Below are 72,089 nucleotides of genomic sequence, written 5' to 3' on the forward strand. Positions count from 1 at the left end.
GTCTTAAGGGGAAGAAATTAGGACTTGTCTTAAGAGGATGAAATTAGGACTTGTCTTAAGGGGATGAATCTAGGACTAGAGCTTAATCATATCTAAATATCACTTGCATTATTGGGAATTAGGAATTATGTAAAGTTAATTACCTAACCTTGACCCTAACCAATTTCATAAACCAACATAATATAACATAATCTGACATGTAAAAGAACATGTAATCTAACATAATCCAACATAATCTATCATAATCTAACATAATTTCCATCATAACTAGAACATTATCCAACATAGTATAACATGTAAAAGAACATCTAGTCTAACATAATCCAACATAATCTAACATATAAGAACATATATAATCTGGATGAAAGACTAGATCAAATAATCTATATTATAAAAAAACTATAGATTGTCAAGTGCAAGACTATCATCATGATGTCTCCTCATTGAGTGGTCCGAAGACTGACTATCAGGATGCTCACTAGGTTGTGTTGACCACTATTTTATGCAATTTATATATTACATTTAACACTCACATGTGTCTAATTCAAAAAATTAAAACTCACCTGTCCACTACTGACATCATTGAATGAGTCTCAATGATGTACACAATATGGCATCAAAGATGTAGTAGAAAGAGGAATGTCCCCCTACAATACATACATAGATGTGTAAAAAATTAAATTAAATTTTTTATTTAATTACAAAGGCATGATATGTATATGTTCATAAATTATTAGTTAAATAAATGTTAATTTGAAAATTTAACATGAATGTAAAAAAACTATAGATTTACTTGTGCAGATGCTTGCATTTGATAATTCTCAAACTATCTAGCATCAATCATGTCCAAAAATATATTCAAATTTTGTTGGGCCTCATCTAGCTTCATATCTATATCTAAAATAGCATAACAGGTGACTGGCACATGTCCTAATAATGATGAGCCAAGTGGACTGAAAAGATGAGATGACACAGAAGTAAAATCATCACGTGTCAACAAGTCTATCAATCCTGTGGTTGACAAGCTAAAGTCAACATTATCAAAGCCCACATCTAAATGTTGACCATGCCCTACACTAGCTAAAGGGTTTGTACTACTATGTATATGTCCCTCTACAACAAAGGAGTGGTCAGTAGTATGATCATGATGTGTACTACCACCATGACCACCACCTGATCAATGAGAGGAATGTGGCTGAGGATGTGTCCCATTACCACCATGGAAAAAGTATTGAACATCTAATATGGGTATGCCAAGATGCTCTGATATGAATCTATATGAACATAATAGATCCTCATCAAGACTACTCATAGTATCTCATCTCAACACTCCAGTGAGACCCTCTAAGCTAGTCAGTGAATGGATGCCTATTGTACTATACAAGTCTCCTAAAGATGAAGCACCAGGTGATGCTTTGGAATGCCAATGTTGCATCAAATACTAGCCAACCTTGTCACTCACAATAGATCTGAAAGCTAGATAAATCTTTCCAACTCCTTGAACCACCCCCTACAACTACATGCGATGCATGGTCTCATCAACTGATAGACCTAACATGCGAGAAAATAGTAGGTGTCCTCTCTCCAAAAATTGACCTATGTATCAGTGGTGGATGACCTGGTTGCCTATGAACTAGTCTACCATGCCCTATCCTAAATGTGATGGTAAAATTAGTGTAGTTCACCACCCCACCTAAGTGAAGCTCAGAATAAAGCTATAATACAAAATAGAGTGGAATTTGGTCATTATTTGGATAACAACCATGAGCAGCAAGTAAGCATGGGTATATAAGTGCAGCCATATGTGGATCAATACACTTACGGGGAGAATAACCCTTCACATACTTTAGTGGAAGATAATGAGGGAAACATTCCATCTTCAATGTCTCTTTGGGCACTAAGCCCTGTACCTACTACAGTGAGAGCCCCGAAGAGACTTCTTGTCTCTTATTGTTAAGGAAAATCTATATAGTACATGCAAAATATGGAGAAACACCATGGATCTCATCTCTGATATATGTGAGGCTTTGTAAGATGCTCTAACATGTAATACTATACACATTAGAGCACATGCTACTAGCTAAGGATTCATGAAGTCTATGAATCTCTTGGTTAGTGTGATCATAGAGCATGTCGGGTGGGATAGGTTGTTGATCTATGGGAATAGCATGCTTTTGGTGGGGAAGCTGCCACTTGGGGAGGATAGGAGGTTGTTGCTCAAGGGGATAGGAGGCTACTTCTCGGTAGGGGGATACGAGCTTGTTGCTCATGGGGGAGAGGAGGTTGCTTCTTGAGGGGGATATGAGGTTGCTGATCTGCTATGTGAAGGTTAATGTGTGTGGTATGCGTTCATGTATATAATGTGTAAACAAGAAATTTAAATTAAAATATGCTATTTTTAATAAAATTGAAATTTATCAAGTACAATGACATTTAAGAAACTAGAATTTTGTAAACATGAAATTAAGTGTACATATAATACATTTATTTAATATGAAACAAACATAGCATATGTATAGTACTACATGTGTGAACTTGTACATCATAAATTAAAATATGGAATTTACTAAACTTGAAACACATGAAATTAAATAATACATGTTTAAACATAAAACAAACATATGTTATGTACATGTACATAGAATTTCATAAAAATGAAACAAATGGAACATGTGTATTGTATACATTTGTACATTGTGTGTGTGTGTGTGTGTGACAACTTCATAAAATTGTCTCAATTATATCTAGATAGAGTCTAGATCACATAGGTGAACTACTTGACACATAACTCTAGTTTAAATATGAACTAGATTCACTATATAATTTAATAGGTATATTGTCACAATTATGGCTCATGGCTAAGGTTACTAGGGAAATAAGTAGGACTATGGTTAGACTTAGAGTTAGTGTTAAGTTTAGAGTTAATTTTAGGGTTAGGCTTAACATTAAAAAAAATTAGGGTTAGGTTAAGACTTATTAATTAGGGCTATAGTAAGGTTTAAAGTTTTAAAAGTAGTACTACATATTGTTCTTAAAGTGCACATACCTCGTGATTGACATAAATTAATTTGAATAGGATTGGCATTCAAGGTTAAAGTTTTATCATTATTATGGTTTATATTATAGTTCTGTGGTTAATTTTAGGGCTACCCAGTTTAGTATTAAGATTGAGTTTAGGGGACCATTATTAGGGTTTAATCATTGTAAATTTTCATTAAGTTAGGGTTAGGAAAATATTTAGGGCTAGGGTTAAAGGAGTGTGTGTTCAGAATAGTGTTCTATGTTGAGTAAGCTATTATGGTTAGAGTAAGGGATAGTGTTAAAAAATTGTGTAACTTAAATAATTAGACAATTAGTGTTTAATACCAATGTGAGACTTAGGTTAGTGTTATGGGTAGAATTATGATTGGGTTTAAGATTTAGTGTTAAATGTTGAGTAAGTTAATATAATTAGCTCATTACCTAGTTTAGTATTACCTAGGATTAATAGGTACATATGTTATGGAACTATAGTTACATGGTTAGCCTTAGAGTTAGGATTGTGGTTAGGATTTCTAGAGCTATATCATTAGAATCATGATCAATGTTAGGGAAAGTTAATATAATGTTTAGGGATCTTTAGGATTAAATTTCTAGGGTTAGTGTACAAATCTAGATTAAAGTTTTTATTTAGGATTCATTTTAGTTTTAAAACCAATATATGTATAAATGTGTGGTGTTAAATATTATATTAATATTTTGAAGTCAATAATACTATACATGTATATATAAGGTATAATACATATTTTATTGGGTCTTTTAAAGAACTATATGGAAATATTATGCTAGTTATGATTTTGAACATATGAAAATATTTTAACTTTTCCTTTAGTCAAATGGTCAACATCATTCTAGAATGATACTAAATGAACAACATAAATTATATTTCACTAGATACACCTTTAGTCCTCATAGGACTGCATAAGTCAGTATGTACTAACTTTAAAATCAATTTAGAGGAAAATAACATGTTAGAAAAACTAGAGGAGACTCACTTTTTTAGTTGACAATATTTACAGATAACATTGATAGTTTACTAATAGGAGGCAAGCTTCTTACACATTTACTCTTTCCTGCCTTTAGTGATTTCAATATTTGCCTTACAACTCATTTTATGCCATAATCAACAACTTTCATTCTTAGTTACTAACCAATTATTCTCAATAATATTGAGATAGAAGATGTCACCTCTTGTTTTTCTCTCATATCTAGTAGTCTTCTTGTCTTGTCAATGATTTTTCAACACCCTTTAATAAAATTTAAACTTAGAAGATTTATCTTGTAATAGAGCTATACTTAGTAGGTTATACTTGATGCCTTCTACTAGATATACATCTTTACAATTACTATATTATTTTAGGGATATGGAAATATTACCTATTATGATGAATGTTTTGGGTTAAAGTAGTTGGTAGAATGGTTGAATGCCAAAATGATGAGAAGTGGATTCAAGCATTCAACTAGAATTAAGTGTTGCATTAATTGTCAACCTGTTAACAAGAAGATGGTGTTAGCAATTTGGCTTGGAGAATATGTAAGGATTACAAAGGGTTTTCATTTATGAAAACACATACCTACTATGAAGAAATAAAAATGTAATCTTAAGTCTTTGATCATTGAACTTACAAAATTAAGTATAAATCAAGAGAGAAATGAACAATCATGCATTTTGATTTAATGTGGTTTACTAGAAGTAGATGAGGATATGCACATTAGAGGGAAGTTAGGTTATGATTTATTAAGAACATTTCTAGGAGAACTTACAGATATTAAATTTATAGATATAGTTATGGTGAGTTTTATAAATAATAGTTCAACAAACAAAACATGTAAGATAATAGAGTAAAGGCATTTTGGTTAAGAGATTTTTTTGGTTCACCAAAACATTAAATTAACAATGTTGGTACAATATCCTCATTGTTAACCTTCACTTAGCAGCAACTAATTTTGAATTTTGGAAAACCTACAAGGAAATGAAGGTCAACTAATTCAGCAATTGGGTATAAAGAATACACTTTATGTTTAAAATAAGTGAGGCATTATAATGTAATGTTATAATATTCTAATACATATTTTATATAATAACAATTGATGTAAACCTAATTATAGTATGTAATTATACAATTATACCATCAGTTTTGTGAAGAGGGCCACAGACAAAAAAATTAGATTATGAAGATATTAGCATAGTTAATAAGGTTTTTGGTATTTATACATTTTTGTGGAAAATATATCAATGTATATGCATGTTGTAGTGGTGGTCTTAGCTTGCAAATTTTTAAGTTATAATACCAATTTCTAAAAGGGTTGAGGCTTCTAACAAGGCCTAGACCTCAAACAAGAATAGATACAATATACTATTGCAATAGAGTCCTAATATGCTCAATATTTGTCACAAGCTACTTTCTATTGGTGGATCATTTTTTGGGTTTAATCCCCACTGAGATTTTTTGTTTGCCAGGGTTTCCCTAGTTAAAAAATAACGGTGTTCTGAGTTAAATTATATTATTTTTATGTTTACCTTTTAGTTTACTCTTATATGCATTCATAAAGATTTTTAAATATATCCATAGTTGGGAAAGCATTTGTGGAAGACTAATTCAACCCTCTTTCAGTATTACCTATTTTTGCTAATTGGTATCAATACTTAGTTATTGAGAGGAGACCTAACAAATTTAGTAAGATCTATATGGATCCAGATAAATTATAGAATAACTTAGAGGAATCTCTTGTGAAACTTGATGTAATCAAAGAAGAAAGAGACAACCTAACGATTACACTTAAAGATGCACTAGGTTTTATTTAGAAGTTGAAAGAACAAATTAAATCTACTAAATCTAAGAAAAAAGATTCAAATGATTTGATCATAGATAGTAATGGAATTTCTAACCTGAAGAAGGATAATGAGATTCTAAAGTATGAACTTGAGATCAAAAACCTTAAGATGAGCTTGATAGAAAATGAGAAGAAGAGTCAATCAGATTTGGGACCCAAGAATGTAGATTTGAAATTCAAAGTTACCAAGGTGATATTTGAACTTGAGAGGAACAAGACACAGTATAAAGAAAGTGAAACATGTAACACTATTATGAAAGGAGAGTTTACACAAATAAAACAAAATCTTGAGAAGTTGTATTGAAACACTTAGAAACTTGATCAACAGGTCATTGAACTTGAGCAAAAGAAACAAACACGGTGAAGAGATAGGTCTACAAAGCTGATTTTAAGGAACTTGAGTAGAGGAAAATAATAGTGGACGATCATGCCTCTCCAAATGAGATCACTTTGATGGTGAAAGATCTGAAAATAAAACCAAAACTTCTGAGAATGACTTGAAAAATGATTCTGACCAAATGCTTTCTATAATTGCAACACTATTGCCTATAGTTAGTTTTGTTGCATTATTTATAATTCTAGGGGGAGTGAGTAGTGATAGTAGCATTCCTATTCAGATGCACGTGGCCACTCTTAAGGCTTTCATAATAGCAAAAACTTTAGCCATATGTTTATCTATGTTAGAATTTCTAGTGTTACTTGATACCCATTTTTTGCTCCTCACAATCATGGAATTTAATACTATATTTGGCTATGGCCGAATAACAAACTCTTCTAAAATATTTCTGTAGAGCCTTGGATTTCTCCTTGGATGCACTTTTGTCTACTGGGATTTTGAGGCAATCATGGTGTCATATGAAACAAGAATATACATTCTAGTTGTTGAGAATTGTGTCTCAACCTTGCAAGCTTTTTAGGAAAAACTCTAGAAAATTTTAGCTGGAAAACTGTAGAGATTTTTTGGAAAATTCCAAAGTTTGTATGTGGTAGCTTTCCACATGTTTATGAGTTGGAAAAAGGTGTATGAGTTGTTAAAAATATGTCTAGTCTTTAGAAAAATGTAGAAGGGCTATTTTTAGAGTATAAACAACTCATTTTATGACTTTAATGGGAGTCTAAATTAGAGGACAAGATTATGGATGAAAATGGTATTCTTGGAGTTACAAATTCTAAGTTTGTAACATGTGGCATGGTTTTTTTTCCCATGGTTTTGTAAAACCACAAATGGTTCCCAAGTGGAAAATCACTATAAAAGGAGGGCTTGGGGAGGTGTTTAAATCATCAAGTTTAGTTTGCTAGACTGGTGCTAGAAGGAGTCTCTTTGAGTCTGAGACTGAGTTTGAGTTGAGATGATGTGCTCTTGTAAGAACTTTCATTGCAAGTGTATTGTAATCTTCCAAATTTGAGAATACATTATGCAGGTTTTAGAGGGTGGGGTTTTTCTTTCGAAAGGGTTTCCCCAAGGTAATCATTATGTTATGAGTTCATCATTATTTTGATTATGTTATTATGCATTTCTTGAGATCTCACAATAGTTAGTTGAATTTTCATAATCATCCTCTCAAAGATTAGTGTAGGAAGCAATTCCACACACTTTAGCTTCCTTACAAGAGGTATCAGAGCTTGGCCAGTTTTGGTTCTATTTGTTGGGTATAGGGTTTTTTGAGCTAATCATGGTTTGAGTGGGAGCTTGTGTAGTGGTTTTTATTTTTTTATTACAAGATTGAAAGGATGGAAAGCACATTAGGGAGGATTGATGTAGAGAAGTTTTCTATCAAAATATTTAAAATGTGGAAGTTGAAGATGGAAGTTTGATTGATTGACTGGGATCTATGGGATGCAGTCAATGAGAATAAGTTGAGGCCCACAGATCTGAGTTTAGATACAAAGTATAATGTGAGAGATAGAAAAGCTAAAAGTCTCATCAGATTGTGTCTTACAAACTCTATACTAATTAATGTCCATGAAGAACCTACTACAAAGAAGCTTTTGAAGGAGCTAAGTGAGATCTATCAAGAGAAATCACTTGCGAACAAGATTTTCTTGAGGAAGAAGTTGTATTCCATGAGAAAGGAAGAAGGTGGATGGATTTCTAAGCATCTTGAAAGTTTTAATATGTTGGTGACTCAGTTGACCTTAGTTGGGGTGTGGATGGATGAAAAATAAAGGTGCCAAATATTGCTATGTTCATTGCCAGACTCATGGGACAGCCTTGTCATGGCCATAGGGAAAACTTCAATTATCTTGAAGACGGAGGACATTGTTGGTTCTCTACTTTCTAAAGAGCTGAGAAGGAAGGTCCCTTTGAATGCTAAAGAGGCTTTGCATGTTCAAGGAATACCAAAGGAAAGAGGAAAGAATGAGAAGCACCATGGCTGTTCTAAGTCCAAGAATAAGGGGAGATCAAAATCTCGCAGTTAGTCCAAGGTGATCTGTTGGAATTGTGGCAAACCTGGACACTTCCAAAAGTACTACAAAGAGGAAAAGAAAAAGAAGAAGAAAAAAGATTATGATTCTAAGTCCAAGAAAGAAGATGGAGATGCTTTCATTGCAACCTTGGCCACTCATACAAGTGATAGTGCATGGGTGATAGACTCAGGTGCATCTTTCCACATGACTCCTAATATAAATTGGTTTAGTAAATATGAAAAGTTTGATGGTGGTAAGGTGTATTTGGGTGATAACTGAGTTCTTGCTAGTGTTGGTCGTGGAAGTATTCATGTGAATTTTTATGATGGAAGAATTAGAAGATTTGATCATGTCTTACATATCTCAAGACTAGTGAGGAATTTTTTATCTATTAGTAAAGTAATAGATGTAGGTGTGCATGTACAATTTTCTAAAGAAGGTGCAAAAATGGTGAGAGGTGCTATGGTAATAGAAAGAGGAAGTAGATTGGGTACATTGTACCAGCTTGATGCATGCATGATTGAGTGCAATTTTACTTTTGATAAGAGTGTCAAAAGGAATACTTTGTTTGAGAGGGAGAGGGTTTTTCTTTCAATAGATGGTTGTCATTTTTGGGTACCCAAGGGTGCTCTATATATTGAATTAAAGTTACCTACAGAGAGGACTATGTTATGGTACTAGAGACTCAGCCATATAGGTTAGAAAGGTCAACAAAACTTAAAGAGTAAAAACCTTGTTGATGGGTTGAATGACTGCGATCTTGATTTTTTATTTTTGTGAACATTGTATCTATGGCAAACAAAACCATATTTAGTTCTACTCAAGTTCTCATAAGTCCTCATGTATTTTGGATCTAATCTACTTGGATGTATTTGGTCTAGTTGATGTTCCTTCTATTGGTAGATCAGTTTATTATGTTTCTTTCATTGATGATTTTAGTAGAAGAACATGGGTTTATTTTCTTAGAAGTAAAGATGAAGTTTTTCAGTCATTTCAAAGAATTTAAATTAATGGTTGAGTTGAAGACTAGAAAGGAGATAAAGTGTTTGAGAACTGATAATGGAGGTGAATATTTCTCTAATGATTTTGACACATTTTGTAATGATTTTTGTATTAAAAGAGAGAAGACAACTCTGTATTCTCCACAACAAAATGGAGTTGCAGAAAGAATGAATAGGACCTTGATGGAGAAGGCTAGGAGTATGCTGAGTGGAGCTAGACTGGAACAAAAGTTTTGGGCTGAAGTTGTAGCCACTGCCTGCTACCTAATAAATAGGTCTCCTATATTATTGCTTGTTGATAAGACACCAATGGAAGCATGGTTGAGTCATAAGACTTCACTTAGACATCTGAGATTTTTTGATCATGAGGCATATGCTCATGTGCTAAAGGAGAAGCAAACAAAATTGGACAACAAAGTTGACAAATGTATCTTCATCGAATATAGTTATGTTGTGAAAGGATACAAAGTTTGAGATCTTATTACACAAAACGTATTTTACTCCAGAAGTGTTATTTTTAGAGAAATTGAGCCTTCTACTATTATAGTGCATCCAAAATAGATAAAAGAAAAGAAAGATGTGATTCAACTTCCTACTATAGTTGACAAAGTTTAATGGAGGCCTTTAGAAAGACAAGTTTTTGAAGAGACCTATAAAAGTTTTGAATCATTAGAGGAAGAGGGAGAACTTGATCATGATCATGAACCTGAACCTAAACCAGATCTTCTTTGAAGGTCTAGCAGATAGAGGAAAGTACCAGAGAGTATCCTAATGATTGAAGTTTTATATTTTCTTTGAATGCTAATATTGATGAACTCAAATAAATGGAAGAGGCTTTTGGTATGAATGATTCAGAGTCCTAGAAGATAGCCATGGAAGAAGAGATGGAAGCTCTTAAGAGGAATGACACATGGGACCTTGTACCATTGCCTAAAGGATGGGAGCCTATTGGTTGTAAATGGGTGTTCAAGAGGAAGATGGGTTTAGATGGAAGCATTGAGAAGTATAAAACACGTTTGGTTGCAAAAGGTTATTCCCAGGTTGTAGGAATTGATTATGGTGAAAAAATTTCTCCTGTAGTGAAAATGACATCCATTTGATTTTTACTTTCTATTGCAGCAGCTTATGATCTAGAAGTTGAGTAGATGGGAGTGAAGAAAAATTTCCTTCATGTAGATTTGGAGGAAGAAATTTATATGACATAGCCAGAGCACTTTGTAGTGAAGGATAAAAGTCATTTGGTTTGTAAATTTAAGAAATTGTTGTATGGTCTAAAAGAAAGTCCTAGGATGTGTCACTAGAAATTTGATAGATATGTATTGAGTTTGGGATTTGTGTGATCCAAATCTAATCACTGTATATACTACAAGTTTGATGGTGATTATTTCCTAGTTATTTCCTTCTATGTTGATGACACGTTGTTTATTGGAAAAAGAAAAGGTTTGATTGCAAAATTAAAATCTCAACTCTTAGCAAAGTTTGAAAGAAAAGATCTTGGTGCAACAAGGTACATTCTGGGAATGGAGATTATAAGAGATAGACATAACAGAAAGATTTGGCTAGGCTAGAGGAAGTATTTTGGTAATATTCTAAGAAGATTTAATATGCAAGATTCCAGACCATTGAGTATTCCTATTACTATGGGAACAAAGCTTTTTAGCTCATAGTGTCCTTCATCCCCATTGGAGATGGAAGCGATGGGTCAAGTATTGTATCAAAGTTTTGTTGTAAGTTTGATGTATGCTATGGTCTATACAAGACCAGACACTGCCCAAGTAGTGGGAGTACTTTCCTGTTATATGTGTAATCTAGGAAAAACACATTGGGATCAATAAAAAGAGTTTTTAGATACTTGCAAGGTACCTCAGAGTAATCTATATGTTTTAATGGAATAGGATATGATCATTCCTTAGATATTCAAGGCTTTGTGGATTCAAACTAGGCTAGCAATGTTGATAGTAGAAGATCCACCAGTGCATATGTATTTACATTATTTGGTAGTGCAAGCAGTTAGATGAGCAAGCAACAAGCTATGGTCACTTTTTCCACTGCAGAGGTAGAGTATATGGTAGCTACTCATGCCTACAAGGAATTTATCTGGCTAAAGAGACTGTCTCTAGATATAGTGTTCAAATAGGGTACAGTGACAATTTATAGTGATAGTCAAAATGCAATCTGCCTAGTGAAGAACTCGACAGTTCATGTCATGACCAAGCACATTGATGTACAATATCATTTTGTGAGAGATATGGTTGAGCATGACAAGGTGAAGCTAAAGACAGTAGAGTCTTTGGTGAATGTTGTTGATGCATTAACTAAGCCCGTGAGCACAGAGAAGTTTAGATGGTGTTTAGAGTCTATGGGCCTCTTGACCCCTAGCAATTAAGTCCATGAAAATTTCGATCCCCTAATTCTTGCAAGGTTTTTGAAAAGTGGGAGAATGTTGAGAATTGTGTCTTAACCTTGCAAGCTTTTTAGGGAAAACTCTAGAAAATTTTAGCTAGAAAACTCTAAAAATTTATTAAAAAATTCTAGAATTTTTTTTTGGTAGTTTTCCACATGTTTATGAGTTGGAGAAAGGTGTATGAGTTGTTAAAAATGTGCCTATTATCTATAACAATGTAGAAGGGCTATTTTTAGAGTACAAAAAATCCATTGTATGGCTTTTATGGGGATCTAAAATAGAGGACAAATTATGGATGAAAATGGTATTCTTGGAGTTACAAATTACAAGTGGGTAACATGTGGCATGGTTATTTTACACATGGTTTTGGCCCATGGTTTTGTAAAACCAAAAATGGTTTCCAAATGGAAAATCACTATAAAAGGAGGGCTTGGGGACGTGTTTGAATAATCAAGTTCAATTTGCAAGACTAGTGCTAGAAGGAGTCTCTTTAAGTCTAAGTTTGAGTTTTAGTTGAGGTGATGCACTCCTGTAAGAACTTGCATTGCAAGTGTATTGTAATATTCTAGATTTGAGAATACATTGTGTAGGTTTTGGAGGGTGGGGTTTCTCTCCAAGAAGGGTTTCCCCACAGTAACCATTGTGTTATGACTTTATTATTATTTTAATTATGTTATCATGCATTTCTTGAGATCTCCACAATTGTTAGTTGAATTTTCATAACCGCCCTCTCAAAGATTAGTGTAGGAAGCAGTTCCATGCACCTTAGCTTCCTTACACTAGTCATACCAAGGTGTTTATGGTTGGCAATTTTTTTCTTGCATAATAGTATTAGCTGTAATCTTCATCTGGATCTTCATGTCTACTCGACCATTACTCAATCTAATGTGGACTCATTTATGGAGCATGTCTACCCTTATAGTTTATTTCATAGTTCCCACTTTGTTTCGTCAGGACTGGTAGTGAGGAAGAGCTCCATTCGTGGAACATCTTCCTTGGTTTATTTTAAGATTAGGTTTATTATAGTTTGGTAGAACCCCATTTTTAGAATAACTATGATGCTAGTACAAGTTCATTTATGTTAGTCCTTGTTAAAATTTATCACTCTAAAAGTTGTCTATGTTTTAAACATTGGGCACTCCCCATTGGGTGTTGTGATAATATCTAGAGACTACTATCCTAATAGAATAGTTTTTTTAATGTTGCATACATGTTTGATGGTATGCATAAATATGTTATATGTATTAGCACAATCCCATGTAATTATTAATAAATAAATGATTATTTATTGTTAGTTCCTACTTTCTAAAGGTACGGATTAAAGTTTTTGATGCTCTATTGCATAGTAATTTTCATTTGGGTATTTATGTAGGCTCCTCCATTTTTCATATAATCTATAGTTGTGTCAAACTATTTCTTTAAACATAGTTACTTCTTTTTTATTAGTGTTTTTTCATTGAGCATATTCATTTTTCCAGGCAGTCTAAGAATTTTCTAGCATAGGAAATTTGAACAAAAATAGGGTTGGACAGATGGAGTTAGGCCAAGGCCAAGGGAAAGAGACATGTTTATTTCCAAATAATTTATGTGACATTGTGCATGTTCTTCACTTTCCCCTCTATGCTTTGCACAATATCTTTGGATATGCATAATTCAAAAATAAGCATTTACCATCGATTATGCTTAACTTGATATGCAAATATGAGGAAATTTTTGTTTTTCCAAATGAATGATAACCAATAGAAAAGGTTCATCAAAGCTCACTAAAAGTTCATGAAATCAGTTGCTTTATCATTTTTAAATGTCTTTTGTTTCAAAGGTCTTGAAATTTTTTTCTAACCGTAGAACACCTCCTATTCAAAAGTATTACTCCAACATCTCTGATATGAGAACTGGAATCATTGAAATAGAATTTAAAGAAAGCACTAATGATTTTCCAATTTTTGTAAGTGGCAACAACATCATTAAGATTCTATTCTATAATATTTTCCTTCTTGATTTCAGCATCACCATTGGTCTAAGAATAGATATCCAAAGAGCTGCAACCTTTATTATCAAGTTCTTCAATTTCCTTATGAATATTATTATCTTCTACATTTCTAGGCAATGAAGAATTAGACCTTTGTTCTTCAAATAGACTAGAGCATTCCTTTGTCATATTATTTTCACTTTTGTCACTAATATTTTCTTTGATATTAGATTTGCTTTTTGTTTTTATATCAGGATATTGTTGCAACAAGGAGTTCATCACATCTTCAACCTTGGTACAAACAAACCAGCATTCTTTTATACCATTATTTTTTTGCATTCCTTTGGGCATCTTCAATAGCTAGGGAAATCATTTCAATTCCTACAACGATGCTGGCATGACAAGCAAGTGTCAAACCAATTGTGCTTAAGACATTGTTGGTCATGCTGCAACCGCAAGTTCTTTAGCCATTCTCTTGATTTCACTTGAATTTAACCCCTCCTCAATACTTACTAAGAAAATATGTATAATAATGGTTTGCTCATTGTCTTAGATAGAAACTAGGATTGGGGGCTTGTCTATCTCGAACACTAAAAAGTTACAAGAAACCTTTATTTTGATAATTGAACACCAAATTGGTAATGGAGAAGACCACACAAAGTTTTGAAAGATTGATTTAGATTTGCAAGCAATCGTTGAGACTTTGGGGAAGTTTTTAGGTTATTGAATAGATTCATAACAAAAAAATTCTTGCGATTTAGTTGCTCTTCATAGAGAAAATATGGAAGAGGGGTCACAATATTATGGGCACTCTTTGTCTTCATAATAGATCAATTAGTCACCAAATTTTAAAAGTCTATTGTATTCCTAAAATTGGCTTCCTCATTCTCTAGTATTTGAGAGTTTGATGCATCAGAATCTTCCATATGTTGGTGATTTCTCTTTCCTTTTATTACTTGTTTATCTTGTTGCTTCTCCCATGGGCATCATAGAGCATCTGCTACATTTCATTAATGTTTTTTCGTAGTATGCCCTTTTAGTTTGTCTATAGCTTACATGACATGCTCTTAACTAGAGAATGTAATGAACCCAATAATTGCACCCTTTTTGTTATTAAGATTTGAATATGGTAGTTCTAAACCATCAAGAAGCCTCTTGAATTTGCCAACAAACCATCCTTTTGGGGGATACTGATGCACTTACTCAAGGACAATATTTTGCTCTTCGTGACCTTAGTTAAAAATTTAGGGATTAAGATCAATCTTTTTTTGTCTCTTTAAATTTTTGACCCATTCAGAGGTGGGGTCCCATGAATTATCTCCTTGTGAGAACACTTTCAATTTTCTACATGGCTGTAGTCTTGAGTGTGCCTTCTGAAATATGAGAAAGGACTAGTTTTCCAGAACATGTGAGAACTTTCATTGTCCTAATTCTTTCTCTTCACACCATGGCATTCTTTAGAATTATAGTTTGGAGTATGTTCACTTTCTCAGGGATTTGTTCAAAATTAGGATCTAGGGTTTTAGGGATAAATGTAAAATCAAGATTTGTAGTTTTAGGGTTTAGTCTAGAATTAGGATTTGTGGTTTGAGGATTTTGTTGCTAGCTTTTGAATGCCACCTTCCATGTTTGATTTAGCAATAGGGTTTTGTTTAACCATTTCTTATGCTAGTATTTTAGTGTAAATCAAACCAATGGGCCAATTTTTAGGATTATTATTCCCTATGTATCTATAGGATAATGTTCTTAGTGGTTGTGGTGGTGGAAATTAATTTTAAAATCATAATTCTAAAGTTCAAAAATTATATTATTTTAAAATTAATTTTCAATTGTCAATTTCTATTTTTTGATTGCTCAGAAGTAAATTTGGTTGGGGTAAAATTATTTATCTCCCCAAAGAAGTGAAAGAAAAATAAGTTCTAGAAAGTTCTTTTAAAATTGTACAAGAAAAATAAAAAATTCTAAACATTTCAACTATTGAAAGCATGGAAATTATCTACAAATATCTGGCAGTTGTCTCTACAATGGTGTGTTGGTATGGAGGTATTGTTATGGACATTGTGTTTCTATGGAGGTGTTGTTATGGATGTTCATAGTAACATCAATAAGTGAAATTTCCCAAAATAAATCCTAAACCTACAATCACACCATACTTATCCAGTCTTGAAGAAAAATCTATGTAGAAATAGTATTTATTTTCAGTAAACAACAACAAAAAATTATCCAAAAATAGAACTAGTTATGTCCCATGAACACTGGTACCCTTATCGCATTTCAGCAGCACAATTTGTGGCACCAATCTCTTTTGGATGATTTTTTGATAGTAGTAAGTTGCAACACAAACCTAATTGCCTAGCCCTTTTGTACATCATGCCCGTTCTATGGCACTCAACATATTTGAATCTTAGTGGCTCTAAAAAAATGGCTACTACAAGGAACATGTAACTAATTGCATTACCCCATAGACATAAGATTTTACTAAATCTAATAGCCTCAAAGCATAAGATTTGAAAGCATTACGAAGAAAAAAGTAAAAAATGTGTTTCTTGACTTTTCCAATTGCAAATTGAAGGAATCAATTAATAACCATATTGCTTTACACACTCTAGTAGTTGCACCCATTGAATTATAGGAACCAGATAATAGACATGTTCCTAAAGTAACTACACATATGTAGAGATGATCTGTTGTTCCTAAGACTTTCACTTGCCCATGAATTTTACTGATAACATTTTGTTCTATTGAAAAACCAGAAATGGTCAAAGTTACTTCTGGAAAAAGTAATTTCCTATGCTTTGATGCAATCAGTACAAGAATGACATATTGATCTCAAATTGGTTTTGACAAGTGATTATCAACACACATAAGCAATATACTTAGTTCATGCCAAACTAATAGTACATGTCAAGCACAACATGCAAATAATAGACCATGTTGACTCATAGTGATGGTTGAGCCACTCATGTGTTGAGTCTATCAAGTTTCAAAAAGATAATATAAGCTAAGTGACACAGGAGCTGAGTAACACAAGAGCTGAGTAAATAGTGGATGCTAGGCAATACAAGTGCTAAGTCACAACAAAAAGATCAGTGCATGATGAGCATTAGAGACTTCAAATGTCAAGTAACACAATTTTGACATATTTTTTTGTAAAGGAATAAACAACTATGTAAACCATTTTTGAGCCAACTTAAGAATGAATCTCAATATTTTGGAGATAAGGAGGAATCTCTAGTTGGATTCCCTATGAAATTACATCCAGCCAATTAGAAAATGGGAAGGTTTAATCGACAAAAATGAATGAATCTTAGCCATAGATTCATACCTAACCCTAAGTCACTAAGTCTTCTTAAGGTGGACAAAACCCTAAACTTTCTAAGATTGTTGAATGAGAAAAGAGGATAGTTTTCATGTGCAAACAGAGCATTCATGGTGACTTAGAAGTTATGAAGTGAAACCACATTATGGAATCAATTAGAGAAGAATGGAGGATAGAGAAAATGATATAGCAAAGAGGCATATGATCAAGATGGATCAAGAGAACATTGTTTAGAGGTGATCTGTTATTAGGTAAGCAAGTGCCAACCATAGAATCTATGCTAAGACATTCTAATAGGTGATTTCAATCAAATCTCTTAATAGAGTATACCTAATAAACTATATGAAATCCTTCAACATGGTGCTTAATTAGTTGTAAGTTAAAGTCCTTTAACCATGTACACTTCTAACAGGGTGTTGAAATCCTCTAACAAGGTGAGACTTAACAATCTCTTTAAGTCTTTAACAGGGAAGACCTCTCAAAGGATAGATTGTGGCTCATGATCAAAACATTGTAACCTTCATTGGATACACTTTATTACTATAGTATTGAAGATTTTTGGGTGTCATCCCCACCACAATTTTACCTTCTCACTTGAAGGCTTTCTGGGTAATAACATCTAGTGTTATCTGTGTGAATGCTTACATGTTTACATGATTTAGATGTAGATGCTTTACATGTTATTTCAGTTTACTCATTGAATGCATGAGATGGATGTGTGGTGAAAGTTTTATGGGTCCAAGATTAAACAATTTATTCACCACCCCACACCCCCCCCCCCCAGAAGTTTACCTTTCCTATTGTATTTCCTACAATTGGTCTCAGAGCCTTGTTCTCCAAAAGAGAATCTTTGCAACTTTGAGGAAAGATCTTGAAATGAAAGTCTACGAATTGGGAATGACTATTGAGAATTAGGGAATTGAGATACAACTCATTCTACATCAATTGGATGAAGCAAGAGAAGAACTAAAGAAGTCCTTGAAGAGAAGGAAAGAAATTTCTATTGTAGAGAATAACACACCATATAAAGAGATTGACACTACCAAGCTATTTGCCAATGGTGACTCCAATAAATTTGATGCAGCGATTGAAGATATGATGGAAACGAATAGAGCCAAAGCTAAGGAAATTAGAAATCTCAAGTTAGAGCAAGAATTAGTAGCCATACTTGTTATGTGAGGTAACTGAACAAAAGAAGAAAGCTGTGGAAGAAAAAGCCATGATTGAAGAAGACAAAAGAATTATGGCCAACATATTGGAAGAGAAGTCAAAAGAGTTAACCAAGATTTCCAACATGCATTTGGATACTCTAAGTCAAATGATGAATGCCAACTATGAATTGAATGTGAAGGACATTGAGATAACTACATTGAAGTTGTCGAATGAACAATTGTAGAGTGACCTAAAGAGAGAAAATGAATTTGCTAAAAGTTTCAACAAACCAAATAAAGTCATCAAATACTTTAAGCAATTATTAAGATCCCCTAAATTTAATAATGATACATCTGGACTGGGATATACAAATACTTTGAGCAATTATTAAGATCTTGTAAATTTAATAATGATACATCTAGACTGGGATATACAAATACTAAAGAAGGAGAGTCATCCAAAACTGTAAAAAAAAGGAAGAAAATGGAAAGAACTCTAGATCTACTTGTCATAATTGTGGTAAGAAAGGACATGCTACTAATGTGTGTAGGAAAAATATTACAAATTAGAATGTTAAGCCCAAGAACATAATTCATTTTCATAAATGCAACAAGCAATGTCATCAGGCACATGAATGCAGAACCAAGACCATGCATACATAAAGATTTCAAGGATATTGCTACAACTATCAGAAGTATGGAAATAAAGCTTTTGAATGTAGATCCAAACCTATGTTGTCATCAAATAGGCAAATAAAGGTAAAGAATAATGGAAACTCTTATAACTGGGATTATAATACAAGGTATAGCTATCATTATTGTCAATAATATGGACATTTTCCTAAGAATTGTATTAGGACACACTTCAATGGTAATTAAAAAAGGTGTTCAAGTCAAGCCACATGTTTTAGTTATTTGAAGACTACTCACATTAGTAAGTATTTCCCAACAAAGTCAAAGGCACTAAGTTGTGAATTTGATAAAGGAAAAGGAAAGGCAAATGTTGAACACATTAGAGATGACATGAATAAGACATGGAAAAAGAAGGAAGATTTTAGCACATCAAATGGAGAAGAGATCACTTTACCCAATGGGTCAAGTGATCACACCTCATCAAACTAGGAAATCAAGAGGTATATGGGACTAATATCTAAAAAATATATCATACATCAATTCCAAAAGGTTCTAGCACTAAAAAGACTATATTAACATAAAAAAAGATGCAAGATGTTGTTAGAAATTCAAGACAAATCTTCAAGTTTTTCATGTTGTTGTCAAGAATTAAAAGTTTACTATATATTTCAAGTGGAATTTTAGAAGATGTCGAGCTCATAGTGGTTGTTGAGTTATGGAAATGTAAATAGATGTCAAGTGAGCCTGAAATTGTTTGATGTTGAGCTTACAACTATGTAAGCACTCAACATTAATTGCAGGGTTTTCAAAGGGTGTTTGATTGATTTTATCTCATTCTTCATCCTCTCAAATTTGATAAAGAGAGAGTAGAGTAGAAGGCAATCTAGAAATCTATTCCAAGAAGTTGTAGAAGATTCTAGTAGCGATCTCACATCCATTCATCAGATTTCACAAGGTATTTATCAAGAGCTGAGCTACATAGTTTTAATTTTTGTAAACTCTAGTTTTACATTATGACATTGAGTTCAAAGAATTTAGAAGGGAAGGAAGATTTAAATGTTCAATTATTGAGTAATGAAGTTAAGCATCCTATTTGCAAAGCTATCCCTAACATTGGTCAAAAGCAAGACCCTTCTAGTGCATTATCGATGATGCCACTAAATGTAATAATGGTCCAAGATGTAAGAAAATGCTATAATTGAAAGATTGGTAGCATTGGGGATATGGAAATTAGGGAATCATACAACAAACTCTATGAAAATGGTGCTTTCAAAGAAGAGTTCAAAATTGTTGAGAGGAAGGGATTAACATGAGCCCTAGATTTTTCAAATGTGTTTAAGATAGAATGGATCATAACAGTGCTTGGCCAAATCCATGACTATTAATTATGGCTAGAAAATGTACCTATTAAAATTACTAGGAGAATAATCCATAGGGTTACTAGCTACCCAACCCTAGATTGGCCTAAGACACTGAGAAGTGATTGAGAAGAACACTGGAGCTTTTTGGAACAAGAGAGGCATGAAAATAGACACAATCACTGATCCTCTAATAAACTTTGTTATAAGGGTTATATCACATTATTTTTATAAATCTAGTAGATTGAATAGTGTATCCTATATAGCTATGGATGTTGGATACAAGATTGTCAAGAAAGATCATACATATGATCTAGTAGAGCTACAATTACAACAACTGATGGAGAACCTTGGAGAAATTAGGAAAAGTAAGAGTGCACAATGTAAATTTGGCTCTATATTGGTTTGTATATTCTTTTACGTGCAAAACACATTTCCCTTATTTGGTACTATGCAATGGAAGACCAACAGATCAGTTGTAGTACAGATTGGTGAGTACATTAAGAAATTAGGAGAGAATTTTAAATCCTTAATGACTAGTCTAAAGATTTCAAGAAACCATTGAAGCAAAGACTAAGAATACTAGTATCCTTAGTTGAGAAACATTATAATGATGTATATTTTCTTGTGGGTGTTGTTTATAGTTTTGTGCAAGCTGTCACACCAAGGGTAAGATGATTCAAACCTTTAGGTTATGAGATAAATATGGATGAAACCTTTCCAGCTATAACAAATTTACTTGCAAAAGAGGTATACAAAACTATAATGATATTTGGAAATTACAAAGTGGAAAAATCAAAGGTCACCATGGAATTGAAGACTAGTTCAGTTATCAAGAAGGACAAGCTAGTAAAGAAATTGAAAGCTAAGTTTGGAGAGGGTGTCGAGGAGGATGAAGAAGAAGAAGAAGAGGATAAAGAGGAAGAAAGAACTCAAGCACAAGAACCTCTTGAATTAACCCAAGGTAGGGGAGAAGACTGGGAAGAGGAGGAGACTAAAGGTGCCAAGGGAGAAGAAGTTGAGGAAGCACCTACTCCTACCAAGCCAAAGAAGAGAAAGGCCAAGGCACAACCTATGGAAAGGTCTATTAAAATTTCCAAACCAAGTCAATCAAAACCCACTATACCTACATCAAGAGCTAGCACACATGCAACTACACAAAAGGCCAAGGAAAAGAAAAGGAAAACATAACAAGGAGGTCAAGAGTAGAAGAGACCAAGAAGGAAGTATCTTGCACAACTAGATCTTGAAGAGGAGAAAATAGAGTTAGATGACAACAACCAGTTTAAGGTGGTGAGTCACAACCCTCTTTCAAATCTTGAAAATTTATGAGAAAATGTTAAGAATAATGCATGTTTATTAGGATTTAGTCATGTTAATTTTGATAAATTTGGTTAAGAGGAAAAAACCAAGTGGAAGAGGCCATATATGCCATGATGGAAAATTTATGACAATGCCACTAGAACAGAGTGTGCAAGACACACAATTTTCAAGTGTCAGTCATCCACATGACATAATTGAGACTACTAAAATAGAAATTTTTAAGGATGTTTTTGATCTATCAACTCTTAACATAAATTCCCTCACTAAACAAGATTTGAAGAAGATATTAGATCAGTCTACACTGCAGGCCAAAATTTGTGATAATCTAGTTTTTGTAACTATAGATGAACTACAAAAGTCAATGACTGATGTTGCAATGGAAAAAGGTGAATCCACAAGAACCACCTTCTATCATCCCTTCAGTTACTCATGTACAACCTTTGGTCCAAATTCCAAAAGATACATCTACCAAGGTTGATACAAGTGTTAAGATTAATACTGCTGAGAAGGAGATAGTAGAAGAACAAGCCACCAAAGTAGGATAGATAGACATATCTGCAACTATAGAACAAGGAAAAGATACAAAACAAGTCTTAGTGGTAGAACAGGGCAAGCCTGAAGAGAGTGAGTTGACATCTAAGGTGAAGGAACAAGTTTCTATTTAAGCTTTGGTTACCAGCATCTGACACTCCTTCCACACAAACTATTCAGAAACCAAGAAAAGGTGCTATTATTTTGCAAATCTTAGTGCCAAGCTAAAGTTCAGCAAAGGCTAAAAAGGTAATTCAATATGGAGATATAAGCCTTGATGAAGAAATTGTTATACCCAAATATGATTATGATACCATGACATTAGAAAAAATAGGCATATTACAATAGGCCCTAGAAAGGAAAAAAATTAAGAAATTATTAGGAGGGAGTATAGGTAGAAGCAGGCACTACAGAACATCAAAGACATCTTTCTAGATGCATTTACTTTGCCAACTTTTCATGAGACAAAGACACTAATGGAATAGCTAAAAGATATAGTGGAGAAGGTTAGTAATTGAGACCTTGATACTAATGCCAAATTATTAGAATGGTTAGAAAAGAAGTTCCAAAACAAAGTTAATGAGAAAATATCTAGTGACATAGCACTTACACAAGTTGCATTGGCAACTAAGGTTGAGGATGTGAAGAAGGTAATTGAGAACATATTCTCATTGTATACTAAATTGTGTAACCCATAACTCTTCACCCAAGAGACCAAAAGTCACATTCTAAGTCTAGAAAGCCAAATTTCTGCATTAGGTGCAAGACTACCAATAAATCAAGCTTAGAGTGAGAAGCATATCATGATATTGTTTCGAACACAGAGTCAGTTAGCTATATTGATAGTGGATGAGGCTAACATAAGAGCCAAACTATCTAGCATCCAAGCAACCCTCACCATCCATATGAAAATTTTGTAGAAGAAGCTAGGCTATGTTGAAACTCTACTGAAGAAAGATGCCAATCTTTCTACTTTGGATGGTGTAGTCCACCTTACTACCGAGCTTGCAATCCATATCAAGTCATTTGATGTTGCATGTGATAACTTGGATGTAGCCCTCAAGATAATATTGGATGTCCATAAATCATTTTTGGACAAACATAGAATAAGTGTATAGCCCATTGACATAAGTGTCAAAAGGGGGGAGATATATAAGGAGACTAAAACAAAGAGGGAGATACATTTTTGGGGGAGAAATTGAGAACAATAGAGCAAAAGGGAGAGAACGAAACAAGAAAACTTAGATGAAAGAGTATCATCAATCAACAAAACAAAGCATGAAGTCAAAGTGTATCAACAGAGACACATTTACTTAGAGGGAGTATAAAATTTTGGTTACAAAATAGACATATCAACTCAGTGAGAGTTATCAAATTTTGAGGTATATAAATTATTACAAAATTTTGATGTTTTGAAGTTTTGTATATAAGCTGAGTTAGGATATGTTATGCTTGTAAGAAGAAGGATATTAAGGTATACTCAAGTGTTTTTGACACTCATGTCAAAGTGCAAGATTGTTGATCTTAGATTGGTTTTGACAAGTGAGTGTGAACACACTTAAGCCATTTATTTACTTCATGCCAAATTAATAGTCTATGTCGAGCACAACATGTAAATAATAGACCATGCCGAGTCATAGCGAGTGCCAAGCCACTCATGTGCCAAGTCACTCAAGTGCTGAGTAGATAATATAAGCTGAGTGACACAGGAGTTGAGTAACATAGGAGTAGAGTAAAAAATAGATGTCAAGCAATACATGTGCCAAGTCACAACAAAAAGATCAGTGTATGTTAAGCATCAAAGACTTTAGATGCTGAGTAACATAGTTTTGACATTTTTTTTGTAAAGGCACAAACAACTATGTAAACCATTTTTGAGTTGACTTAAGAATGAATTTTGATATTTTAGAGATAAGGGAAAATCTCTAGTTAGATTCCTATCACTAATACATTAGGGGTCAATTTGCGATGGCAAGAAAATGTAATATGTTTTTGGCTTTTTTTTTTTCAATTTTAGCCCGATGCCATTGCAATTGTGACACCACCAAGATATAAGAGGAAAAAGAAATCGAAAAACATTGTTCATTTGAAAGAAATTGACACAGGGTTCTTCGAAAAGGGAAGGCAGGAGACTTCGGCAGTATTGAGAGGGGCAAAGACCTGCATCTGGCACTAGCTCGAGGAATTGAGAGGGGTAGAGATCGGCATCGGCTAACTCAACGCATTGAGAGGGGCTAATCTACTATATTCTATGGGGATGTCTATGGCAAAAGGGCCAAGGGCAACATTCAGAGGAGGTTGATGGCAAGGTGCAAAACAAACAAACCCATTACTCTTAGAATCCTTTTTTATCCAATCAATATTATTATTATATATATGAAGTAGAAAATGGGAGGAGACACAACCATACCAGATGTAAATTATCTCCTGGCCTCCAAAAATGCGGTGGGCTCAAGCTATTTGCAATTTATCTTCCCATGTCCCATAGATGGTCATGCATTCTAATTATAACTGTAAATTTTTCTCATGAATTCCCTTTCATTTCTTGAACAAGACACTTGGTTTTAAGCATTTCCATTGCATGTCGAGAGCTCCATGCTGATGCCTCCCATACTTCCATGGTAGTGTGCTTGGATTTGTCAACAAAAAAACATGCGAAATCCATGAAAATTTGTTGTTCCTCATAGTCCAATGAATCAAATCTTATTTTAAGGCTTTGGTGTATGTCTCAAGGCAATGTCTTGGTAACTTTGTTCAATTCTAACCTCCAATAATTCTAATCTCTGCCACGAACATGACTGCCGAGAACTTGAAGTGACATAGGTAATCCTCTGCATACATTCAAGGAGTTAGCCATTTATATTTGACATGACTTATCATGGTAATAATAATCCAGATTTATTGAAGGAACAATTCAGTGTATCATTAAATCACAATAGTGAGGAAGTATCTATATTGGGTGTGGTCTAAGATGAATCTTTATTGGAAAGTATTGCCTTTGATAGAGTCAAAGTGTCTAATCAAATATTATGATAATATCTACAATGAAAATCAGACAGTCATTATACATTTAAACCATAACCATATTAATGCAAACAACTGCAATTCATATGTTTCAACATATTCAACCTGATAAATAAGGAAAATAAATAACAACAGTTTCACCAAAATCTTGATGCACCAAATATTGGAGATAAATAGACACGACTTTGAGTAACCAAAAATGGACACTGAGTTGTTATGTTGTCAGATGGAGCAATGAGGTCCCAAGTTGAAGGCGGGCATGAAGGTGCTTCCATGAAAATTAGGCATCCATATGGCTTACCCCTACAAACTAAGCTTGCCACATTGTTCCAATGTACAAATCCACTAATCACATGTATTTCCATTCTTATTATTTTTAAGCTTGGTCATGCTACCCTCCAGTAAACACAAACCTCCATACCTATTTTTGAGCAAATTTCTTTTACTAAGCATCTCTATTTTATTCATAAATAAATGAATGTTGTAATTTGGTATACTAGTTAATAAGAGGAAATAGTTAGTTCAATTCAATCCCCCATTAAATTTAAAATTAAAGGCATAATTATTTAAATCTAGATTGACCTTCACAAAATAAAACTAAAAATAAAATATACAAGATTTGAACTATAATAATATACTAATTTGTGACATTCTAGAGTTACTCCCACACATGACATGTAAGCTTTGTGATGAATGACTATACTAGAGCTAAAAAAAACATGGGTCATCCACCACTCTCTTCCAAATCCGCTGGTACCACTGCACACTCCTAATTCACTCTCTAGAAGAAAATGATATTAAAAAAACTTTTTGCAAATAATTCCAATCCATAACTTGCAAACAGATAGAATATAAATTCACATAATCATAATATAGCTTAATGGGTCAAGACTACTATCTCCAACATAAGCAACAATAGAAAAATGCATGATTGCATCAAATGCATTATTTTTAAATATGTTATCAACTTGACTTTTCTATTAAAGGCTCTAATGCTGAATTGTAACAAATGGTGAGCTCAATAAACAATAATCTCTTAAATTAAAATGAATTAACATCATTTCTCAATTTAAATGCAACCATTTTCTCACCCAAGTCAACATTTATGAAATGCAGCTGGTTAGAGTTCAAAAATCATTGTCATAACACATGTACAACTCCTATATTTCCCAAGATAAATTGTCCTACAATTTAGTAAATATTAAATTAAATCCTCCACCATCCTTGACTTCATTGAAAGGTTTAAGAAGATTTGTCACATAAATTTCAAATTACATAGGGGAACATAATTCAATTTAGGAACTTCAAATTACCAAAAAAAATTGTTGCTTGACTTGTTTGACGAGGGGCACTAACTATAGTATTTCTTCATATCATCATGCTTAAAGTAGACACGTACATTGTTTGCCATTTGAGGCTATATCTAAATTATTGGAGGCAAAATATTATTATCTGAATGGGGAGATTAGAAAGCTGACCAAAATTTGTCAATCTATTTATAATTTATATTAATTTTTTGACTGTGTTCAAGAATTATATTATTTTTTTGCAATTTCAGGTATGGATTTTATGATGAATGTCTGAGATGATATGGAAATGCAAATGTATGGAAGTATTTTATAGATCTCTTTGATTACTTGCCACTGATAGCCCTCATTGAAAGCCAGGTAAAGAAAAAGATATTATACACTATTTTTTTGGTACCCTGTGTAGCACAACAAACTTGTTCTTACTATAAGAAAATTTTCTTTTCTTTTGTTTCATTGCAGATCTTCTGCTTGCACAGAGGTCTCTCCCCATCATTGGACACACTTGATAACATACAAGCTTTGGATCACATATAGGAAGTGCGTCTATACACATAAGTATAATGTTCTATGCCACATAGATTTGAAAAGAAGATCACAACCATAACATTCAGTTCTATGCATGATAGTGCCTTAGATCTGGTTCTATGTAGTGTTCTCTATTAGAAGAATTTTCTGTCCTGGTTACTAAATAGTTTCTATTTGAAAGTATTTTGGTTGTACTGGCTATGTAGTGCCCCACCAAGGAACCCTTGGAACTAAGCATAAAACATGCAGGGGATTTTGTTAAAGCAATTGCATCATTACACAATTAAATTAGGACAACAATGCTAACAACATGAACAAAAATGAACAAAAAATCACTATCACTTTGTGCTTTTGCACAAAAAGTTGTAAACACCAGCGTCTACATGTGAAAATCTACGATCTCACTTGTTGCCTATTAGAAGAGCCTCCTATACATTCACCATACCCTTGATGGTGTGTTAAATTTTGTGCAATGATGATGAGATCACTGGAAAAAAGAAGTTGAAATAGTGGCTTAGAGATGATATGTAAATCTTTGGGTCATGCAATAATAAATGTGGCATGGATGAGCATTGATTTTTCTTTGACTTCATGCCAACCACATAAAGGACAATTTTCTTGGAGCCTTCAAATTGAATCTAGTAGTTGTAGGGTCAAATCAAACTATCAATGAAGCTCTAAGTTGTTTAAGAGGATAGGTGGGACCTGTGGTGAAAAATGTCACAATTCTGGGTATACTGGTGCATTTGGGAACTTTTTGCATGCTGAAATGAAGACTTAAGGGATTTTGGAGTGCATTCAGACCTTTGTGGGTGAACATAATACAGACATCAACACCAATAAATATAATCAAATGAAACTCAGATGCAATTGATGAATAATGCAGATGCTAAAGTTCTAAACCATCCAGATAGCCCTAATAGTTGTTGGACCTAATTTATTGCCAACCACTATAGTGTTCAGCATTGGAAGTATGGGGACAATATAATAGATCACACCTTAATTCCTTGCCCCATGTAGAAAAATCTAATAATGGACCCTTCTACCATCTCTTGTCTCTTGTATTCTGAGTTCCATGCCAAGGGGAGAATCTTCATGTGTGACTATGTAAATCCTCATTTTTTTGCCATTCTAAATCCTAAAAACCAATTTGATGCATGCACTCAATGATCAATTTTTAGATCTTACCCACTACTTATGTTCAAACAATATACTGATTAAGAGAATGTTAAAGATTCATGATTAAATATTGCTATTAATGTCAAAAGTGTGAGCCAGATCACAAGTGTTAGCATCAATGTCAAAATGAGGACTAGAAGAGATGTAATTCCTATATTACAACTAAGCATAATTGACGATGGAGGATTCATGTTAAGTTTTTCAAGAGGTGGTCTATTGAAACATATGTACCAGCATAGTATGGCAACATATTATGAAATTCTTCATACAGATCAAATTCACCAAAGGAACTATTAACACGCAGTCAGATATTGGAAAGAGAGAAACTTAAGGAAGAAGATTGTGAACTTCCATTTTGGTATGGAAAAACTGGTAGCATGAAATTACATGCTCAACATCTCTTACACTAGAGTCAACGAATATGGAAGTTCATTTTGTCATTTGACTTTAATTCAATCAATTCTAAAAATTCAAGTGGACTTTTCCACAAATACATAGAAATATGAATCTCTACCTGCCACAAATATTGACAAGACCAAAACAAGTATAAGATATCCATAATGATTGCTCAAATATTCAGATGGACGTGAAGCGGTGAGCAAAAGGTAGTAGTTCCAACATCATCATTGGAAATAACTACACTTGGAGAGTATGATAGAAAAGACTTTAAACACTCTAGTTTTTAGAGATTAAAATATATACATGTCGGTGTGTAGTTGTACATACCTTTATGCAATGATTGTAGAAGGAATAGTGACTGTCAAACATAGTGGGATAAATTTGAAGATTATTATGAGAACCCCTAAATTACTACAACAGAAATACCCAGGCATATGACTGAATATGCAAAGGGACATAATTGTTATTGATCAGTGCTAATGATTAAAATATTGCTCTTCAGAAATATCGTATGAATCTATGCATTGCTTCATATTGATAATAGAAGGTCATCGTGTATAATGAATATATATATAAACTTTGAGGAAGAATTTGTTGGAAGGCTACAATATAATAACATGGCTTCATTGGCCAACATGCCAAGAGGGTGGATCTCAATAAGATCTCACATTACCAAGAAATATCCCAATATATTAATATACCAAATCACAATATCCACAACATCACATAGATCCCCTTTTACAAGCCAAGGCAATGTGCAACAAGCATACCATTATTAATAGAAAATGGTCTTTGACATTAGTGCTTGGACCCCTTAGACAAGACAGTAAACTGATGATCATTATATGGTGAAGATCCTTCAAATAAAAGCTGCGAATGTATCCAAGGATAGTGAATCGCCTTGCAAACACTCTAAATACCTTTAACAAAAAGATGAAATTATCTCTCTTTCTGCCCCTCATCATATGAGTCATGCTCTCTAATATTTATCATAGTTTTGATCTTCTTCTTCACTGAAATTAATTGTGATCATGCTGTTTTAATTTCATTAAATCTACTCATATCATTGTTGATAGCTCTTCTGTAACCTCTAATGATGATGCTCCTCTAGACAATGGTAAATGTACATCTTGTCATGTCCTATCATCTCTGAGTTTCTATAACAGTCCATCTCACTTTCTCGTTGTCACTGTTATGGATTCCATTTGATGACATATCTGTTTTGTTATTTTCAACATTTACCATTGTTCTTGGTCTATGCTCACTGAACATACATATAAAAGTGTGTAAAAGTCTTAGATGATACTCATCAATGGCAAGTTAAAGCAATGTAAAGTTCTTCTTTTCCTACAACACATATAACAATAATGTAAACTTACCTTGAAACTTCTTCTTTTCCTGCAACACATTTAACAACAATTTTAAGTTCTTGCAAGGTATATACTTATGAATAAATATTACATCTTGATTTAAATGAAAACAATTTTCATTCCTTTTAAGCTTCATTCATCTCGAGGTGCAATTCACAAACTCAAGAATATTGGCTTTTGTTCTTCAGGATACCTTTAGGGGAAGAGTATGTGAATGCCCCCTCGTGTCTAGAGTCCAGTTTAGAGGAGATGGCTATTTACACTGCTAAGGTTTGTTGAATCTAATTCTAAATAACATTGCTTGCTATTTTTGAATCTAATCTAATGTATATTTTAACTAGACTTGTAGCTTATATGTTTTGAAATTATTGTTAGGCCTTGTAGTTTGTATAATTTGATTGCTAGAGAGCTTCTACAGCTAAGCAAGAAGGTCGTTGCACGAGTTATAGCCACGTGCTCGGGTATGAAAATTGTATATTTTTTATTCTAATGTATATTTTAACTAGACTTTTAGCTTATATGTTTTGAAATTTCTTTTAGTGTCTTAATGTTGTAAGGTCTCTTGAAATAAGACCTTTAGGCAGTTGGTCAAAGTTTTACAAGTAATCTTAGGAATAAAGTCAAAGAAAGTATTTTTAAAATATTAAAGTATTTAGCTAGGTCTAAGAATATTTGTGAACTTTTGATAGTTTTGCTTAGTTTTTGAAAGTTGTAGACCAAAGTTTTCATAGCCTGGTTTTTGCTTCCTACAAAGAATGATCATGTCAGATAATATAAGTGAAGAAAAATATAGGGAGACAATCCCTAGATTATGGTCTAACTTGAAAAGAAAAGGCGATGGAAAATGTTATTGTCCTTGCAATATTTGTAAGGGCTTAAACCGTAGAAGACTGCTAATCAAAACAGTTAAGAGACATTGTAGGGAGAATGGTCACATTGAAGGGGGGCATGACTATCATCCACTGGTAAGTCATTCATTATATCATTTTAACAATTTATATACATATGAAATCACTTGATGATGAGTTGATGATCATGTTTTATTTATGTTAATCAATTTTATATAGGTTGATCTTCCTAGAGAAGTACATGATATGAACCACAACAATTCAAAGAATATGGTTTTTGAAGTGGAGGAACATGGAGGTACAAATATCCAAGGTGAAGATAATGATCCCATGGAAGATGATGATCATGTGCTAGAAAACACAATTGAAGAGGATGGTATAAATACATTGATCCATGACACATCTAGTCCAAGCATATCTGATCATGATGATGATGATAGCCTCGATGTACCTCTACTTCAAAAGGCATACGAGCCCCTATATAAAGACTCCCAAACAACTCTTCTTTTTGTTCTATTGTTGTTGTTGAACTTGAAGGTTCTGAATGGTTTATCCAACATAACAATGTCACGTATGTTAAGGTATGTCATATATGTCTTTATAGTTAACAAAGGGTGAATAATGTACCACTAATATTGTTTATATTAACAACTTATATTTTTTTCTATAGATTGATAGGCGAGTTTCTATTACCATCATCAAATATTCTACCTCACTCATATCGAGAATTAACTGGTGTTATGAAAGATATTGGAATGGAGTATGAAGTAATACAAGCGTGTCCCAATGATCATATTATATATTATAAAGAACATGAATTTGTAACATAATGCCTTGTATGTCATACAAGTAGATATCAAATAGATCGACTAACAAAAAAGGTGCCTCAAAAGGTTCTTCATTACATCCCCATTATTCCATGAATGTGACAATTATTCAGGTGTAGTAGCTTGGCTCAATTTATGGACTATCATGCACGTAATAGAAGTCAAGATGACATTGTTAGAATCCCTACAAATGGTTCGACATTTATTCACATCGAGGAAAAGTGGCAACACTTCAAAGAAGAACCTCATAATCTCAAGCTTTCATTGGCAACAGACAGTGTCAATCCATTTGGAGAGATGAGATCTATTTACTCGATGTGGCCTATTTTTGTTATCAACAATAACATTCCTCTGTGGATGTCAATAAAGAGGGAGCACATTATGTTGGCAATGATTGTTCTAGGTATCTTATCATTTGATAGTTATTAATTTACATGTACTTACAAATCTTGTAGTAAAATAGTCACAATAATTACGTAATGTTATTGTTCATTCAAGTAGGTAAATATCAAGTAAAAGATATGAATGTATATATTGAGCCTCTTATCAACGAGTTGGTTGAATTATGGAATAGTGTCACTATGTATGACGTGTCTAGACTAGTAGGAAAAAGACAATTTCAATATACCAATTTTCAATGGAATCAAAGAAATATCAACTAGGCTGTGGGTTCATAAATAAGAATCTTTCTTGGCACTCAAGCCTGTAGAAGAGAAGGCAATACAATTTTCTACCATGCTCTTGATGTTGAAGTCGCACCTCCTTCTGAGCAATACAATAAGAACTTCAAGAATCGAAAATTAGATGATGAATTAGATGTGAAGGCTCCTAATCAGCCTAAAGTCACATCTCCTAAGTTAGGAAAAGAATCAAGTAATGAGTTAAGAAGAACAAATCTTTGTTTTCATTGCAAAGAAAATTAGAAACTAGACATAGGTCTCTTGGTAAGGGTAAGGCATACCTTATTGAGGTGAATTCTGATGTGGGCAGTGATGAGGATAAATGGGTGGTTTTATTGGCTTCATTGCCATGGAAAACCTTTGGTCATTGAGTTTCTCCTAGATTCCAAGTGAATTTAGACATTCCTATTATTTGATGGTAAATATATGTAGACATAGCAGATAATAAGTCAAGTTAGTTCAATTCATATGTATCTACAAATGACCTTTTTGATGAAATGATTGCTCCTCTAAATGTCTCTTCACTTGTTGAGAAGTGGTGGCGAGCCCATGATTTGTGAGAGGACTAGACAAAAGAAATTTCTGTGCCAATTTGGAGAACTTCTTGGAAGCTGTCAACACTTTTGGTAAAACAAGACAAATTTATTCATGCCAAATATTGGTAAGCGGTGTAAAAAGTACAAATCTAACTGCCACTCCAATGCATAGTGCTATGTACAGGAAATACAACAGAAGCTTGAAGATATGGAACAAGAAACATCAAGACAAAGACAACGTGCAACCGAAAATGAGCAGGAGCTCAGCAAAGTTAGGCATGATTTCGAGGTTCTAAGGTCTAGTATTGATAATTTAGTTGGTGCACAGGAGTCTCTCTTGTCCTCTGAGAAGTGAATCCAAGAAATGAAGAAAATTTTGGAAGGGTAAGCCTACTCATCATCTGTTATATATGTTTTATTTGGGCCAACTATCATGCTTTTTGAAGCCGACTTTTGACTGATCTAAATTTACTAGGTAAAGGTTTTCATTGAATGTTCTCATTTTTAAATAAATCTTAATGTTTTCTTATTGTATTTCATTCGTTGTCTTCATTTTATCAAATTTCAAATAAGCTATATCTTCATAGGGTAGACATCATGCAATATAGATGAGAATGTGTAGTAGGAATTTAGAATTTAATGATATGTACAGGCCATCAACCAATTCTAAATACCATGTTATTGCTTTCTATTTTAATATAAAATTGTATGTTCAAAAGAAATAGAATTATAGTGAGGAGCGCTACTCTTGATTGATTTAAAGTAGTGTTTACAATGAATATGGTCCATATAGTTCTTTAGTCACGAAAGTTAGCCACATTTTTAAGATATCAAAATATGTAAATATAGGTCATGGAAGATATTAATTTATTAAAAGAAAACTAAGCATTCATTTTTACATGTGAAACAACATTTATTTTCTCTAGATTTTCATTACCCAGATTTATCAAAAGTTCTAGGTCAAAAAAATTCATAGATGGGAAATAGACTTTGGTTATTATTTATTTATGAAATTCAGGCATGATTGAGTGAATTTTGTGAGTCTATCCATCAACACTAGAATATGAGATATTGATCTTCTACAGAATAAGATGCATGATGTAGAATTACATTTTTATACATTTTCTAAACAATTATTTACTCAGATGGCAGGTTAATTTCATTTCTCAGGTTGAACTAACATACTTTTGTTTTTATAATTTCAGTTTTATGCGTGTAATTATTAAAATTAGTAAAAGGCTATTGAAATATCCTAGAAATCACACTTTTTTTTTAGAATTACAGGCTTATATTATTTGTCCATTCTTTTTCATTATGCCAGGCTGGCTCAATTCTGTATTACAACATTACTGTTATATGCCTAGCTAAATTTTTGAAGAACTTGAATTTCATCTCTTTAGCTATTTTGTTTCTTAAATGATTAATCTAGATTGCTCTGTATCCTAACATATTACATATGATAAGAGGAAGCTTTGTGAAAGCTTTATATACTAATAGAAGTCAAGTCACAGAGTTTGTTGTATATTCTAGTTCAACACTGGAAACAATTTTTGTGACTGGTAACAGTATTCACTTTGTTTTCACCAATCAATATCATCCACAAATAGAATGATGCACTACATAATAAACAAAATAAAAATATGTTAGAAAATGATTTATTATGGTGTTCTTGTTCATGATGGTTGGAGCACACATTCTGGTCATTATTTCTGCTTTTTTGAGTCACTTAAACCTTTCAAAATTATTTTTATGTTGGGAACTCTAGGTTATAGTCTTAGAAAAGTATTTTATTCATTAAAAATTGCTTCAATCTAGCTTATAGGTGAAGTGTACACAATGTTCTTATTGCTCAAATTAATTCAATCCTTTCTTAGATTTGAGCCTAGAGATCATTCGAGCAGATTCCTTGTTGAAAGCATTATCCCATTACACGATAGTGGAGCAGTTAGATGGGGGTGTGAAAAGATATCAATGTGAACAATGCAAAGTAAAAGTGAAGGATCTAGAACAACTCAAAATTGATAAAGCACCACATGTTCTTGCAATTCATCTCAAGCACTTAAGTGTAGTTGGATCTGGAGGAAAATTTGACAAAAAACTAGACTTTGGTTATACATTGGATCTCAAACCACTTGTTAGAAGTTCACATGTAAGTAGCCCTTACAATATTATTTTCTAGTGGATCACATTTTTAGTGGAATCTAATAATATAGTTTTTGTAATATCTACTAGTTTTATAATAAATTTTGCACATTTGAATGATATTCTATTTTCTCTGTCTATTGATCAATCATAGGAGGGCAATTTTAAGTACACTCCTTATGGTATTCTTGTTCATGATGGCTAGAGCACACATTCTGGTCATTATTTCTGCTTTTTTGAGTCACTTAAACCTTTCAAAATTATTTTTATGCTGGGAAATCTAGGTTATAGTCTTATAAAATATTTTATTCATTAACAATTGCTTCAACCTGGCTTGTAGGTGAAGTGCACACAATGTTCCTATTGCTCAAATAAATTTGATCCTTTCTTAGATTTGAGCCTAGAGATCATTCGAGCAGATTCCTTGTTGAAAGAATTATCCCATTACATGGCAGTGGAGCAGTTAGATGGGGGTGTGAAAAGAGATCAATGTGAATGATGCAAAGTAAAAGTGAAGGCTCTAGCACAACTCAAAATTGATAAGGCACCATATGTTCTTGCAATTCATCTCAAGCACTTCAGTGTAGTTGGATCTGGAGGAAAAATTGACAAAAAGGTAGACTTTGGTTATACGTTGGATCTCAAACCATTTGTTAGCAGTTCACATGTAAGTAGCCCTTACAATATTATTTTCCAGTAGATCACATTTTTAGTGGAATCTAATAATATAGTTTTTGTAATATCTACTGGTTTTATAATAAATTTTGCACATTTGAATGATATTCTAGTTTCTCTGTCTATTGATCAATCACAGGAGGGCAATTTTAAGAACACTCTTTATGGTGTTCTTGTTCATGATGGCTGGAGCACACATTCTGGTCATTATTTCTACTTTATTCATTCATCCACAGGCATCTAGCATGCTTTAGATGATAATCGGGTATACATTTGCTATAGTTGTGAAGACATGTTTAATTTTGTGGAGTAAGCTCATTATAATTTGTGTATAACAAAATACACAAAAGAACTACAATTTTATGTGGAACCTTTTCTTTATATGGTAACACTAATTATACTGAAGTTTCTTAGATTGATTGAAGTTATTCTTATGACATTTTGTACTCTAGGTCTATTCAGTCAGTGAGAAAAGTGTGCTTTCCCAGAAAGCTTACATGCTATTCTATATAAGAGATAAGAAAACTAGCATTCAAACAGTAGGTGGGTCTGAATCTCAATATAATGGCTCTAAACTAAAGAAGAGGGTGTCATTGAACATTGGACATCCAAAGGAAAACCACTTACAAGATTCATATGCCCCCCAGGTGACAGAAAACATGCATTCTTTCCAAACGACAACAATCTATTTTAGTGTTGCAAGTGTAAACAAGATATCCCAACAAGTAGAAAATTGGTCAAATGTCAATTTCATTTCAGAAAGTCTAGAAAAGAACACAAGTTCTTGCCAGTCATGCAGTAAATCCAGATCATCAGTAGATCATGATGCTACATTATAGATGGTGCCTCCAAGAACCAATAGTATTCAAACAAATAATGTCTTCTGGACAAGTCATACCATAAGTAATGGATGCACATCGAATGGGTCTAGTAATAATGTTAAGAAGTAGGAATCTGAAATAAAGGGAACTAATTCTATGGGTAATTTTAATATTATGGTTGTTAGACATTCTCAGAACTGTGATGTGAGCAATGATAATGAGAACTATATTGGTAGAAATTTTGAAGCTTATTCAAAAATTAATGGTAACAGATCATGAGAATGTCAAACATTCTACAAATGGTTTGACAGGTATTATTACTCGGCATCATGCTACTAAACTTCAAAAAAATGATTCAAATGGTAAACTTGTAGCTAGTGAGCATCTAGAGAATGGTAGTGTGGTCCATAATTCTATAGATAATGAGAGTGAGGCTGCTAAGATCCTATCCCTAGAAGATGGTTCCTTATTTCAGGTGCTTGTTTTTTTTATTAATGTTGCAGTGTATATGTTTGCTTTTGAGAAAATTGCTTTTAGTCCTAATGAATCTTTATATGTTCCTTTTGGGAGGGAGGCAAAAATAGTACTTTGCTTTGTAAGGGAAGGGAAATGAATGGGTCATGTGTAAAATCTATGCATCCACATAGGTTGCAGAAATATAGTCAAGAAACTAAATGTATTTCCAGCCAAAAGTACTAAAAACACCATGGCTGAAGGTGTAGTAGGCTGAATATGCTTGCAGCGGGGTTGTTGTAGCGACGACGGCATTTGGTGTTGCTGCCACAGCGGCCCCACCCCAGTGCTTTTCGCAGATGTTGCAATTCAACGTCTGCATGACTATTGCGATGGAACATGCATCGCAGACATAGCATCACTATCGCAATTCTTGCTAGGGCATTGCAATTGCAATGTCCTAGCAAGAATTGTGATGTTCGGTAGTGTCGACGCCACAGCTACCCCGCTGCAAGTGCCGTCGTGTTCTCGTTGCAATTTTTTGAGGATGTCGCAATTGCAATAACCAGGGAAGTAATTGGATGGCTTCCGCCACAGCGACCCTGTGGCTAGATGCCGACGCGACCCCGTCGCAATGCATTAGCGAATGTCAAAATTGCAACGTATGTCACAGGCATTGGGATGGGATTCATGCTGGAATAAAGTGGTTAAATTGCGATGGATAGGCGTCAAAATTATGATGGCAGAGGATAGACGTCATAATTTGCGACTAAAAAACAACGACGTCTACTACTGTCACAGTGGCGACACATTTTCTTCGTAATTACGACACTTAGCTATCACAAATCGATGCCAAATGTATTAGTGTATGCAATTACATGTAGCCAATCAGAAAATGGGAAGGTCTGAGCAGAAAAATAGATGAACCTTAGCTATAGATTCATACCTAACCCTAAGTCACTAAGTCTTCTTAAGGAAGACAAAACCCTAAACTTTCTAAGAGTGTTGAAGGAGTAAAGAGGATAGTTTGCATGTGCAAATAGAGTATTCATGGTGACTTAGAAGTTATGAAGTGAAACCACATTGCACAATTAGTTAAAGTAGAAAAAAGGATAGAGAAAAGGACACAACAAAGAGACATCTAATAAAGAAGGATCAAGAGAACATTATTTAGAGGTAATCAATTATCAAACAAGTAAGTGCCAACCAAAAGATCTATGCTTAGACATTCTAATAGGTGATTTGAGTCAAATCTCTTAACATAGTAGTCCTAACAAATTGTATGAAATCCTTTAACAAGGTGATTACTTAGTTGTAAGTTAAAGTCCTTTAACCAGGCACACTTTTAACAGGATGTTGAAATCCTCTAACAAGGTGAGACCTAACAGTCTTTGTAAGCCTTTAACAAGGCATGCCTCTCATAGGGTAGATTATGACTCATGATCAAAACATTTTAGCCTTCATTGGATATACTTTATTACTATAGTAGTCAATACTTGTTGGTGCCATCCCCAACCCAGTTTTACCTTCTCACTTGGAGGGTTTCTAGGTAATCATATATGGTGTTATGTGTGTGAATTCTTACATGTTTACATGATTTAGATGTATACACTTTACATGTTATTTCACTTTACTCATTGAACTCATGAGATGGATATGTGGTGAAAGTTTTATTGGTCCAAGTTTAAATTATCAATTCACCCCTCCCCCCCTCCTAGAAGTTTACCTTTCCTATTGTATTTCCAACATGCCATTCACACAACCAGTCGACTCATACAACACTTTAAATCACTCATGCACATAATTGATAGCTGATGTATAGATTCAAAGAAATAAAACACAATGTTCAAAATATGAACTCTCTATTCTACTTCTACCCAAATCAATCAACTTTCTAAGTACTACTAATCCCACTTCCACCCAAATCCATTAGCTTTTTGAGTACTATGAATCCTTTGACTAGGAAGCTATGAACTAGATGCAGTTGAAGTTGAAAGAAGAACATTAAATACACTAGGTTTAACATCAGCCAGAACAACCATTGGTCAAAGAGCTCCTACAACTGCATTCAAAGAGCTCCTACAACTGCATATGACTCATACAACTATAAAACATGCAAAATAAGGTAGCCTAGATAGATACATTTTCTCTATGGGCTACGTCGATACATTACTAATTACTAGCGTGACTTGTCATTTGGACCAACACTTATCTTCTTGACTGGCTTGACCGATGACCCTCCAGAGCTCCCAATCCTTGTACCATTCCCCGAAAATTATTATTTTTATTAATTTTTTTATGGCTTCTACATAGTATTAAGAAAAGGGGTTTATGAACATAAACTCCTTTGTAGAGAAATGTTATGCATTTTCCTCAAAATAGAAATGATTTATTTTAAATTTATAAAAAATATTATTTCATATTTTATATTGAAATTTGGGTATATAATATCTTAGTCTTCTACAAAATTAATAAAATAAATGTAATATATTTGGCAATTATACTGTATATTATATTCATACAAAAATTATTATATTATACAACATATTTTAAAAAAAAATTGTACATGAATTATTAGAAATTTATGAATTCAAATTAAGTTTTAGCCATAAAAATATTGATATCTTGAGTTAAGTAAATTTTCATTGATTAGAAATAGATTGATACCTATGGAATACTGGATTGTTAAAGAATATATAGAATATTCAATTTACAGTTCAATATGCTTAGCACACAAGCATGACCAAGTCACTGCAAATATTAACATCAAGATAAAAGCATAGATATTCAAACAAATATGTTGAAACATTACTATGGATATCTTTAATTCCATATTTTTTTTATTTTGAGTCTTATTAAACGTTTCTTTATTTCATTTCTAGTTGTTGGCTTTGAAAAATTTGCTCCAAAATACTAGTAAAATTGTGAGTAATTATTGAAACTAAAGTACCTTCCAAAAACTAGCAATTATAGAAACTAAAATACCTTCCTAGAACTGGACTCTATTTTGAAAAACATTGAAAAAGACTCTATTTTAACAAATACAGAAAAAGAATCTATTTTGACAAACAAGTAAAAAATGATGCAAAGAACTATTCCTCTCTCTAACATTATGTTCTACATTTTTTAAACAATGGCTAGTCACAACATTATTTTCTAAAGCTAAAATTTAAAATATTAATCAAAGATCTAAGTTAAACTTGTTAAAATTTATAACTTCTCTTTTCAAAAACATTGTATATTTTTAAAAATTGTATGTCTTTGACTATCACATCCATATGGTCTAAAAATTAAATAAATTTTTATTCCATTATTAAAATATGATTCATTAATTGCAAAGGTAGGGACTCAAGCTCTTCGAGAGCTCTTGTTGATATATATTTTATTTTACTGTTAAAAGCAATATGTGTATAATTGTGTGGTGTTAAATGTTTTATTGATATTTTGAAGTCAATAATATTGTACAAGGCATAATACATATTTTATTGGATTTGTTAAGAACTATATGGAAATATTGTGGTAGTTATGATTTTGCAGAAGTTTTTCATTATGATTAACTTACTAATTTGTTTAAGACATGTAGGAAGATTAAGTACTATCATTTATGTTATCAACTATTAAAGATACTTAATTATAGGCCCTTTATCTAACTAGATAACATTATATCAAATAAGGTAATATATATAATTTTTTTTGTTTTAAATATAAGATGTACACTAGAATATCAGACCTATAAATCATTAGTCTAGATATGCATATCTAAACCTTTTATGGGTGTAGGGATGTGTTATATTTTTTATTATATATAGTTTCCTACATAATATCAACATTTTAGAAATGTAGTGGCAATAAAGAATGTTATACAAGTTCATCTAGAACTTATCACTCTTTGTTTTTCACCTAAAAGAGTGGCCTAATTTAAAGGACTTACAAATGCCAATAATTTATGTTAACATATAGGATTTCACAATTTTTTTAGGTTCACCATGTACTTCTAAGATTTACTATGAGAATGGTTAAATAGTAACATTATAAAGTGAGACCGGTCTAACAAAACTAAAAAAAGTGAATATGGAAAGTACAAAAGATTGCGAAAAAGAAAAATATTTGATGCATGTAAATGTAGACATACAACAAAAAGGACAAAACTGGGAACTCTAAAAGCTAGGGCTCTCAATGGTTTTTTATAGATCCTCCATTATTGGTAGCTAGAAACCCTAGCAAAATACTAGATAAGGGTGGGAAAATACATGATCTTAGTCCATTCCTCAATAAGGACCCTGCAAAGTTTAACTACATTGTTAAAATGATGAAACTATTCTCAATTTAAGATGAGAAACATGATTTAGAAATGCACAATAAGTAGCAAAAAAATCTCAAATTAGGGTCCATCATAGTAGTAAATCAGGCTAATAAAGCTCGAAGGATAAGGAATTAGATACTCAATACCAAATGATGACTCCAACAACCATGTCGATCGGCACCCATATCAGGTTTCTTCAAATATTTGTACCCATTTTCAAAATAAAATTAGTAACCCTTTGGTTAAACCTGATATGGTGGATAGTGATTTCCACAATTCCAAAGGCCCATATAGTTCTCACATTATTATCCTTTCCACATTAAGCCTGGTTAAACAAATTCACTTTTACAATCTCACCAAATATGAAAACCTTAACAAAAACTCCTTATACACTCAGTAAGGAGGTCTTTTAGTTGATCCTTATGTGGATCCCACATTTCTTGATAAGAGTCAACATGGGAATATTGAAAATTTTAGTATCATTCCTCCTCCTTCACTCCTAAAACTTATATCCCTCTACATCATAGGACTTCGATCTCAAATTTTTCTCCTCGTCCTGCTTTCCTTTCCCTCCTACATATTAGTCCTAATTCAATCAAAAATGAAGAAAAGTTCCTTATTATTAGTAATCAAGACATTGAAAATCAATGGTAGGAATGCCTAAAGGTTGGTGTATTTGAATTCTAGAATGGACCAAGATCATAAATGTTTAATCTCATTACTTGGCTTGAGGACTTTTGTAGAAACCAAGTAAGTATCTCACACCATTTTGATAGACTATTATACATCCACTATAGTGATGAATATTTTAAAAAAGACTTCCTTTATGTTTCTGATTATTTCTTTAAAGGTTATGTGGTCAAATTATTTGAGTGGTTGCCAGACTGTAAGGAAGATAAATTAAATTTCTTAGTTCAAACTTGGATCTCAATTAATTTCATCCCCCTAGAACTAAAACAAATAAAAATCATTAAAAAAATAGGTTTCTCAATTGGAGACTTGATTAGATTGGATGCCTCTTCAAAATTCTACAATAACATCAAATTTTTGATTAAATGTAAGGTTAATAACATGGAATTCAAACCCATAAAAGTAATACCAAATAGATTTCTATATAAAATAAACTTTCATAGATGTGAAGGAAAACTTTCAAAAATTATTAGACTAGATGATGAGAGGAAAATCACCTTCAAAAAGTTGCAATCTACTATGGATCTTATTGCTATGTTCCCCATGATGAACATAAGAAATCAAAGAATTAATCAAAGGGAATCAACACCTAGGAAAGGTAATTTGAAGGCTCCCCATAATACAATAGGGAAATAAGATCTAGAATTTAAGACTAGAGTAGGAGGTAAGTCAATCAAGTTAAGTACAAAGGACAACAGTAGTATACCACACACCTCCAAGGAAAATCAATAAAAAACACTAAAGCCAACACAAGAGGATAAAAATGGAAAATATCAAACCATGGAAATGGATAACTCCCCAAGATCAGTTAAGAGTAAAGATACTATGGAATTGTCAGACACAAAGAATTCTAAAGGTATCAGTCCCAGTTTGGAAATTCAGCCTATGTAGAATGACCTGAGTTGCAAACATCTCAATAGAATAGCAAATGAAACCACTCAAGATATGGATAATGTAAGCAGGTAGAGTATAATGACGAGTAGAAAAAGTTCATAAAAAAAGAAAAGAAACCAAAGAAGGGCAAGAATCCCAAAGCATTAAATGGAGACAGGAAAATATCAAAAATTAAGCCATGGATCCATGATAAAAAGATTTTGTGTAACATGTTAGACTATATAGAAGAAATTGAAAATATCCAACTATTCTTTGTTGAAGTCACAGATTATAAAATTACAAAACCCTCAGAAGATAAATTGGAGACCCCACAATAATAGTTAGAAGAATCTATGAGGGAAACTAGATTCTCTTACAACAAGGCAATAAATTTGTTCACCAAATTTTGGCAGACATCTCCCACAAGGAAAGCATCTTTTGATCATAACCTCAATGAGTACAAGTCAAAAGTAAATGAATAGAATAATATAAAAGTAACCTTAATACAAGATTTTTAGGACTTTTTGAATAAGGAGTTGGAAAGGGATGAAGATCAGGAAATGGTAATATTAGATGAGGTTGAAAAGGAAAAATTAGAACTTTTATCCAATGAATTGATCCAAGCATCTGATTATGAGAATTTAGATAAGAGTAGAAAATCATAGAAAGAGGATCTTATGTAGTGAGTATTAAAATTAGGTGGAGACAATTATACTTTTGAAGACCTAAAAGGAGACTTGGTATCATTTGGGGATGGTTAAAAGAATAGAAAAATGTTCCAAACATTAGAATATAAAGTAATCACAGCATAGAATGATGGCTCTAACAAAGCTACTTACATTAAGAATTCTCTTTCAAAGGATAAGCCTACTATGACATAAAAAATTATGAAAGAACTAGTTAATGAAGAAAAAGATGAAATAGAAGGAAAATAATTTTAAAGTACTTTAGATGCGCATGACAACATAGATCAGTTAGGTATTCTAATCAACCAAGAAGGTATAAATTCATCCAATTATGATAAAGTTAAATCTAAAAGAGGAAGCAAATCTTTTAAGAAACTTAGAGAAGCTAATGGACAGGCAAAAGAGCAGCAAAAGATCCATTATTTACTCAATGCATGGAAGGGGAAGATCCTTCCCAAGGTAGCATGAAGATCATGACTTGCAATGTTAGGGCCCTAAATGCCCCTAGCAACAAAATCTTATTAAAACATAACCTAAAACAATTTGAATCTAAAATTATCATATTACAAGAAACTAAGATGAATAAAGAAGAAGGATATAAGCTAGAAAAGAAATTGGGCAGTTGGAACAGTTATCTACATGAACCTAGAGGAGCCTCGAGAGGTTTCAATATAATTTGGAACCCTAGGAAACACTCTTTGAATATTTTAAGTTCAAATATTTCATGGCTGAGAAATAAAGTTAATAGCATTAAAACTAAATTATAGTTTATCCTAGTTAACATTTATGTTCCAACTTCTAACATTGATAAAAAAATGTGTATGGGATGAAATTAGTATATTCATTAATATTCACAGCAATGAACTCATTCTTCTTGGAGGTGATTTTATTACTATTTTAAATATAGATGAGAAATTTGGAGGCATCCAACAAACTTCCCAAGCAACTAAGGAATTTAAGATTTGGTCAAATCTTAACAACCTGATAGATATTCTGCTTAACAATGGGAAGTACATGTGGAATAGTAAAAGGAAAGATTTTACATATATAGCTGAGAAATTAGATAGGTGTTTTATCAAAGGAGAACCAAGTTAATAGAAATTTATGGTTCCACAACACATGCCCTATTTCAGTTAGAAATGGGGACCCCCCTACTTTTATTTTTTGGCTTTTTAGGGCCCTAGTCCGGGGTCTGAGTCTATTTTGAAATTTTCCTAGTTGCCTAGTTTGCACTTGAATCTTGACAAAGAAGCCCAGATGCTTGGAAATTATGTTCTTCAACAAAGGAAGCCTTTTCTTGCAAGAAAAAAGCTTCACCAATACACCTAAATAGGTGTGTTGATGTGCCTAAATGAGAGGTAGTGTTTTGATTGGTCCCACCTGTGCAGCTATGTAACTGTAGACCTCTACAACATCTAAAGGATAGGGGGAGGGCTATAAAAAATCCCTTCCCTTATCTTCATTATCATCTCATCTTCCACTTCCTCTACACTCATCAACACTATCTCCACACCTTCTAAGCATAGCACTGCACCAAACTTGGTGTGCCTTCATCTCCCTTCACCCCTGCAAAAGCATAAAAAAACATTAATAAAACTATAAAAGGTGTGCATTAGTTCACTTCATGGGGTGCACCGATGCAGACATTTTTCTTCATTGAAAGCTTAAAAAACTTAAACAAATTTCACCCAAGTAGAATGTGAGGTGCACATCAGTGCACTCCATATGACAAAAAATGCACTTATGTAAGGCACATTGTGCATACCTCAGGGATGCACTTGCTATGCCAATTTACTTTTATTTTTTCCTATTAGGTGTATAATGATGTTCTCAAAGCATTTAATATTTAGGGTTTTGATCATATCATTAATAAGGTGTCATTGATTCATTTTTCCCTTCAATTCTGAACTAATGGACATCTTTTTGTGTAGATATAATGGTGCCATCTTCATCTTCCTTGGGTGAGAAAATGGCACCAAAACTTGTGGTTTTTAAGTTCCAAGGAATTCCAATGAAATCATGCTTTCAGGATGACAACTCAGAGATTAAAGATATAGATTTGGGGCATGCAGCATGTCAATGTAGCTTCACACCCAGTGTTGGTACAATCTTCAGAGCTCATTATGACACTTGTGGAAAACTTTGTCCCTAAGGAGAGGGCTATGAATAGCATAATAGGAGAAATTTTTCTTGATCTCCAACTGAAGAATATTGAGAAAGTGTTTCATCTCCCAAGAACAGATCAGTTCATCAGGCTCACCTATGAGAAAGCATAAAGGTAGTACCAAAAAATATATTGAGGAGGCCTCTAAGATCATTCAATCCATGTACATCATAGATAAGAATCCTTTGGGAAAGAATATTGGCAAAGTGGATATGACCAGATGATATATGAGTGATGATATTGGATACTTGATCATACTTCTAAGTAGAGTTATGTGTCTATCTATAGCTGGACATCTAAAAATCTTCATGGTACACTTTATTGAAAGAATAAAGAAAGTAGAAATGCCATTAGATTTGTCTTACACTCTTAGTTAGAATCTATCTGAATAGTTGGTGGTGGCAAATAATCAAAGGAAATTCTACATGACATCATATTTGGTATACTTGTTGGCTATGAGAGTGACAGATTATCTAGGGCTTTATAGGAAAGGCAACATGCAGGATCCAAATGCATGGCCATATATTGTGTAGCCACAATTGGTAAAGAATAGGCTCTTAGAATAGAGCAAAGAATACAAAATTTTCAATGATGGCTTCATTTTTGCTATAATCCAATTCATAGAAGGAGATTATGCAAAGAGAATATTAGAGGAGGTAGTCACATAGATTTCACTAGTCAGAGCCTACTACATCCAATTCCATAAATTCACATATTTGAGGATGGAAAATACCACTATTAACCCCAAGAAGCTCCCTAGATATCCTAGTGATAGACTTTTCATCCTGGAGATCTGCTGACAACTCTTGTTTGCATATGATAGAGTTTGGAAGAAACCTAAGATATTTTGGACATGGCCTATGACTATAGGAAACTTTCAAGTGGATTGAAGACAAGACTTTCCATCTTTTAAGTGTGAATGGGATCAATATCCCTCAGAAGAATACAATTCTCTTAGGTCATATTTTGACAATATTGGGAGAGTACAATATTTGGCTGGTAGGACATCTTAGCACAAAGAAGCTATTAAGGATCATTGGATGAATGCAACAAATGACTATGATATCAGAATAAGGGATTATTGTAGGATGACTTTATACCTGGTAGAGAAGGCCTTAAAGATAAAGATTATATTGAAGATATTACAACACAACTCTGTAGAATTACTTGATCCTTTCTTCAACAAGGATAAGATTGGTGAAAGGCCAATTATGAATGCTAAGGTTGATAGAGAAGAGAATTTTGACATCAACCATAGGGCAAGGAAAATCATTAAAATGACACATGATTGGATTAACAAACAATTTAAGCTTGATCCAATTCCTAGGATGGATATCTTTCTTGCACAAGCCTGTCCAACCAAAGATAGAGGGAAGAAAGTCACTGTCCCTACTTTTGTAGCTCAGTCACCAGTATGGCCAGAAATGGTACACCAACTTGATAGACTGGTTGGATATTATTGAGCTCAAAAGAGAAAAGGAAGAAGCAAGAGGAAAGGAAGTTCTCCTCCAAGATTTGAGCTAGAAGATGGTGAAATATTGACACTCCATAGCAAGGAGAAGAAAATGTGCCAAGGTCAGAAGATATTGGAACTCCACAAGTCCAGGTTGATCCTCAAGTGCCACCAGCTACACCAAGCCAAGTTGAGAGATATGATGAGATTCAAGAGGTCTCCCCTCCTCATCAAATATAATAGGCATCTCCTTTAGCAACAAAAAGAAGCAAGGTTAAGACTCAGGTGAAAAGAAGATAAAAGGTGATCCCTTTCCCATCTATCCTTGAACATGTTTTGGAAGAGGGAGAAGAGGAGGATGAAGAAGATAATTTGGCTTTGAGTTAGAGAACTAGGCTAGGTAGATCCATAGAGAAGGAATGGAGAAGAAGTTCTATGGCTACACCTCTATCAATCACAAAAAAACCTCTGTAAACTACTACATCAGAGGATGAGATGCAACAATAGATTAATGAACAATATGTAGAGGGAATTGATGTTTTTAAGATGTTAAATTTTGACTTTATGCCTGTAGGTATTGAGTTGGTTGGGGATAAGAATTGTGATATGCCAACCGATCAACCTCAATAGGAGGATTGGACTTAGATGACCCCAGAATCACAAGGACTTGAGATATTCCTAGAACCACAACTACAAGTCACATTTTGTGTTGACAAGGGATTAGTTACTCCTACTCCTATAAGAAAAAAATTTCAATAGGCTAGGATAGAACTTGAAATAGAGCCATAAAAAGTATCGACAAATGAAGTGTCAAAAGATGGACAAATAGGTGAACAAGCTCAACAAGCTTCCTAGGACATGGAGGTGTGAACTATGGGTTGAACAAAAATAGATACTAGGGATGAGGAGCCTTCACAAATGAAGATGACCCCAGAAAGGAGTGATAAGGGAAAGAGCATAGTAGAGAAAACTCCTTCATCCTCAAAAGGAAAGTAACCAGTGAAGCATGCCCCAAGGTGGTTCCAAAAGAAGTAATCAGAAATAAAAAGAAATAGTTCACTATTGAAGAGGAGGATAGAATGGAACTAATTAAGTACTGAGAAAACCTAATTCACCTCCTAAGGAAGCACCACCATTGTCCTTCATTAGGAGTGATTCAAATTAGGGCCTTTTCGCTCATGTAGCTCTTCCTCCTTTGCAATCAAATGTTAAAGAACTAACTCCATGAGATTATCAAATTTGGGAGGTCATGCTTAGAAAGTCCACCTTGGAAATAGAAAAGTTGATGGTCACCACAAGTATGAAGCAAGTTCTTAGGAGCCCGAAATAGGATGGGGTAGAGTTTATAACACTTCGACAATAGAATGAAATCCTAAGGGGATATTTAAGTGAAGTTGGTGGCTCTCTAGATCTCGTTAACCCTGAGGTAACTCTAAATGTAGTAATTCAAAGAAGAGATAGGGGAGTGATGCAATTAGACCCATTTTTTAGTGCTTCTTAGAAATGGTGGGAAAATTTTGAAGAAAAAGGCATACTCACCATCCAAGGGAATCTTAAGCTGCTACACATCATGTAGGAGAATATGGATAAAATGGTAATAATTTGGAACCAAGATTTTGGTCTTATGGATGAGGTGCATACCTAGGGAAAATATTTACATGCGTTATAGGTGATCAAAGATCAGAGGTATCAAATGTTAATTAGATGAATGAATTGAAAAGATAGAAAAAAGTAATAAAGTAATGAAATCATTACATGTGGAGATCCACAGGCTCAAGGACAAAGCCCAAGAGAAAATTTTGGAAGCTAAGAAACACTATAGTGATGCATGCCTTAACATTTTTAAAGATGATGCACATGAGAAATTAATACCTATATAGGTAGTGTGTGAGAAATTCCAAAAAAAATTTGGTGAATTTTTGAATGATGATGATATCCGACAGGCATTTAGGATAGAGGAGGCTTTATTAGAGCTTGACAGGAAACTCAAGGATTTTGTAGAAACCCGTATAGAGGTGGACAACTATAGGAAAAAAGTGAAGGATAAGTATAATGCCTTGGATTTACTAGATGCAGAGAAAGTCACCAAAATAATTGAGAAATTCAAGAGCAAGTATCCAGACATAGCTCTAGTATAAAGGGGAAGAAAACCCAGATGCTAGAATTTCAATTTTGACACTTGGTGAAGTTTTGCATTTTTTTGGTCTCTAGGGTACACTACTAGATAGCTGCACTAGGTGAGCTAGGTGCACTTCTTTTGAGGTGCACTTTTTTAGAGATGCACCAATAGTTAATTGCTAGTTCCAAAATTAGAGCTTTCCATGCACCAAAAATGTATTCTAACAATAGTTTAACTTCAATAGATGCACAGTGAAGATTGAACTTCTATTTTTGACACTTCCAGGCACTACTACATCAACTCATGGTTCTCTTCTTCTTATTCTCTAATAATTTCTTTATTTTATGATATGTAAAGGCTCATGCATCCAATGATGATATAAAAATGGATGGAGTCTTACTAAGCATGAGTTAGATAGGTAGTTTGTATATAATTCATTTGTTTTTATTAAATTAAGAGCATATAATTTCATGAAGATATCTCTCACTCTCAACACAAATTGAGGAGATGATTTCTTATAAATATGGGATTGTAATATGTAATCAGGGCCATTGTTATTTTGCAATAATATATGCTTTTGGTGCTCATATTTGGAGTGTAGTGATTCTTGCCTAAATGTGTTATGTTTTGTGAATGTATGTTCATGGAATGTAATTGAGCCAAAATTTTATTGCACTGTTTCTAGTTGTGAAATCTTTTAATTCTAGTGTTTGTTATGGTTTTACAAATTCCAAGGACACATCTAGTTCAAGAAGAGGTCACCCATTTTGTTCCTACATAGATTTTTGTCTTGTATGAGCATATTTTCTATGGCCTTACGATTTGATGAAAAGTGAAACATCTTACAGTTGCTAAAAAAATCCAATTGACGATTGCATCAGTGGAATTAAGAAAGCACTGCTCCTATTATCATTGGTTACTTACTGATTTCTTTGAAGGCTTAACTCGCTGACATGTTGTTTTCCATAGCTTATGTCTATTAGGATTTTATATTCATGCTATTTACTTGTTTTCTTGTTAGCTTTTCTTTGTTATTTTCTTTACTAACCCCTTGTTAAAATAGGAATTGATATAGTTGCATTGCTAGATTGCATCCAGCATAAAAACATAAAAATATTAAAAAAGGGTCTTTTTGGCTATTTTATTTTGAAGCAATTTAAAGATTTGATAAATTATCCGAAGTTATTAGAACTAGCAAAGGTGGCCTTGTGAATATTCACATTTATCTTCAACTGAGTGGATTCTAGTACATTGCAAGATTGCCTAGAACCTTGGAGGTGATTCTTAGATTAACATTTCAATAGAGGAGTTTGAAATAATTCTCATTGTTAAGCATCATGCAAAATAATAGCTCAACACTAAACTCTGAGATCCAAGCCTCAATTCTTCCAATAGTAGGATCAAATCACTATCCTATTCATATTGCATTCTCCAAACCTTTCAAACCAGTTGTAGATCCATTTTAATGTGAAAAAAATGTGGTTTTTAGACAATAACTTTATGGAACTTATTAAAGAATGGTGGACACAAGGTAATTTTAAAGGACCTAAAATTAATATTTTTGTCTCTAAATAAAAAATGATTGAATAAAAGATACTTGAGTGGAACAATAAATATTTCAATAATATATATAAAGAAAAAATATAAATAAAAGGAAGATTAAAAGAATTAAACATAGAAGTAATTAAAAATGGGATGAATAGTGATAGCTACAATCTAAAAAAAGAATTAATTGCCAAGCAAGAATCCATCCTGACCAAACAAGTAGTCTTTTGGAGAAAAAATTCAAGAGAGAGATGGCTAGAAGGATACTGAAACACAATTTTCTTCATAATAGTATCTTGTAAAATAGAGCCAAAAGAAAAATAATAAAAATAAAAGACTCTTTGTGAGCCACTATAGATAACCGTGATAAAATACTAGAAATCTTTCTAGGTCACTTTAATAACATAGTAAATAACCACGACTGCTCAAATATGGTAACATAATGAAAAATGCTTGAACCTATTCCTAGAGTGGTCTCCTCAGAAGATGATAAAGCATTAAATAGCCTTATAACCTTGGAAGAAGCATTAAATAGCCTTATAACCTTGGAAGAAGTTAGACTTGTGGTATTCAACATGAACCTAAACAAATCTATTGGTCTAGATGGCTTCCAAGAATTCTTCTACCACAAGTGTTAAGACATCATTGGGTTTGATATGTGGAAATCCATTGAAGCATCAAGGAATTCTTGATCAATTTTATCTAAAATTAAGAAGACCTTTCTCACTTTGATTCATAAAAAAGAGAATCCTAAAAATCTAGGAGATTTTAGACCTATAGCTCTTTTTAATAACATTTATAATTTTTTATCTAAAATTCTAACAAACTGTCTTAAACCAATTCTCCCAAAAATAATATCAGAAGAAAAAACTGACTTTGTTCTAGCTAGATCAATCATAGATGGCTTACTCATAATTTAGGAAACCCTTCATTCAACTAACAAGAAAAAATTGACAAGCATGTTCATGAAATTGGATATCCAAAAAGATTATGAATGGTTGATTGGAGGTTTTTATGAAAAGTCTTAGAAGCCTTTGGATTCTCCCTCTAATGGATTAACTTCATCTACCAATGTATTTCCACAACTGAAATCTCAGTCCTTATTAATGGAACCCTTAAAGGTTTCTTTGATACCTCAAGAGGTATAAGACAAGGAGATCCACTATCTCCATCATTATATATCATTATGGAAGTGGTGTTCAAAAGGGCTTTAACCAAAGCACATATCGAAGGGAAAATAAATGGTATTATAGTTATTGAAAATGTTCCTAATATTACCCATCACTAGTATGTAGATGACACCATCCTATCAGGTAAAAGTTCTACAAATGAGGCCCTAAACATCAAATCCATCATCCAACAATATATCAAAGCTTCTAGTTAAAAAGTGAAAGCTACAAAATCTGAAATCTTTTTCATTAATTCCAAGTCTAAAAAGGAAACACAGATTTGTACCACCATGGGCTACAAAGAAGGTACATTTCCATTCAAATACTTAGGAATAGAGCTAGAAAAGGCACTAGATTGAACAAGGCATTGCATGGTATTTTTAATAAATTAGATTCTTGGATAGGAGGTTGGAAAGATAAATGGCTTAATAAAGTAGGTAAAGTCACCAAGATTGGATTAGTGTTGTCTACCCTTCCAGCCTATCCTCTATCTTTCCTCCCTTTAGCTAAACATACCAATAAGCAATTTGAAGCCAAATTTAGAAATTTTCCTTGGAATGACTTGGCTAATTCTAATAAGGTGCCCTTGATCTAGTGGGACATCATATGTAAACCAAAGGATCTAGGAGGTTAAGTCATAAAAAACTTGTGCTGGTAGAATGAAGCACTTGGGGCTAAACTTTCTTGGCATCTTTTTGTAGAAAGAGAACAAAAATGGGGCAAAATATTGTCTAACAAATACCTGAATGCAGTAGACCCATACTCCATTTTCAAAATGATGTCCCTACCTAAAGGATTTGAGAGATGAAACTTTATAGTTAAAAGCCAAGATCTCATTAGTAGATATCTCATGTGGGATGTTGGTAAGGGAAATTGAGGTTCTATTTTGGGAAAATTCATGGGATGGGCCACCCCTAGTAGATAGTGTAGGGATCTCAAAAAGTATTAAAGAAAAATTAGTTAAATCTTGGGGGTGTGAGGTTAGTGATCATAAAACTAAATTATTTATTGATGGAATCAGAATATGGGAATGGAAATCAGTGGAAAATTTTGATATAGATACAACTACAAAAAATGTATTTAGAAAACTAACCTAGAATAGGAAAATCAAGCAACTAGATAGAAATGACAAACTCATATGGTTGCATCAAAATATGGGAGGTATAGTGTGAATAATGGAGACAAAGCTATCATTCATTCCCATGAATGGGGAGAAGTAGACATTCCTCTTAATCTTTGTTGGGATGCATCCTATTTCCCTATGGCTAGTTTCTTTTTTATGGCTAGCATTTCAGACTAGAATCTTGAGAACCAATAGATTAAGAAAGATAGGTGTTGAGGGTCCATCAAGATGTGTGCTCTGTAGGAAAGAGTTTGAAGATGCTAACCACATCCTATATAAATGCTCATATAAAAAACTCTATTAGGATTGGCTTAGACAAAGGTTAGGATGAACAACTTCCATGCCAAAATCCCTTATTGAATTCCTTAAAGGATGGCCAACAAAAATTTGTAAAGGTGTATATAGTAAAATTTAGAATATTAGTCCATCTATCCTTATGTGGAAGATATGGAAAGAAAGCAACATAAATTTTTTCCATAATTAGGATATGTTGTCAGATGGAATTCTTAAAAAAGTTGAAGCATGCATAGTTGAGACCTTAAATTCTCATCTGAGCAAATCCTATAAAGAAGAAGGATCATTTTCAAGTTGGGATGGATTAATAAAAAGGAACAAGAAACATTTAATCAACCCCCTGCTTATTTATAATAAGAATAACAAATAAGCAAGGGAAAACTGTAGATGGAAACCCCCACCATTGGGGTGGACCAAGATAAATTTTGATGGGGCTTCAAAAGGAAATGCTGGCACTACTAGTATTAGATGCATCATCAAGAATTCATCTAGCAAGTGGATTTCTAAAAGAGCTAAATCCATAGATCCTACAACTAACAACCTCACAGAACTAGAAGCCCTACAAGAAGGACTCCAATTATGTTTAGATTTAGGTTTATTGAAGATCATTATTAAAGGTGACTCTCAAATCATCCTTAATGCCTTTAGAAAATATTCTACACCAAATTTGGTCCTAAATTCAAAATTGGAAGAAGTTCTAAATATTTTGGAATGCTTCACAGATATTGAAATACTCCATATTTATCGGGAAGGTAACAAGGAAGATAAGCTAGCTAATAAGGGTGCTGAAGGTGAATAATTTTTATTATTTAATAATCTATAGCTCTAAGAGGAACTTTGGGTATATTAGTATAGTCCTCATACTTAATCTCAGGCAGCCCAATCAAGAACATATACAGTTGTAGATATAACTAGATAGGTCAACTTATTTAGTCTACTAAAAAATCTCTGGTTACCAGAACTTGAATTTATTACATCTCTTATTCTAGTTGTATTCCCTAGCCCAGACTAACAAGGTTTATAACTCTTATTATATATATTTCTTTATGTATAAATATGTAATTTTAGTTTAATTAGTTATCATAAGGGGAGACAAAGTATTAACAATAAGACACCTAAAATAGATAACTTTAGAAAACATAATTCAATACTCAAACATAGTAGGTTTCCCTTAATGTAATATAATTTGTCAAATTTTTTTACACAGATGATAGGTCTCATGATTTATTATATAAATACCTAATCGGATACTAGTCATGGCCTAAGAAAGACCAATCATTTCTTGGTAGTGTCATTTTTTTGTCAATCTTTTATAGTCCACCTTGATTTTCTTCCCTACTCTTCCCATCATAAGATGGCACTAGGTTCCATTTAGCTACATCATGAGCTAGCATCATCAGTTGTTGACATCACCTCTCTAGGTTTCTCTAGATCCTTCATTAGTAAAGATACTTGATTCCATATATACCTAGAGTTTTCCATCACTATTAGTCTGAGCCAGTTTTAATGCCAAGATGGATTCAAATATCAACCTTTTTCATGCTTTAGAGGTGTGCACCATGGCTTTCTATGGAAATGTGAAACCTAAGAGATGGAGCCGAGTGTTGAAACCAGTAGATGATATGACTAGGATTGCAGTGAGCCACTCCATTGGAGAGGGTAACTTCAACTATGATTTCACCTAGCAGACCAACAATGACATTATAGGGACTTTTATAGGTTGTCTAGCCAGAGCCAAGGTAGGGCAGTGTGTAATTATTAGACTTTGCTACAACATCTTTGACCTAGTTTTCCATGTGGGTCTAGAAGAAGTTATAGAGAGAATTGATGAGAAGCTCAGGATTCCTTTTCCCAAAATGTATATGGTGCACCCACTTGGTAGCTTCAATTTGGTTGTTGTGATTAGGCATCCCTCCCTAGTAATTGGTGAGAATGTGACCTTCTATAAGGAATGACCAAAACTGGAGGCCAACATCTAGTTCCTCCTCTGGTGGAGAGGAATCATTGAAGACAACATCAAGGATTGGCTTTAAAATTATCTAGGCATCTCCAAGTCATATATCCATCTGGGTGTGGAGTTAGACAATCTAGAGGCATTGAATTTTTGCTCCCCTAACATGTAGAAATCTCGCAAGGAAAAGAGTGTCTTCAAATTTGTGCCTAGTTTTCAAACAAAGAATCCCAAGGATGTTGCAGACATCATTATGGTATACTATAAATAGGTGTCATTTTGGGGGACTTTCTCAAAATGGTGTTGTTGGGTTGCTTCCATGTATGTACTCTAGTTGGTTGGTGGGGGATTCCCCTTATTTTAGCTTCTTGTGTTGGTTTTTCCTTTTTGCCTATGTTTCCTCCTTTTAGCTTTGTAGGTCTTTTTGTAGTCTTTCAGGTCATATGGAACATATGTAAATATCTTACATTTCTTAGTCATTTATTTTGGCCTAGGATTATATATAGTCAATTCTGACTATATTCTTTGTTATTTCAGAAGTTAATGTTAGATAGTACGTATAGAAAATGTGTATAGCATTCTGGCCCTTATTTCATAAGGTGGTCTGTATACATGGTTTTTTTATATTATCTTCCAAGTTACTAGTATGTAAATCTTATCATGTTAATATAATATATAAAAATTCCTTATATGTATCTTTTGTTATGGTTCTATGTTTCACTTTATCTTGTTCAAGTAATGATGCATGTTAAGAACAAAGTAACACTCTTATTGACATTTCAAGCTTTGCTCTATTCTTTCTTGTCTATGGTAATAGAGGAAGTGGTTCAGCTCCAGGTTACAAACTAAAATTGGAAACAAATTAAGTAGATGTGGTGTACCTAACTCACTTTGGTTAGGATTCATTGAATATTGATCATAACAAATTTTTAAAAAATCTCTAATAAGAATAAAATTAGAATAGGATATTTAAAGTACTTAGTAAAGTAACTAGTTAAGTCAAGTATCTAATTTCCATAGAAGTATTGATCAATAAATTTAAGTTAATCTTAGATAAATCAAGACTTCTAGGGATATACTTGACTAAGCTTCTGACTATGTTTGGCTATAGATTAGGAAGGGCAGGGTCATGTATATAGTGCTAGTAATAAATTGAGTAGAATTGAGAGATATCATCATATAATCTAACCTAAGTTTAGTTATGAATTAGTAGAGAAATCAAGGAATACCCGACTAGGAATCAAGTGATCTCTTCTTCAAAGGTTTTTAAACTAACATTACTAATGCTCTTTTAAAGTTATACTATTTTTCAATAGGTTCAAAGACATCAATACTCTATGCAAATCTAAATAAGAAGCACCTTTTGAAGTATACAAAGAACTGGCTGAATCTGTCATGTTCTATCTTTGAACATGATCTAGAAAAGATCGATATAGGAACTACTAGATGGTTCAAAACTATAAAAAGGATAATAGTTCTTTATTTGTGTACTTAATAAACTTTGATTATTTTCAACTAGGGTATGCCCCTTTTAATAATGTAATAAATACAACTTTGGTCTCAGGCAAGACTAGAGGTTTCCTTCTCCATTCTTTCCTACCAATGCCCATTTGAATGGAGATACTCATATTTATTTCTATTAGTAATCTATTATAATCAAGACTTCAATCGTTTCCCAACCAAAAAAAGGAAAAAAACATTATAAAGTGAGATGTTAAGAATAACACCTACCTTTTCTTATTTAGATCTCTAGTTTTGTTCTTTCTCTGTCTAATCTCTCTCTCCTTTTCCTACTTAGTTCGTGTGGCTCAATTCATTACTTTCATATTCAATAGTTCACACTATGATCTCATCTCAGCAATATGATCAGCAACAACATCAACCAACATCAAGTAGGAGGATTTAGGGAATATGATGGAAGTGCAACTTTACAAAGATGTTTCCAAGGGAAAAGATAATTCTGTGGGAAAATTGTTGCAACTAAAGCCAGTTGTCCTTGATGGGGTTACACTTTGAAGTAATAACATTCTCAATATTGTAGCAAGAAAATGACATTTTAAAATGGTAAAGTTGATGCCTGTATTGATGTCGAACAAGAGAAACACTTGTTGCCATGACCATGTTTTTTCTTTTAAAGACAATTTGTGCTAAATAATGGAGAATTTCCTCTAGAAGTGGTGAACCCCCAATGTTGCATATTGAATGGTCTATTGTTAGTTACTATACACATATTGATAAATACTTGGTAATTATGGTAATTATTTAAGCAATTTACCAGTTTTGAGAAGTCATTAAGTTAAAATTTCCCAACCCTTCTCATAATTCGTATATACTATTCATTAGTGCATTCATATCTTGATCAACTTAATAGTGAATAAGATAAGCCACAATTGAATTCTCATCTTATAACAATGTTTTATGATAAATGAATCTAACATGTTTAGATTGAGTCTTATTATTTTTAATATAAAAAATAAGCCAAGATGGGGTTTCTACAAAACATAAAAATGAGGCTGAAGATAAGTGGAAAGTCATAACCATGCAATTAACTAGCCCCATTCCTTAGTATCAAAAACCCCCAAACTAGCACATTTTGATAATTAAACTTACTATAGCTAACTACTAACTAATTATACACAGCTCAATTAACATCTTTGGGCAAGAAACATGTCTTGTGCTTAATAATAAAGAAAGCTCCAATGGGCCAAGTAGTAACTAGTAAACATAAACAAAAAGGAAAAGCAAGAGACTAGGAGCTAACTATCCTTCTAGTTGTTTGGGTTCTCCAATACCAGTTGCAACCAATCATCCTCCAAAAATCTATATAGCAAATGAGTTGTCTCCATTTTCTAGGCATCTTTACTCTCCTCCTTCCCAACCTAGAGAAGATGAAGGGTGTTACCAGTAGAATGCATCACATGAACTAAAATCCTTGCCACCCTATTGAACTTGTTCTCTAGATCCTCATTTTTTTTTATTAGACTAGTGATGGATTCATATAGTTCAGTAATATTAGGATTAACTAGAATTTTTTTGGTCACTAGTAGCTTGCCCCATAGTACTCCCCTCCATCTGATTATCACCCCCACCTTAATCCACTCCTTCTAGTTATCACATCCCATAGATCTATGTCCCCCAACCCCCATTTTCTTCTCCACACCTTAGTTCTACCCTTCCATATTAAAGATCCTAATAGAGGAGATGATCATCCCTTTCTCACCCATATTACCTCCTTTCATAGAATCTGATGAATTTATCTCTATTTTTAAAGTATCAAACACAAATGAAGGAAAAGGACTATCCTAGTCCCCACTGCTATCTTCCTCATTCTTATCTTCACTAGTCATCACTTGATCATCATGTTGTACATAATTTCTTTAAATGTTGTTATTCTTTTGGATGTAGGGCCACTTTTCTTCCTACAGTTCTTCATGGAATCAAAATTAATAGGTTTCTCTTTACCAAGTGCAATTGATGACTTTATCCCTCTCATTCTCTTTCCAAACCTATTAGAACCCTTTTTGGTCATATCTCTAGTACTTTTAACATCTAAAACCTAAATTTTATCTATTTACTAGGCTTGCATTGACTACTCAGAAAGGCTTTGTAGATACTTTTCTTACTTGATCCTCTTCCAATCTTTGCTTGAGTAATCTTTCATTTCAGACTTTAAGTAGATAAATAATTCACTATAGTATCAATTTCTTACTTGGTCTTAGTGCTCCTTTCATACACCAAATAACTCAACGTTTCTACAGGTTTTCTTGTTATCTCCTCTTTTTAGACCCTCTTCATCAATCAACCACCTGATAGCATTCAAACATAAAAAAATAATTGTCTCACCAATAAGTAGTAGATTTGACATCATTGACAAAATAATGATTGTTCCATTGTAGGTTCTTCACCTCAAAAAAATCTCTTTTCAACATGAAAAAACCTAAAATCTCCTTGGACATAATCAATAAAATAACCTTTATGGAGTGTAGCATATAATAAAGCCCTAGAATGTAAAACCCAAGAGTAGCCAACATTTTTCTATAGAAAGAAGCAAAGCATCCTCTTTTGAATTGTTACTTACCACATTTTACTCATCCGCTTTTGGTTTATCTCTTTCATGATTCTTTTGTGTCTAATTCAATATTTCTTCTTATGCCCTATCTTCCCATTGTACCAACAATCTCTCGGTCCTCTACATTGAAAACTCTTTCTCTTGATTTCCCATAATATCTAGAATTATTTCCTCTCTCATTTGTTTTGCCTCTACTTTGTGTGTTTAAAGTATTTCCTAATGTATATCCACCTAAGGTTTTCCTATGAGTTTCCCCACTTAGAATAACGCCAATCACATCATCAAATTTTAGGTTATTAGATCTAGAAATAGAATTACTCATAGCCAATACTAAGTTGTTCCAATTTTTAGGAAAATATCACAAAATCAAGAGAACCCTAATTTCTTCATTAAAATTGACATGCATAGAAGATAACTAACTAGTAACAATATTAAACTCATTAAAATGATTTGCAATAGATCCAACTTCTCTGATTTTCATATTAATTAAATGCTTAATGAGAAATACCTTGTTTGAAGTATAGGGATTTTCATATAATTTCACTAGGGTTTGTATCAACTTTTCCATCATCTTCACTTTTTTGATATTAAATATCATTGATGGTGTTAGATATAACCAAATGCTTCCAAGTGTCTTTCTGTCTAAATTTCCTTTCCTCATCTATCATAGTTCCTTGTTTCTTGGTTTTCTCTTCTAATGGCTTTTGGATTAATCCTTTTGATAAAGATAGTATTCCATTTTTATTTTCCATGACTAAAATTTCTACCCCTTAAACTTCTCAAACTTCATCTTGCACTCATCTTCCATCACTCCCAATCAATTGCAAGACTTTCCTATAGAGTATAACTAAAAAGATGACCTTCCTTTAATACCACTTGTTAGAATTAACCTTAGAAAAAAAAAATTACATGCAAATATAACCAATATTAAAAAATAATAAATCACATAGAAGAGAATAGAAGATACTAAGATTTAATGTGGTTCACCCAATCCCTCTACTATGCCCACTAAATAACAAGTCCAACTCAATACCACCCTAAGCAATTTTATACAAGTATTTTTGTTTCTTTAGGGTTAAAATTAGTTATAACATGTTGGCCCAAAAATATCGATAAAATAGCCCCAAAGCCAAGGAATTATGGACTATATATAGTACTTCTCTGACCAGTCACTACAAACTAACATTCACTAACACCAAGTATTTAGTGGAGGTCACACAACTCAAGATCATAGACATAGATTTACTTTTAAACCCATTCTTCACTAGAATATCTTTGAGGAACTTCTAGCTAACCCTATCATTGGCTCTATACATGTAAAATTTTACATGATGCTAACTTTTTTATTAGACTCCATCCAACTGATTAGTTCATGGGTTGATGTAAAAACATACATAAAAAAATTTCCCGTAAAATATTTTTTTGATTATGGGATATAAGCTTGTCAAAGATACCTTTCAGTCTATTAAGCATAGCCTTTGATAGAATTTTATACATTGTATTAAAAATATTTATAAGGAAAAAACCATACCTTAATTTTGGGTCACCAGTTTTAAGAATAAAAGAAATATAATTTTAGTTGTTAGGTAAATTTACAAGTTTTAAACAAGTCCATGTTAATAATGAACATTATTAAATTTTATAATTAGAAAGTTCACATAGACATGGTTTAGAAAGTATCCCTCATGAAAAACTTATAAAACATACTTTTTTAATTACTTTATTTGTAAATCTACTTTCCTCAACTATGTAATTATTAACATTAACAACTAATTAAGCCGAGAGGCTTTCTACAGTGGCAACAATCTTCAATGTAAACATTTTTCATTTAAAAAAAATTGACGTTCATTTACATGTCAAATAAACAAAATAGAAATAGACTAACTATAATTATAATTAAAATCATGAAAATTGTAGAGAGGATATGAAAGTAAAAATGAGGTAGATCAAGAGTCATTTCCTCACACCTCTTAGGCTCACATAAATATGCAATGATGAAAATTATGAGATTATGAAAATAGACACTTCCAAAAGGATATCTCTCGACTTATTTTATATATATATATATATATATATATATAAGCTAGTGGATTAACACAATTAAAAAATACTAATAACACACGAATGTCACAATATATATATATATATATATATATATATATATATATATATATATATATATATATATATATATATATATATATATATATATATATATATATATATATACAAGCTAGTGGATTAACACAATTAAAAACTACTAATAACACACGAATGTCACAAACTGAAAGTTCTAATGATAAATATGGAAAAAAATGCTAGATTTTAGAATGCATATAAACATAATGCCAAGAAACCCTCCAATACAAAAATAAGATCTTCTATTCATGTGGAATGAGTGAGAGTAGGAGTGGGGTGTTGTGTGCAGCTAGGGTTTCAAACAATGTCAAATCTAGCGATGAAGATGGTGAGAGTCAGATGATGTTGAACCACATGGAAGGAGTGCCTCCCCTACCCCTTTTGGGCTTGCTATGTGTTGTTGTAAACTGTGGCTCGATTCAGTTGCAAAGTGTAGGAATTTTTCATTATTTTTCTTGCAAGTTCTTTGGGCCAACAAATGTCATTTTCTCTAGTACATTGCTTTACAAAGTTAGATCTAGTATAGTCTTTAGTGGGTTTCCCTCAAGACTATTGGGAATTTCCCTTGATAGTGGCCTCTTTGTTTGTAAACTTGGAACAATTGTTTTATGCCTCTCCATGATGCGTCTTGGGGTTTTGTGTTGTTGGACTATTTGGATTTGGGTGACCTATATTATTTTATTGATTGGTAGTTTTGGATATCCTCATTGTGCCTTTCTAGTGGTTTTCTTGGCAGTTTTTGGTGTTCCCTTGGGACAATGGGGATCCATCCCTGAAGATGTTTTATCTTATTGAAAGACATTTTTTTCCCCTTCTTTGTTCATCCAGTGATGTTCTACTTCTACTTCCAGGTTTGTGAAATTTGGAGGCTCTTTCATGGTTTAGTGTTTGCAATCATGGATCTCTCCACTCTACCTACTTATCAAGCTTTGGTGCTTCTTTCATGATTTTGTAAGTGCATATTTCCCAATTTATTAAGTGGGCTTTATTTTTTGGCCTTCCTATTAGCTACCAAGTGGTTACTATTTATATAGAGATGAACTCTCACCCTAGGGTACAAAGAAATCTTCAACTAGTTTAAGGATTGGTTCATGTTGTTGTCCATTACACGTACAACTCTTATTGAGGTAGAGATATCATCTATTAAGATGGTGATATATTGTGTGGATGTTGCTGATAGTTGGTTGAAAAGACCTCCTCATTTGTTCAAGGCTTGGAAGGTGGAATGGTTTTAGAAGGAGGTTTTATTGGGGTTTCTATTCCTCCTTGTGGGAAAAGGAAGCTATGTTGGGAGGATGACTTATAGTATTCTTTGTTTGTAGATTTCAGGTATTCCTCCAAAGTGGACATGGAGTTTGTTGGTTGTTCCCTCCACAAAAGTGGAGTTCATTCTTGTGTTGTTGATGGTGGAGGTTAGTTTTATCAAAGAGGATGACACCTAGGTGGCCATTAGAGATAGTAATGATGTTTGGGAATTTCTCTTCCTAGCACTGGATTCAAGATCTTTCTTCTCCCTGCTACTATTGAGGATGACCTATTCGTTATGGAGGTGGGAAGAGAATTTGTAGTAGGACAAAATATTTTTTTGAAGGTTGACCTGAATTGGTGGTTATTTTGGCTATGGACCTATAGCTATAAGGGTGAAAGAAGAATAAGCTACCCATTGCCTATGGGTGGTTTCTGGGCCTTATGAGGATGAGTTTGTCTCTCCTCTTTGTTTCTTTTCCTCTTATGGCTGGGTGGTTGTTAGTTTTAAAGGGCTGATTTGGGTCCTTTTTTCTTATTTTAGGTTAATGAATGCAATTGGTATGGGGATTTGTCCCATGCTGATCCTTAGCAATGCAAACTATGTCTGGTGGGTTTGCCACATTCAGAGCTTTATTTTTGATATAGATAGACCTATATTTATGTCTCTCTAGATGTCTTGCACTAGATGTTGTTAATCTTGTTTAACTATATCTAGGTCTTTTGTTTGTTCTATTGGTCAATACTTTCTTTTTTCTTTTTATAATAAAAAATAATACTAGACTCTACTTATAAAAACACATATGAATTCCTATGCTAAAAAAACAATATTTAACATTAAAAAAAATACAAATAATAAATCTAATAGTTTAGGGTGCATCATTTCCACCTACGCCTAGAATTTGATGGTCATAGTTGCCATTTTCTCACTTTTGAGTCATGTTTGATAGATTGAAAATATATTAGAGGAGTATATGAGTTGACAACCAATTTTTTTATAAAACCATCAATATGACATTTAAATTTATTATTAAACCATCAATTTTTTATTATAAGAAAGATACATACATACATACATATATCACTATTTTATAATATAAATATTTATATATTTTATTTATTATATAATTTATTGTTTTAGAATATTATTAGAATTAGAATATACTAATTTTAAAATGGGTCTTACTAAATCAAAAAAATTATATCCTATACACAAACTTAGATACTTTCTCTATTAATTTGATATATATTAGTAAAATATAATTTTTTCTAATTTGACCTATATTAATAATTATTTCTTATGTTTCATATTATTTCTATCACAAATAAAAATATGTTTATTATAGCAATTGATTTGGGAAAAATGATTTCAAAAACATATTTGAAATGTTAAAAGAATAATAATTTCTAAATATATTATATTATAGAATATTTAAAAATTATAATCAGTATTTGTATGAAAGGCATCAAAATGACCAAACTGTCATAAAAATTCTGATGACAAATAGGGGTGACAGTCAAATTCTAGGCCTTGTTTCCACCATTATATTGGCAAGGTGATTTTCGATTGCAATAATATATACTAAAAATCTTATACTTCTCAGAGATCCTAAATTCCTTGTCATCAATTTGAAATCCTATTGTAGCTTCTTCCATTTAAAATTTTCTCATACACAATTTTGGTGTCCTATTGACAGGTTCTCATCCTTACTCTAACCAATACTTTAAGAAGACCACATATAAATCCAGTTACAATTATCACAAACATGGCTACAACAGCAGCACCCACGGCTACTTTCAAGCACCTCCTCATTCGACAATTATTGATGATAAATCTTCACACCTATTTAGCAATGATAATCGTAATGCACGTACCATAATCTAATGGAGTTTATATTTGTAATATCAACTAGCTTATATATACCTCTATATATATTACGCTGAGAGTAATCATTCTCGAGGCGCCTATTTTTATTTAATCCCAAAGTTATTTTAATCACAGTTGGGATTTATGAAAATAAAAATAGGCACCTCGAGAACGATTACTCTCGGCGTAATATATGTAGAGGTATATATAAGCTAGTGGCAGTCATGGCGCAATAGGAAAAATATTTACTTTTTATTTTTTATTTTGATAAGGTTACTATAAAATTGTTAATTAATTTTTAATTAGAGTTGTATGAAGTTACTACAAAACTATGCTTCAAATTTTTTTTAAAAAAATTAATATGAGTTTAATTTAGATTAAAAATATATATTTTATTTTTGGGATATTGTAATGTAAAATGTTATAGTCATACGTGGATATATGGTTAAGGAAAAAGTTACCATTATAGTTAATGTTAACCTTAGGGATAGAATTAGGGTTAGGGTTAGCATTAGGGTTAGGGTTGGAGTTAGGGCTAGGGTTTGAGCTATGGTTAAGGTTAGGGATAGAGTTATGGTTATTGTTATTGTTAGAGTTATGGTTAAGGTTTAGATTAGAGTTATGTTTATAGTTAAGGTTAGCGTTAGAGTTATGGTCATGGTTAAGGTTATCATTAGAGTTATGGTTAGGGTTATGATTACGGTTAGTGTTAGGGTTATAGTAAGGCTAATGTTAGGGTTAGGGTTAAGGTTTGAGTCAAGGTTAAGGTTAGAGTTAGGGTTACCGTATGAGTCAGCATTAAAATTAAGGTTAGGGTTAGGGTTAGAGTATGATTATGGTAGAGTCAAATCTAGGGTTAGAGTTATGCTCATGGTTAAGGTTAAGGTTAGAGTTATGCTTATAGTTAAGGTTAGGGTTAGGGTTAGGGTTAGAGTCCAATCATGGTAGAGTTAGAATTAGGGTTAGAGTTAGGGGTAGAGTTATGTTTATGGTTAAGGTTGGGGTTAGAGTAATGCTCATGGTTAAGGTTAGGGTTAGAGTTATCATTATGGTTATGGTTAGGGTTATAGTGGGGATAGGGTTAGGATTAGGGTTTGAGTCATATTTTTTAAAATTTAATATAAGGAGTTTAATTTAGATTTAAAAAATTATTTTTTTGTGATATTGTAATGTAAAATGTTATAGTCATACGTAGATATATGGTTAGGAACAAAGTTACCACTACAGTTAATGTTAACCTTAGGGATAGAATTAGGGTTAGGGTTAGCATTAGGGTTAGGGTTGGATTTAGGGTTAGGGTTTGAGCTATGGTTAAGGTCAAGGATAGAGTTATGGTTATGGCTATTGTTAGAGTTATGGTTAAGGTTCTGATTAGAGTTATGTTTATGGTTAAGGTTAGGGTTAGAGTTATGGTCATGGTTAAGGTTAGGGTTAGAGTTATGGTTATGGTTATGATTAGGGTTAAGGTTATAGTAAGGCTAGGTTTAGGGTTAGGGTTATGGTTTGAATCAAGGTTAAGGTTAGAGTTAGGGTTAGGTTTTGAGTTAGGATCAAAATTAAAGTTAGGGTTAGGGTTAGAGTCCAATTATGGTAGAGTCAAATCTAGAGTTAGAGTTATGCTCATGGTTAAGGCTAGGGTTGCAGTTATGCTTATAGTTAGAGTTAGGGATATGCTTAGAGTCCAATTATGGTAGAGTTAAAATTAGGGTTAGAGTTAGGGGTAGAGTTATGTTTATGGTTAAGGTTAGGGTTAAAGTAATGCTCATGGTTAAGGTTAGGGTTAGAGTTATTATTATGGTTATGGTTAGGGTTATAGTGGGGATAGGGTTTGGCTTAGGGTTAGGGTTTGAGTCAAATATTTTTTTAAATTTAATATAAGGAGTTTAATTTAGATTATTATTATTATTTTCTTTTGAGGATATTGTAATGTAAAATGTTATAGTCATAAGTAGATTTTTGGTTAGGGACAAAGTTACCATTACATTTAATGTTAACCTTAGGGATAGAATTAGGGTTAGAATTAGCATTAGGGTTAGGGTTGAAGTTAGGGTTAGAGTTTGAGCTATGGTTAAGGTTAGGGATAGAGTTATGGTTATGGTTATTGTTAGAGTTATGGTTAAGGTTCAAATTAGAGTTATGTTTATGGTTAAGGTTAGGGTTAGAGTTATGGTCATGGTCAATGTTAGGGTTAGAGTTATGGTTATGGTTATGATTAGGGTTAGGGTTATAGTAAGGCTAGGGTTAGGGTTTGAATCAAGGTTAAGGTCAGAGTTAGGGTTAGGATTTGAGTCATGATTAAAATTAAGGATAGGGTTAGGGTTAGAGTCCAATTATGGTAGAGTCAGATCTAGAGTTAGAGTTATCCTCATGGTTAAGGTTAGGGTTAGAGTTATGCTTATAGTTAGGGTTAGAGTCCAATTATGGTAGAGTTAGAATTAGGGTTAGAGTTAGGAGTAGAGTTATGTTTATGGTCAAGGTTAGGGTTAGAGTTATCATTATGGTTATGGTTATGGTTATAGTGGGGATAGGGTTAGGGTTAGGGTTTGAGTCAAGGTTAAGGTTAGAGTTATGGTTAGGGTTAAGGTTTGAGATAGGATTAAAGTTAGAGTTAGGGTTATGGTTAGAGTCCAATTATGGTAGAGGTAGATTTAGGGTTAGAGTTAGGGGTAGAGTTATGTTTATGGTTAAGGTTAGTGTTAGTGTTAGGGTTAGGGTTAGAGTTAGAGTTAGGATTAAAATTAGGGTGAGGGATAGGATTTGAATTAGAGTTAGTATTCGATTTAGGGTTATTGTTAGGGTTAAGGTTACAATTAGAGCTATTGTTAGGGTGAGGGCTAGACTTAGGGTTAGGGTTAGAGTTAGGGTTAGATTTAGAATTAGAGTTAGAATTAGGATTAGGATTAGGGTTAGAATTAGGGTTACAGATATAGTTAGGATTAGAGTTAGAGTTAGGGTTAGGGTAAGGGTAAGAATTAGGGTGAGGATTAGAATTAGGATTACAAATACAGTTAGGGTTAGGGTTATAAAAACACTTAGGATTAGAGTTAGAGTTAGAGTTAGGGTTAGGGTTATATTTAGGGTTAGAAATAATCTTAGGGTTAGAATTAGGGTTAGAGTTAGGGTTAGGGTTAGTGTTAGGGTTATGGTTAGCATTAGGGCTAGCATTAGGGTTAGGGTTACAATTAGAGTTAGAGTTAAAATTAGAGGTAGTGATAGTGTTAGTGTTAGTATAAGAGTAAGAGTTAGAGTTAGAGTTAGATCTAGGGTTAGAATTGGGGACAAGATTAGGGTTAGGGTTAGAATTAGAGTTAGAGTCCCAGTTGGAGTTAGGGTTAGGGTTAGAGTTACCTAGTTAGATTTAGGGTTAGGGTTATAGTTAGGGTTGGGATTAGGATTTAATTAGGATTAGGGTTGGAGTTAGAGTTATATATATTGTTAAGGTTAGGATTAGGGGTAGGTTTAGAGTTAGAGTCAGGGTTGGTTAATGTTAGGGTTAGGGATACAATTAGAGTTAGAGTTAGAGGTATAGTTAGGGTTAGAATTAGGGATAGGGTTAGAATTAGAGATAAAGTTATAGTTAGAGTCAGGGTAAGAGATAGAGATAGATTTAGGGTTAGAATTAGAGTTAGGATTAGAATGAGCATTAGAGTTAGAGTTAGGGTTAGAATTAGTGTTAGGGTTAGGGTTAGGGTTAGGGTTAGGGTGAGAATTAGAGTTATTATTAGAGTTGAGTTAGGATTAGAGTTATAGTTAGGGTTAAAATTAGGTTAGGGTTAGGTCTAGAATTGGGATTAGGGTTAGAATTAGGATTAGAGTTAAGGATATATAGGTTAGGGTTAGGGGTAGAATTAGAGCTATAGTTAGAGTTAGAGTTAAGATTAGGGTTAGGGTTAGAATTAGGGTTACAAATATAATTAGGGTTAGAGATTGAGTTAGATTTAGGGTTAGGGTAAGGGTAGAAATTAGTGTTAGGGCTAGAATTAAAGTTACAAATAAAGCTAGGGTTAGAATTAGGGTTAGGGTTGGGGTTAGATTTAGAGTTAGGGTTTGAGCTAGAGTTAGAGTTAGAATTAGAGTTAGAAGAAAGGTTAGAGATAGAGTTAGGGTCAGAATTAGGGTTAGGGTTAGCACAAGGGTTACAGTTAGAGTTAGGGTTGGCATTAGGGTTAGTGTTATAATTAATGTTAGTGTTAGCATTAGTGTTAGTGTTAGAATTAGGGCTAGAATTGAGGCTAGGGTTAGGGTTAGGGTTAGGGTTAGAATTAGAGTTAGAGTTAGGGATCAAGTTAGAGTTACAATTAAAATTGGAGATAGAGTTGGAGTTAGGGTTAGATTTAGGGTTAGAGTTATGGTTAGATTTAGGGTTAGAATTAGGGTTGGGGTTAGGATTAGAAGTAGTGTTAGGGTTAGAGTTAAATATAGTGTTAGGGTTAGGATTAGCATTATATAGTGTTAGGGTTAGGATGAGGGGTAGGGTTAGGGTTGGGGTTAGGGTTAGTGTTAGGGTTAGGGTTACAATTAGAGTTAGACTTATAATTATAGTTAGGGCTACAGTTAGAGTTAGTGTTAGGGTTAGAATTAGGGGTAGGGTTAGGGTTAGAGAGAGAGTTCGAGTTAGAGTTAGGGTTAGAGTTTGAATATGGGTTAAAATTAGGGTTAGCTTTAGGGTTAGAATTAGCATTAGAGTTAGAATGATAATTAGGATTAGGGTTATAGTAAGGCTTAGGGTTAGGGTTAGAATTAGGTATAGAGTTAGGGTTATAAAGAGTTAAAGGTTAGGGTCAAGGGTAGAATTAGAGTTAGAGTTAGGGTTAGGGTTAGGGTTAAGGTTAGGGTTAGGGTTAGGGTTAGGGTTAGGGTTAGATTTAGAGTTAGAGTTAGAGTTAGAGTTAGGATTTGTGTTATTATTGCAGTTAAGGTTATTTCTAGGTTATTAATCATATTATAGTTGATGTTAGTGCTATTATTATAGTTTATCTTAGTGTTAGGGTAATTGTTAGGTTAAATTTTTATGTGGGTTAGTTCTATTATAGTGCCCATGATTAGTGCTATTGTGATACAAGTTATTAATCTTTTTAATAATGTAATCCCTCCCTCTCCCATCCTCTCTCTCTCTCTCTCTCTCTCTCTCTCTCCCTACTCTCTAACTACACCTAGTAATATATTCCCTTGTCTAAATATACCCTCTAATCTCTCTTTGTCTCTAGTCTCTAGATACACCCCCTAATCCCTCTCTGTAATCTCTAGATACACCCCCTTATCTCTCTCATCTTGCTCTCTAGATATACCTCCTAATCTCTCCCTCCCTCTATGCTCTCTAGATACACCTCGTAATCTCTCTCTCTCTCACTCTCTCTCTCTCTCTCCCTACTCTCTAGATACACCTCCTAATCTCTCTCTCTCTCTCTCTCTCTCTCTCTCTCTCTCTCTCTCTCTCTCTCTCTCTCTCCCTCTCTTTATACCCCCTAATCTATCTCTCTTCGTCTCTCTAGATAAACCCCCTGATATATCTCTCTCTCTAGATAAACCCCCTACTCTCTCTCTCTATTTATATATATATTTTCACTTATAAAAAATATAATATTATTTCTAGTTTCTAGTACATATAGGGTTAGGTTAAGGTATATAATTTACTAAATGCCTAGTACAGTCATATATAGAGTAAGAGTTAGGGTTCGGATCCAAGGTTTATAGTTTCATTTATATGACACTCAATGTTATGGTTAAGGTTAGTAAGTGGTTAAATGTTACACTAAGATAGGGACATGGTTAAGGGAAGTATGAGATTTAGGTGTAGTGTTGGAGTATTTCGAGTGCAACTATGGTCAAATTTGGGATATATGTTATACAAATGACTCAAATAGTGCAAACCTTTAAATTCATGAAAGGGAAATTATAAGTTCCAACACAACTATTTAGATGATGTAAAAAGTCTGAAATAATATATAAGAATCAATTTTATGGAAATTATTTCTGCATGATAATGTGAGAACATTATATATTGTTGAATTTTTAATAATGCTAATGCAATTTTAATTGCAATGATTAAGAATTGTAATCAATAAATATACTTATCATTAAGGACATCTATTTAGACTTATGATTTTCTTTCTTAATTAACATATTTAGTAGCCACATCCATTAAAGAAATATTTTGTACAATAATAAATTTATTTTTTCTTGTTCTCTTCTTCATGAAAGTTACATAGAACAATGTAGTAACAAAACTACCAATACAACTAGTTAGAAGTAAAATTCTAAAATTGGAGACAAGAATGAACCATATACAAAAATTAAAAATCTTTGTAATGGTGTAAATACATGTCACATTCTTCAATGATTAAGATTCTTTTGTTTGAAGAATGATCATGAAAGACTTCTTTCATCATTGAGGGAAACCCATCCACTTTTGTAGATGTGTCACATATGAATTTTTATGCATCTTTCATATGCATTACTTCTATTTCCCCAACATAGTCAATTGGAAATATTGCATTCTCCATAACTTTAATTATAGTTGTGCACATCTCTTTAATTATTTGTAGGCATTTTTCAAACTCGGTCTCAAAGAAATCATTTGAGTTTATTGAAGTAGTGAGGCTAGTATCAAATAATGTTTGATTCTTTGTTCGAGGCATACATAACTCAAATAGTAACCTGCAAACTTATAAACAAACACCAACATATAGAAATTATTAGAATAAAAACAATTCATAATTAACACAAATTCTTTCAAGTGAATAATTTTTAAAATAACATAAATAAAAATCAAAACTATTTCAAATGAAATAGTTTGATTGTAATGCTTGAAATATGGTGGCATTGTCTTCCACTTTTCAAACATTACAAACATAAATATTAATAAAAATTTATATATACTGTGAAAAATATTTAAATATAACACATAATTAATCTAATTAAATAATGATAAAATATAAACTAAGTATATGATTTGTTTATTTTAAATTAATCATTCAATTTAATAAAATACAAATTTTATTGATAAGGTGACCTTGTCATCCACATTAATGATAAAATTTAATTATGAAACATGAAAAACATAAATATTTTGAAACATGCAAATATAAAACTATTATGAAACATACAAATCTAAAACATAAAAACCAAAACCATTTTGAAGTATGAAAATCTAAAACTAATATGAAACATGCAAATATTATTCTAAATTGAAACATGCACTTTAAAAATGTGCAAATGAAATGTATTATCAAATATCTAAATCAAATAGATTTTTATTCAATTTGAATTCTAAATCTAAATCAACCATGCAAGGCTAAACTATAACTAATTTTGAAATTAAATCTACATTTAAATCTAAATACATAACTAAATATAAATCTAAATGCAAAACTAAATTAAAAATAGAAATCTCACATGCAAAAAATTACTCCAAAACTTTAATCTACTCCTCTTCAAAAACTCTAATGCACTCCAATAATCTCCACCTCTTCCTCCCTATAAAAACACAAAATGAAAATGAAATGTGGAGCATTTGTTTTATAACCCATGAGAGACTCCTCATATCCCCCAATAGATGTCTTTTAACATTCCATGAATTTGTTTCAAATTCCCCCACTCCCCATGAAAAATAAGCATGAATGTGCATGCAAAAATAAA

The 72,089-nt window shown here is 33.0% G+C and overlaps 1 pseudogene; it reads right to left on the reverse strand.

Annotated features, from left to right (window-relative positions):
• Window positions 1-14,268: 14,268 nt before the first annotated feature.
• Window positions 14,269-37,401, reverse strand: LOC149543842 (uncharacterized; annotated as a pseudogene).
• Between the last annotated feature and the right edge of the window lie 34,688 nt (window positions 37,402-72,089).

Source organism: Cupressus sempervirens, chromosome 8 (genome assembly GCF_028749045.1).
Source record: "Cupressus sempervirens isolate cs-2001-9-10 chromosome 8, ASM2874904v1, whole genome shotgun sequence".
In the NCBI taxonomy this organism is placed as follows: domain Eukaryota; kingdom Viridiplantae; phylum Streptophyta; class Pinopsida; order Cupressales; family Cupressaceae; genus Cupressus; species Cupressus sempervirens.